This window comes from Aphelocoma coerulescens, chromosome 4 (genome assembly GCF_041296385.1).
Source record: "Aphelocoma coerulescens isolate FSJ_1873_10779 chromosome 4, UR_Acoe_1.0, whole genome shotgun sequence".
Lineage (NCBI taxonomy): Eukaryota > Metazoa > Chordata > Aves > Passeriformes > Corvidae > Aphelocoma > Aphelocoma coerulescens.
The window spans coordinates 69,627,551-69,699,639 of record NC_091017.1 but is presented as its reverse complement, the minus strand read 5'-3'; the positions used below and the strand labels follow the sequence as shown (position 1 = coordinate 69,699,639).

General features: G+C 39.0%; 1 long non-coding RNA gene across 2 annotated transcripts; it reads left to right on the top strand.

Moving 5' to 3' along the window:
• Positions 1-16,357: 16,357 nt before the first annotated feature.
• Positions 16,358-65,457, top strand: LOC138109155 (uncharacterized). 2 transcript variants are annotated; one of them, XR_011150314.1, is made up of 4 exons: positions 16,358-16,448; positions 24,651-24,721; positions 58,555-58,612; positions 64,850-65,457. It is a non-coding gene; the product is annotated as an uncharacterized lncRNA (long non-coding RNA). The 2 variants fall into 2 exon arrangements; XR_011150315.1 differs by lacking the exon at positions 16,358-16,448 and adding an exon at positions 17,325-17,412.
• The last annotated feature ends 6,632 nt before the right edge of the window (positions 65,458-72,089 follow it).

The window sequence follows — 72,089 nt, the reverse complement described above, 5'->3', positions numbered from 1 at the left end:
AAATCCTTATTACTTTTCTGAATGTGAGGAACTCATGGCTGCTGTGAAGCCTTAAAGTAGAACCCAAGAGAATTTCGTATTACATGGTACAAAATGTTCTGAAGTTGCAAAGTAAAACTTGAGGTGTTCAGAAGCCGGATCTTTTCACATTTAGTGATTCACAAGGGGAAATTGTTGTTTTCCAGACATGATATTGACAGAATTTTTGGTATTTTCCACACAAGGCAATTTTTTTGTAATAATAGGGGAGCATTAAAATCCTTTAAAAAAATCCTATAAAAAAAGAAAACCAAAGTCCCAACCTCAATAAAAACATATTTTATGACTTTACTGCACTTGGAATGATGAAAAAGACCATTTTACTCCATGAATTTAAAGTTGCAAGGCGGTGAAATTCTGCCTCTCATGTCTGCAAAAGTATTTCAATTAAAGTTTTTAGTTTTCCATCAGGCTATGACAACATTGTTCATCCCACTGGTTTTAAGAATCTGTTCTTCCATGTCACTTGATATGGCTGCTCTTCTCCCCAAAAGGCAGGGTTGTATTTATTATATGTAACACATTTTGTTTTTCATACTTCCAAGCATTTTATTACCTTGTTGATTGAGTCAGTGATTTTTCCAGTAACACAGTTAGTATGATGGGAGGAAGAGGGAAAAAGGAACTTTGAGGAATTGGGCTGCAGCTAGAGATGTTTGGGACTAAATTATAGTTATTCAGGGCCTAATCCAGAGACTGTTCTATAACAGTAAAAGCAGCTCAAATTATGGTAGTTGCGTACTGGTTGAAGTCATGGTTGTTTGGGGTTATAAAAATGTCTCGGATGAAAAAGACAATAAGATGCTGCTATATTGCTGTTTTTCCTCTGTTCTAGTGAGTGAACATGTTTTGCCATTTGTATTCACTTAACAGGGACAGACAGAGACAGAAGAAACAATTTAAGTGAGGAAATAATCGCTGCGACTCAGTGCATGTACGGCAAGATGAAACTTCAGTGAGAGCACAAAGGCACAGACTGTCGAAGGAGTCGATGCAGGCAGGGCAAGGGTTCACCTGCAAATTGGTGATTTGTTGGTAGTTCAGAAACCAGGAGCACTGTTCCAGTGACAATGTCAGAACTCCGTGTTATCATTAATGAAACCCTTTCCATCAGAGAACTGGATTTAAGAGCCTTAGCAGAGGTGCAGTTAATATACAGAATTATGTTTGTTTTTTTTTTTTCCTGGTGATGCTGGAACAAATAGCCCTGATTTGCACAGTGATTGGAGAAAATTAGAAAATACATATGGGATTTTAGGCTTGTTTCCTGTCATTTAGACCTCTAACTTACAGCTGAGCTGTGGAGTTTAGATGTGAAGTAAAATTGAAACTAAAGACATCCCAAAAAGAAACAGGCTGAACACATTTTAGAATTTTCTTAGGAAGGGGTTGCCATTTCTGTTCTACTGGGATGAGGAATTTTCCCATGCCAGAGGCATGCAGGACTTGTGGTTTCCACACTATAGATAGGAACAAGAACTATTCTGAGACTGCAGTTAGAGCTGTTCTGAGTGTGTTGCTTTCTTGCTGTGCCAGTTTGATGCTCCACCTCCAAGAAAACCCTGCCCTCCACAGCAGTGCATGTTCTGGATAGCAGATTCTGCCAGTGAAAGATGAATTTTCACCATGGGAGCCAGGTATTGCCTTGATCTTCACCACTACCTGTGGTCTTCTGTCACTGCCTGGCATTTTGTTATAAAAAACACATTGCTCTTCAACCTCCTATTTCTTTTTCAGACATTGATGGGTGACCTGGCAAAAGACTTAGATGCTAGAAAAGGCAAAGAGAGAATCCTTCTCAGCCAAAATGCAGTCAGGTGGGACATGGATTCATTTGCTCCACATATAACAGGAGGTAATACAATCTTCTGAGAGATGAGAAACAACTTCAAGTTAGCACTATCCTTGATTTGGACAGGGATTTGAAACAATTTTTCAGACACTGAGAAAGTCGGAAGTGTGCTTTGGTGGGTCTTTCCCAGTGTGTTCTGGAGAAGTCTCATTATAAATGATGTGAGTGACCACTAGCAGAGGGGTAGCATCCTGCTCTGCCCAGAGAAACAAGCTTACCAAAAAAATATAGTGTTTTTTTCAAATTCATCTCCATGAATTTGAAGATTATAAATTTAGGAAGATGCTGGATGCATTTATGGAAAGTCTGAAAACTGCAGCCTAGCATCTTATGGCTTTATTTCTTTGACTGTTTCCTCTGGACATCCCTGCAATTATATGTAATTTAGGATGAATATCTCAAAAAGAACATAGAGGTAAGACATCTGTCTTCAGACAAGGCTTATTACTATTATTGTTCTTGCCATGTGTTTGTTATGAATTGACAGAGGAATTAAGCAGCAAAAATTAAGTGATTGAATCATTTTACAGAGGAGGATGTCAGAGGATGCATCTTCTCAGCACCAGTGTAGTACACTTTGCCTAGTACAGACGCTTTCTTTGATCACCAACAGGTTGAAGAAGTCCCTTCTTTGTGATTTTTTTAATAAACTGACGGTGAGAATCAGAAATCAAGACTGCAAGAAATGCTGATTTGTTCAGACTCAGACAAACTAGTAAGGTGGATTGCTTCTTGCCTTCTACCTTAGAGATGACTTGAAATCCTCTTCAAACACTTAATGAATAAAGAGCACTGGACTGCAAAGAGAGAAAGAGGCACCAGAAATCCTGCATGGTTAACCTTTATCTTAAGTGATGATCACTTGAATCAAAGTTAGGGGTAAAATTATACACCTTTGGCTGAGTCTGTAGCAATCCTTCCCACACATTGGTCAGGCTTCTCCCATAACCTTCCTGGCCTCTGCCCTGACTGTCTTCAGTCTCTGTGGGTAGCAGCTGTCCTCATTTGACGCTTTTCAATTTCTTCCACTGGTCTCTTTATGCTTTTCTTAAACAACACAATTTAGCTGAACCCCAACACCTTTTATCTTGTCTTCTGCTGTAATTTATAGAGGATGTAATTTTCCAGGAGATATAACATAATATTCCAGGAGATACTGGGTTGCCAAGCATTTAGGGATGATTACACTGCTTGTTTATTTCTTTCTTTACTGTTGTCAACTCTTTCAGGATTTTCAATTTGGCTCCAATATAAGGTATCTGTTTTGTTATCCTTTACCCTATTAAAGGTGTGTATTTTCAGTCTGAGCCTTTTTAATATTTTCAATCTATCTTGTACCTCTAGATCTTAATTAAGCACTCAGAATTGCTGTATTTCATACTTCAGGACTCTATTTAAGACAGTTTCTATACTAAGTTTCTATACTTCTTATATTCTTTATTTTTCTTCTGTAAAACAGAGGAATTTTAAATTACTGCCCTTTTGGCTTGAATTTGTTTTACTTCAATAACATCTCTGCATCATGAAAATGCAAAGACTCATAAACAAATCACAGATTTTTGGATTCTTTCTCTCTTACTCTAGCACATACAGCTTTTTTTCATTTCACCCTTCACCCAGTAGTGAATCTATTAATTATGATAATAATGTCATACAACACAATATCTAAATTATCTCCACAATGCAACTCATCCAGAAAAAAATGGTTATATTTTACACTATTTCTGCTACACAGAATGGATTGTGACATATGTTTGACTGTTTCACAGCTCAGGTTTGTAACCCTTTAAGGCTTCAGCCAAAACATATTGTAGCCAAGAGGTTTGTTTGCACTGAATTCAAATAGGACTGATTTATCAGGCATTTAAAATTTTTTCCAACATTCACTGCCATTTTTAATCTTCTGCTTTTGCATGAAATACAAGTGCCCATTATGTTGCCAGCATTCTTGATGTCCTGGTAATATCAGAGATATAGCAATTAAAATATTTTTTCTGGGTGGGTGAATATATTTGTCTTCATTAAATCTTCATTTCAAAGCGTAACCCGGAGGGAGTTGGTAAATTAACCCAGATATGAGCTTTTATAAAGCAAACACAGGTCTATTCTTTGAATAAAAATTACATTTCACTGAATTTGTTTCCACTCTCAGGGAGAGAAAACACATTATTGAGAGGCCAAATGAGGGGCTAGTCACACCAGGGTAGTTTGCCTTGGTGGTATCAAACAACTCTCAGCCTTACTTTCCCGTGCTGAGTAACTCTATTGGCATCCTACTTGATTTTTAGTTTAACAATTCTGGGTAATATTCTTTTTCCATGAGGAAATCAACTGACCTGTGAACAGTGTGATGTTTTGGCTACAGAAAATTTACCTCTAAGGAGGTTTTGTTAATGTTTTACTCACTGCAAAACATCTGTTTCTATGTTACATCAGAATGCCCCAAAGTAGTTTTATGTTTTTTCTGTGTTGTTTAAATCTAATCTCTGAAGACCTGTATTCAAGGATACCATATCTATTATGCTTTCACATCTATACCATGTTTTCTTCTTCATCACAGCTGGGCTATTACATCCTTTGAAGCGAAATTCACTTCACAGCATTTCAGCCCAGTGCTTTGCCTTTGAGCACATTTGCAGCACAGCTAACGTGCACAAATTAGATATTTTTGAGGCTCAGTTGATATAAAAAAAACCAACCCCAAACTAGTTGATAAAGGTTTTCAGTGTTTTGTGCTCTGAATTCTCTGAGTAGGTGACCTGTCAGATTAAAATAATAACAGCTTACAAAACCCTTCACAGCTCTAAGTCTGTGAAAGACAATTTTCCCAGATATGTATGAGTCTAAGCCTGGAGACAGATAAATAAAGAAAACCTGAATTCCCAAGTGCTCCTTGCCCCCTCTGCTATTCCTAGCAGTGCCTCCTTGCCTGTAGCTCACTGTTTCTTCGGGGTCTTTTAATCAACTGACTGAATGCTTTTACTTTGCCTTCAGTGCAAATAGTGAATGTGTTGATCTCTGGCTCCTAAAGAGCCTTGTGACTACTGAGCCAAGAATTCAAAGCTTGTGTTCTACGTTACACTGCAAAGCAGGAGGAACTGCTCTTTCACTGGAACTCAGGAATATCATCTGTCTCATGAAAAGGACTCTTTTCTGTGTGGTATATAATGAAAAATATTGTTCTGTTCAGGCAGGCACATAACTAACACTGAAATATTTGCATATTTTTACTCCTGTCATACGCTTGAAACCTGAGAAGAGGGCAACACTGTTACTCCATTTAGGTTTCAAATAAACGCATTAAGTGCAATGTATTTTTGCATGGATTTGACAAAAAAACCCCAATAGAACTGTCCAACATCCTTATTTCATAAAGCACTTTGACTTTTCTTAGTGGTTGCATCAATCAGAGGTTGTGTTTTACTGTGCAACATGGCCTTTGATTAGAGATGTTCTGCTTCTGCACATCAATAAAAATAATTATTTCCTACCTAGAATTACTTAGAGTAAATGTTATCAGGGTTTTCTTTTTCCATAAATACTAAGCATCTGGTGTGCATGTGTCACTGATGGCTGTGGATGTACCCATTAACACATGGGAGGGACAGCCCATGGCCCCAGAGCCACCCAGGACCTTCTTCATCTCCAGCTGTAAAAGGAAGAGGGCTGCAAGGACACCTGTCCCTGTGTGCAAAGGAGAAAATCCTGCTTGCTCTCAGTGGGATACATGCATTTCATGCTCAAAAGGAGCTGTTTCAGTTTCTCTGCAACCACAACACATCTCAGGTCCAGGGTAAATCCATTCCTGCAGCAGCTGATATGTGGGAGCTGCAGGTGCGACATGGAGTTACAAGGACGAGTTCTTTGTAGGTCCAGAGGGACAGGCTTAGCACATGTACTGGCTTCTCTCACACTGCCTGGTACAGCCCTGTGAGTTATTTTCCTACACTGGCACAACTTCAGCAGGAAATATATCAAATGTTTCTCACTGAGCTCAAATCAGTGCCTTGCGGGTAGAGATATCTCCTGGGGATAAACAGAAGAGTCAGGGTGGGAAGGGACATCTCACTCCTCAGGACAGTTTTTTATTGCTACATATAAGGCATTCCTTCCTTTTTGTTATGTAATTAAAAAAAAAAAAGAAAAAAGGTGCTCATTGCTACAATTTAAAGGACATTAGTCCAGTTTGTGCATGTGAGAGGGCACGCAGGGCTGAGATCCACAGTGGATTTATGACCATATCCTAAAGTTAGGTTTTGAAACTGTCTGCTAGAGAAGACAACCAGTTTAACCTGGGTCAGGTGCACAGAGGAAAAGCCCCAAGTTTTTACCATAGTTTGTGAATCAGGAGAGAAGTGTTCACACTGAGCAATGAAATAACCATTTCATTGTGGTGGGTGCGTGGGGCTGGAGTCATGTCCAGGGTCTTCTGCAAGAGATCCTTGTAGCCTGGTGATTCAAACAGAACAGTGCCTTCCCTCAGCCCCCCGCAGCCAACATAAACCTCATTAACAGTTTCAGCCTTAGGTAATGAAAACTGTAAATCTGTGATACTCCCCTGCCCAAAAAGGAGCTGTACTGGCTGAACAAAATTAATCAGCTCACTGCACTGAGAAATAGTCTAATCCTCCTGCAGTGGGGAAGGAGGGGGAATGAACAAATATCTTCAGGGAGCAGGGCTGGCTTGTAACTCCTCAGTGAAAAAGAATGGCTTTTAAAGGAATTTAATTTTCCAACTGTTGTGAGGAAAAATACTCAACCCACCTATTTAACAGTCTTTGTTTGATATTGTTTCTTCTATCAGTGAGAAAACCAATCTGCTGCCTACACAGATTTTCTGCAGCTCCCCATTCTTACAGACCTCTGTACCTTCTGAGAGGCAAGAGCTGCTGTGCCATATCTGTCTGGCACATGCCACGGCCACTGGCAGCAGAGGAGCCCAAGACCAGCACGGCTCAGCCATGTGGCTTATCAGTGCTAATGACATGGGGTTAGAGCTGTGATTGTGAGAAGGATTCACTCAGCCTCACACACTAGAGGGTACAGGTGGTGGCAGAAAATACTTTGTGGAAAGTTTTCCCTCCATTTCAAAGCTGCAGAAGGTGGAATCCCTACAGCTTTACAAAGTAGATCATTATATAGGAGTCTATTTTTGATCTACCTAAGTGATCATTATAGGTTGTGATCTGTCATAAGCTCTGCCCAGATGGCAAGGAAATTCAGTGAATTCTGAACTGATCCACATTCACTTGCCTGTTAAGTGCCCATTTCTGTATGAATGTGCACATTAACTACTTGTATATTCTGAAGAAAGCACTGTAGAGACACAATATTAAGAGAATATTTGTGACTAAGCTGGCAATTATTCTGAACTCAAGGAAGTTTCCTGGTTTCACCTTTACCAGTGCTCTTTGCACTGACGAGAATGAAAGAACCTTAAAGGCTTGCAAACCTTGTAAATAAAATGAACATTTAACAGGCTGAGGAACCTGTGAAGCTCACTTTCAAAACTATGTTAAACTTTTCAGTATCACACAGGAAACCCACAGGGTTCTCAAAAGTTGTTCTGATAAACTATGTCTAAGATTGAAAAAGGAGATTCGTTTTTTTATTTTTGCGTCCTTGAGCTATATAAATTGTGGAAAAGACATCTGCATGAGAGACAAGGAACAGGAATTTGCAGTGTTTCATTTGATGGAAATAACTTCCAACAAGGCACAGTGGGGAAAAATAATCCACTGAGATCTCTGAACCAAATTGTATTTAAATTGTGCTTAGGCTGAGTAATTGCTGGTGACTTACATGTTAGGTAACTAGTAGCTCAAATATTTATTAGTGATTCAAGTATCAGTAATAATAATACTGTCTAATCTATTGACTATTTGGTCTACTCAGTTTTATATTCTGTCCTCTTAATACTCAGTGTGTAATAACAAGTTATAATATTTTAGAGGGTTCACTTAAGAAAAATGCCTTTTGAATTGGGTTATTTAAGAATTACAACAGCAACTGACAAGTTATTGCAGAGAAATAATTTGAACTCATCTCAATGTAAATGAATTTTCAGGAAATGTGTGTCATACATTACTTCACCTGTGCAAGGTAGTGCAGGATTAATGACAAGGAATTAAAAGGAATGTCGAGAGGAGTAGGAAGTAAAAGTGTCACCATTTTTCACTTCCCATTAGGATAGGTAGGATGGATTTTTTGAAAATTATACTTTTTATTGAATTTTCTTCTATCTTTTACTGCATGGATCAAATTTTATCAGTACACTGTTTTTGAAGTGGGGCTGGGAGAGTTTTCAGTGCCCTGCTCTGTTAGCAAACCTCAGGCTGGGGTTTGCCAGAAAAGGTGTCATTTGCCTTTAGTCCAAATACATTTGCCTAAAGCAAGATCAAGGATGGCTCTAGGAGGATTCTCCTAAGTTTTATTCCCATGAGGGAGGATATCTTGAAGCTGTTTTGTCCTAGGTGTAGCAGACACTGCTGCAAGAGTGATTTTGTAGTTGCAGGATTTGGACTTCCCAGATCTCCAAACTCTAAAAGTAGCCCCAAAACAATGGATATGGTGTAGGGAGATTTCTCTCTCTATCTGTCTCTCTTTCTGGACTTTCCATTTTTTTAAATCATTGTGACCTTTATCTTTTCTATCAGCTTCTCCAAACCTAGGAAGGGATGATGGCTATATTATTTAAATGAATTAGCTCCTCTGTGGTTCAGCTGATTCAGCCAAACTTGTGTCTGTTTACCAGCTGAGGCCAAGATCCTTCTAGCACAATGGTTGCAGTTTACTTCAATTTTTTGCTTTAAACTTGTAGTTCTCCTCACAGCCCCACTCTGTGTGCATGTTCTTCTACATCAATATCCACATTTCCTGAGCTAGAAAGCAAGGTAACTTAGGCACTATGGCTGTGCAAGTTTGACAAAGCATAGCTTATAAAGAATGACTTATTTGTGGGGAAAAAAATCCCAGTGGTGGGGATTCAGAACTTAAGAAGTACCTGAAAGGCTGTATTTGGTCCAAATTAATCTCTCTTTTATTTCCGATGCATCAGGGAAACCTTACAGATGTTTATTGGAGTTCAAAACATGAGTGCAGGAAAAACAGTGACTACTGGGGTTTGGGATAGCTTTTGCTGCTGTGGTGTTCATCACCTCATATCCCTTACTCTGTTCTTGGCCAAAGTCATTAAAGTATTGAGAACCTAGTCAATAAATTGAGAAACATGAATGTACAGACAAACGGTTCAATTCCATAGGGCTATAAAATACAAGGATTTCTTTTTATACCATGAGCACGTATTTCTGAGTCATTCCTGTTTGAAATGTTTATCTTTAGACATCCCTCTTCTCCCTTGTTTTTCTTTATCCAGTGTTAGTTATACCTGCTGGGCAAGGAAAGCAAGATTGTTTCTTGTTTTCTTGGTACTACAGAACTCTTCTTTGGAGGATTCTACCTCATGGTGTTTTTCACCATTTTCAGTGTTAGAAGTCATTTTACCATCTATAGCAGAATCGCTGGGATACCTGTACTTGACTTTTCCACACAGCTCATACTCTTTTTGGAATTGAAACAGGCTCTTACTACAAGGGGATTTTAAAATTTCATGTCTTTTTCAGCTTGTTTATATGACATGAAAAATTGAGTCCTTCTTATCAGTTAAAGAGCACATGGAATCCAATGATGTCAAGAATAAAGGTGAAGGACATTCATATCTTCTTTAGGGTATGCAGTCTACAAATACAAGATAGGCACTAGTTTTTATTAAATTTATATATTTCCCCAACCATTTACTTTTAGCATTTTTTCTAGCTTATAAAGTTTCAAACTGTATGGTGTTTCAAACAAAGGGATTATTGTAGATTCTGATCTGAACTCTCCCATTATTGTTGTTGGGTTTGTATGACTTCAGAGCAAATTTAAAACAAAGAGACAGAAAACCCCTGGTTTCTAAGAAACTGTAGTAAGTCTAGAAAGTTATACACTTAGAACCAGTTTGCTACCAGTGCAGATGGTGGAGATTAAGTATTTTTATTTAGTAGTAGCAACTGTCCAAATGAGTTCAGCCTGCATAGAGCAAACACTAACAATGCAACTTGCTGGATACCTAAAAGTTTTTAAAACTGAAATGCAGAAGGGTTCTGTTTAGGACCTTCTTCTCTCATGAATATATATATACACATATATATGTATTTCCATTATACTGGGGCTTCTTGCTTTTGATCTTCACGGTACAGCTGCAGGCTCTGCCTTCCAGGGATGTGTAATGAGGTGCTCTGTAATTCCCAGGCTGAAAATTTCTGGGAAATCTGGTAAAATGTCATCCTACCCCAGTTACAGGGGTGAGATGCAGTTATCTTAGGGAGCAAAGCTGGGGAAACGAAGGGTCACTGGAGACCAAACAAAATGGTAAGGTATGAAAATGACAGTATCAATAAAAACACACATATTAAGAATAAAAATAAACACTAACTCTGACTTTGGTTAGACAGAAATGGTCAAAGTAGTCAGGTTAGTAACTATACAGACCATAAAGATGGAATTGATAACTATATTTTGCCTCAGTTTGATGTATTAGAGAGGATATTGGAAGGAACTTATTATTCTCCTCAGTTATTGCTGGAATTGAAAGCAGCTACAATTAAAACCAATTATTTAAAAAAAAATCTCAACTTGAATGCAGGAATTTTTAAATTGTCAGCCAAGGAATTATCTTCAATAAGATAATTAATAACTGTAAGGAATTTTTGGAAGATTGGCAGAATATTAATTTTCGATCGATATTCAAAAATTAGGTACAGGAGGCTTGGATAATTTCAGGCCTAAGAAATAGTTCAACAGCTTATATAAGTTAAATAAGAAAGTGGCTGATACATGACTCAATTAATAAAGAATTATAAGGTAAAGAACAGAACAGCAACCCACACTGGTCTCTGGTAACTGCGATGAGATATAATGAATCCCTTATGACTTCTGCCTTCTCAGTTGGGCTGGAAACTCAAAGACAGAGCTTAACATTGTGTCTGTAGTGTAACTTCCACTGCAAGCAACATGTAGCAGGTGCTGCTGTGACTCTGCTTCTGAAGACATTGAGAAGCAAAGGGAGGTCGTAGTCCTCTCCTTCAGCCTTTAGGACATGCATTGGTGTTAAAAACAGTTTAGTGTGAAGATTATGGACCATATTTTTGTTTTCAGAGCAGAAGGAGAATAAAAATTACTCAGAGAAAAGCCGTGAAAAAAAATCCTACCAAAACAAGTAAATAAAATTATACATTTGTCAGTGATATGATAGATCAATCACTAATTCGGGGATTTTTTTGCTGATAGTAGTGCATACAATCAATTGTGATGTAACTTGGAAAAAATAGATCAAATTCATATCTAACTTGCACTGGAGAAGGAAAGAAAGAGCTCTATCCTAACTGGTAACCCATATGTAACCTCTGTACTGTCAATACCAGAAAATGGTGTGAGCAAAAATGGATGGAGACTTTCTCATTGGGGGGGAATTTTCTTTGGCAGATTCACCACAATCATGCTGGAGCTTTTGTCTTTATCTGGAGTGTAGCCATCAGTTTCAGTGTTTAAACTATTTAACTGTTTCACTGTTTGCAGCCATTCTCTTAGAAAAAAAAAATCAATATAGAGCATATCTATTTCTTTCAGGTACTTTACTTGAAGTGGCTATGTTTGGTTGCAACATTTTTAGGAGAGAGTCTTTTATGAAGAAATGAAATGTAAAATACAAAAAAAGGAAAAATTCGCTGACTTTTTCCAACTTACCAGCTGATGCTGCCCAGTGATTATTAGAGTAGGTAAAATTAGCAAAAATTATTGGTTTCAGATCTAATTCTTAAAGAAAAGCCAAATAAAATATTTCCTGAAATAAATATATATGCAGAAATTAATTTCGCATATATTGCAAAGGCTGAATCTTGATATTTTTTCTTGAAAGTTTATCCAAAGAGAGGAAACAATAGACAATGCTTAAGTAGATAAAAGAGGCTATGAGAGCTGTGAAAAGGAGATATGAAAGCCAAGATGAGCCAGTTTGATAAAAGAATAAGAGAAATAATATAGTACAAAGGCCAAGTCAAAGTTTAGGCTTTTCTGAACTTGGCAAATATTGGCCAAGAAAATCAACTGAGAGAAAGGTACCATTAATTGGAAAGACTCTCGATATATCTCCTAGCTGGCCTCTTCAAGCCTTTGGAGGAGCAAGGATAGTTGCGAATTTTGACATAATATTATATAATGTATCAAAACACATCTATTTTAGGGCCATTAAAAGTGATGTGAAAGCTCTCTATGTCTTGCTGCTCCTTTGCTTGGACAGGCTGTGTGGCAGTTGTGTAATTTAGTATCACTTCTGTGCAGTTTTCGAGCTGCAGACTAGGCTGAGTTTCAGCCAGCCCGCAGAAAGCTGCTGACTTGTTTCACAAAGAACTTTGGTTGGTTGTCTGGCTAAGGGAACATATCATTAAAATGCTGCATTGCAGGTAATGCAACTAGGCCAAAACCCAGTTTGTAAACCCAGCAGGTCCAGTCAGTGGCTTGCTTTTCTATATCTAAAGTGATATTGATCATGCTGTATCTTAAATCTCGGACTGAGCTTTTGGTACCTCCTAGGCAGGTGCCCATGGCTTGCTTTTCTGCCTCATGCCCATTTGGACTGCAGGGTTGGAGTACTAGCCTCTCCTTCCTTCTTGTTCTCTGAAATACCTGCTGACATTAATAAGCCAAGGCAGCAGAGCTCAGGAGTGAGGGAAAAAAAATTACATTTGTTAAGCCTCGAATAAGATTTTCTGATTAATGGAATTACAAGTGGGATAGATATGAGACAGCGGTTGTTATTAAATAATTCTGCTTATTTGCTCAGAAAAATGAACTGCATGCAGCATTGAGCTCTAGAGACTGCCTGACTATAGTGGATGAAAGATCAGTTCTGAGGTTTGCATTTGTTTGGTGGGAAGCCAACACCAGAATTGTTTTAACTGGACCTATCCATAAAATGCTAATTGTCTAACAAGAAGATTTTTCTGAGGTTGTAAGGTATAAAGAAAGCAGAAGAAAAATCCCACAAGTAAAATTTAATCAATTTGTGGTTTTATGTTGGTTTTTTTTTTTTTTCCAATACAGTTCACAGAAGTTCTGGTTCCTGTCCCTAGACCAGACTTTGCCCTTGTGGTTGTTCTTTCCTCACAAAAATGTCGTACATGTGTCTCAAATGCAACATCATTTCCTGTAGATTGTCTCCTGTCAATGCAGACAATGCCTGGGCAGACAGATAGGGGCTGCTACAGGAAAACAGATTTTCAAGTGTCACAGCAAGTTCCAGGCTCAGAATTTCCTAGTTACTTGTTCCTTCCTCCTACTGTTATAGAGCTACTTGTAGCCTCCTGGAAAGGTATGACAGCATTTTAATAGAGATTTTGAAAAAAATAAATTAGCAAGAGAACTATGACTGGCATTTCTATGCTGAGATGCCACGAGCTCTAACCTCCCACTGGTGAAAAATTCAGCTGAAGCCAATTTTGATTTTTTTTCAATAGCTTAGAAAGCTTGTTTACATTTCCAATGTACACTTACTCATGATCAATTTAAGGTCATCTTTTTCTACCATAATTATCTTTAAAGTTACATAACCTTTTTTCTCATCTTGTCTTTACTTCATTGATGTATTTATAGCAATATAACATTTTAGACCTTGCAGCTGTGGTTTTATAAGGTTAAACAAAATCTGTTGATTTTGCTCAGAAATTAGCTGCTTCTTACTCTGAACATGTTAGTATCTGTTTTTCTGTCTTATTCTGATTTAAGTTCATTTCTCTCCAACATCAGTGGCCAGCATTACATATGGCACAACAAATGATGTTTTACTAGTGCCTTGTGAAATGACATAGGTAACTCCTTGTCTCTATGGAAAACACTTTTCCTGATAAGGAATTACAATTGTCTTTTTCATGCTGGCATCACATCGATAGCTTGTAGTCATATGATTGACGGATACATCTACTTCCCTCTCATTCATTGTCACTTACAGACTGGAAGGCCATAGTCTGTGGCAAGAAAATGCCTGTTTCTGTTCCCTATGGACATGACCATAGGATTTTTCATATTACATACCTTTTCAAGGTCATACAGTACATTACATGTGCTCCTGTACATTGATCCATTTCTACACCATGTTGACTATATTTGTGTCCTTAGCAAATGACACATATTTTCTTTTTGAGGTGCAGAAAATGTAATTTTTTTGAAATCAAGCTCCATTCCTCTGAGTGAAGAAATGTCTTGAAAGATAAGCTTACCTGAAATATAAAATGGGACCTTTACATTCCAGGTTTAGCAATAAAGACTAACTCCTACAGTTCTGCATTATAAATCTTAAAAATTTAATTTTTCAACTGTTTCTGGTTCATCAAAAAGAGTGTAATGAAAAGCTATTGGAATGATGACTTCAACAGGAGCTTGATGTTAATTACATCTCCATCATTATGATGAAGAACCTAATCTCTTTTAAGGTTACTTAAATCTCAGTTGTGAATGGCAACACCAGATTATCAGACATCAGCCTGAGCTTTTTCTATATCATGAAAAAATTAAATCAAATTAACACAACTAATTACTTCTAATGAGAACTGGGGACTAAATAACTCCATGCTAGATAATTGGGTGTTTTAATTGTTTGACTAGGTTGAGTTAGGAGGGGGGTAACCCTGTAATGCTAATGTTTGTACTTCACGTAGCTCAGTACTGTGTTCTATCTCTTTAGTACTTTTGATAATGACATACCATTTTTAGCTCTGTGATAAAATATTTTCTACAATTTTCACTGAACTACAAAGTAGTGAAAAAAAGAAACTTCTTTTGCTGCATCTCAATTGTCACGTTTCAAAAATGTAGAGGTGATTTTAGAGAACTTATGCTGAGAAAAAATCATTCAGTGAGGGTTTCTGACTGTCCTCAGAAGGCAGCTTGGCTTGTTGAGAGACTTTTTTACCTTGTTTCACCTTCCTAGAGTTACTTATGCTTATTTTCCTTGAGTGAAAAAAAAAGTTTTAGGAACTCTCCTGTTCCAACTCATCGCTAGAGTGGAGTAAGGATGGGATGAAGATCAGATGTGTTTCATCTGGGGCAATAGTATTGCAAGAGCTGATGAAATATTGTGTGGTTTTATAGGGTTATCCTGGCCCAGCTTGCTGCATCTGGAACTTGCTCACCACTACCCTGTGTTTGGGCCTCCTGCAGGTCCTTCAGGAAACTGGATCAGAGCCATCTGTGCCAAATCCTTCACCATCTGTTACCAAGTCATCACCCTGGTTGCTTGCTGCCAGGCCTGGACTTGCTTGTTTGTCTCAATTAGCTGCACATATTGATTGGATTTGCTCTGTTCTGTAGGGGAAGATGTTTTGTGACTTTCTGGTAGGAGTTCTGTTTCCTGTGGTGAGGGGCTTGTAAATGTTGCATGAGCTGGTGAGGAGATGTCTGATGGAGATGAGATTAGACTCAGTTTATTGGAGGAAGAAAAAAGCTTTGGCTATGTGGCAGTGTGAGGGGAAAAGCCATGGGGATTGAAAATAAACCTGTCATTTCCCTCAGAGGAAGGGGGAATGGGCTGTCCAGGCTGGCAGCACTCTGCCTGGAAGAGGTGTACGCAGAATAGTTTTCCATCTCCTGTCTCTTACATAACAAAAATACTTTATGTAAGGGCCATTCAACTACAAATCTGCTTGCCTTGTGCTCTAGTATCTGTTACTGCACTCTACACAAGACCATTGCTCCTCTTACTTAGGCAGTTCTGTATTCCCAACAATTGCCACTGCAAGAGGCAGAGCTTGGAGCTAAGCTTTAATATTTCTTATGCTGTTTTCCTGAATGCATTTTCTTAACTCTCAGAATAACATTTTTTTTAACCTAAGTGACAAATTAATATAATAACAACAAAATAACAAAAATAACAAAACCAACAAAAATAACACTTAGGAAGAAGATACAATACTAGCAATGCAAGTAGATGTAAAAAGAACAAAGCCAAACGCCCAAACAATAAATGTAAAAAATGTGTTAAAACCATTTTTTATTCTGGGTAAAGCACATTCTTCTCTAGAACTTTTTCCATAGTTTTAATGATTATGTTTGAACTTTTGCTCTTGCGTCTTTAATAGTAACCTCTGGTTTTATGAATGTAATCATGCACAATGAAGTAAGGGAGCACACTAACACACTTGCTCCTACTTTGTAGGCAAGGACCTAATGCTTCTAAAACAAGCTGCTGCTGTGACTGCATGTACAGAAGTGGCAGGTTCCTGGGGTGCTGATTTCGATGAGGGTTCAGGGGTGGAGTAACAAGAGTGGCAGCCCAAGGCAGCCTTGTGGCCCCTGCAGCTTCCTGGCCACATCCCACAGGGTAAGGGGTGAGGTTACAGCTTTGCCAAAGGCTGCAGAGGCACTTACCAGGAGCAGAAAAAGAGATGAACTCTGGCATCACAGGGTGTATCCTCTGGTCATTGCAGCCCCTTCTGCCTTTTCCTGTCTCTTATCCTCTGCTAAGGTTAGATCTGTTTTCCTTACATATCTTGTCCTAGTCTATTCTCCTTAATTTTTTCTTGTCACAGCCTTTTTCCCAGCCACTCTTTGTACCCCACATGGGAATTCTGTCTGAGTACTGTCCTTTGCTACTCTTCATATCCAAAGTTGCAGGCACTATTGCAGCTATCTGAAATTTCTTGTGTAAGCAATTTTCCCTTTTTCTAGACACAGAGTTCATATTTTGATAGGCTGACTAGAGGTAGGGAAGACCAAGCTAGACACTTCAATAATCTCTGGTGGCTGAAAGTTGGTGCAGGATCCTCATTCTCAACACTGAGTTGTCAATAAAGTTTCATACTGGATTAATAATTGCTTGTTTTACAAGGCATAAAGACAGAACTCCTCCTTTGATCTCATGAGAAAGATAGACACGGGTATAAAGCAGAGCTAGCTTGTGGAAAGTACAACATATTTTTGGCATGCCCCACAGATGAGATTTGGATGACATTTAAAATCTCTGCTGCTGAGATTAGTTGGCTAATGCTCCTGAAAAGTTGTCACTGGCACCATCGTTTTCAGTCCAGCATTGTTCTACAAGATAAATTTGAGTAACCTGCATTGCAGCAAGCAACTCCTCCTTGAATTAGCCAATTTTGAATAGAGCAATAAACTTTGCAAGAAGGCCCTGAGTCTTTGTATATGTTTAATGATGTTCTAACATCTGTGAGTTGCCTAATTTCCAAAGGGAGGAGTGCTCTCCCCAGCTCTCAGACTTGTAATCATCATTCCACATGCTGTACTCCAAACAAAAGCACTCTGCTGTTGCACTCTGACATCTAATGAGAATGATTGCTCTCCTACCAAAGGAGAAGAATTGCTAAGCAGCACCAAGGCAGCAATTACAGAAATAAAAGCAGACATTTCCCTGCTGGTGCTGTGAGAAGGTGGCAGTGGATTTGTAAGGAACAGAACTCGACCCTGGGCAGGTGAGGTTCAGGCTGATCATTCTGTATTTGATGGAAACTTTCTGGAGGATTTATGTTTTATCTAGTCTACCACCCAATCTTTTTCTGACCTGATTTTGTGTTTCCTTAATTTCTGGCACCTGCAGGTGGGACAGTGTGGATTTTGTTGTGTTGACATCAGAGATGATGTTTGTTGTGACAGTGGGACAGACTGACCTGACAGGCAATGGAAAAGGCTTTCAAAGTAGTTGAGGCTCAGCTAATGTCTTGTGCCCTGGCCAGACTCTGCCTTAACTGAAGTATTAGAGGAGATGAATTCAAATAAACAATTAGGGAAAAAAAAGACTAATAAATGTCATGACTGCTGTAAGGTCATAAAAATTTTCAACTGAAAATGAGCGTGCCCTGGCCCGAGGTTCATCCTGTTCAGCTGTCTGGTGTTCAAGCCCTGATCTGGTGCAGCTGAGCCATGTGATTTTTGGCTCACGTTTTTGAGGCAGTTGTCAAGGTGCTAGGAAGTTGTGCATGCTCATGTTTATAAATGTGAAAAATAGAGACCGAAGTGGAAATGTTGAAAGAGTAAAAATTAGTGGCTTAAGGATCCAAAGGGAAAAGTATCCCTTGAGAAGATACAGAACCCTAAGGGAGAGGCAGAGATGCAGAAGATGCAAATTTAGTGGAATGCAGATGAGCAATAAAAGGTGCAATGGAGTGTGACTATCCTCTCTGCCTGACCAGCAGTGATTCATGGGGGATTCATTGGGATGGGAAGTCTGGTAAAGCTCAGCCTCATAACACCTCACTCCTAGATGCTTGTTCTGCTTATTAGACAGGAAATAACTGCTTTTCACTCCAAAGTTGCATTCATTTTTCCCACAGAATATCTTTTTATGGAAAAAAGATGCTCCTTCTCCCCTAAATGTGACTGATGGCTGTTTAACAACAGGAGTTTTAGCTGAACTTGGACTAAAAAGAAATGCAAATAATTTCTATAGACTGCAGGATTATGAAACCTAGACTTTTTATTCTTACTTTCTGTTGGAAGTTTTAGGGTGTGAGGATACAAATCTAATTCAGCCTGAAGTCAGGGCAATGTCTAACTTCCTGTGCAGTTTAGAATTTAGGTGACACTTTGCTGCTCACAGCACATGGGCAGGCCTGGCATCCTCAGAGAAAGGTACTTCATCCACACATCAGGGGGGATTTAGCTTTGTCCAGCTGGTGTAGGGTGTGATACATCTGATAACAGAGGCCTGTCCTTGTTCTGGCACTGATAATGTCCATATCCCTCCCCGATCCTAAGAAACATGCTTTAATGCCTCTGGGTATTTTTTTCTCTCTGAAATCTCTTTTGTGATTCCATTTTTTTTTTTGGAAGGTTTTCGAGGAAGGGAGAAAACAAGGAGAGTCATGATGACCAGTTTAGCAGTTTTATAAACAAATGGAAACTCTGGTATCAGAGTTATGGTCTGCTATTTAAAAAAGAATGTGCAACAGTGAGGGTGGTTTTGAAATTTGTAATTTTCCTGGAGACGGAAATAAATGACTGCATCCATGGTGCATAACTTCTATTAAGAAGTTGATGTTTCAACCATAAAAAAAGTAATAAAGTATGCTAGCAAAAGGATATGCCATGTCACATCTAACCAATTCACATACTATAACAGCTATGCTAGTGATACATCATTTCCACACCCCATTTATATGGATGTTGGCATACTTGGGCCTGTGTGCTTGAATGAGGCAGTGGTTTTCTTCATTCCAGTTTTTTTCAACCAAATTGTGAGAGTTACAGAGTAGAGAAAATATAAATTTGTTCTTGTCTCCAAGAATGGATAAAACAGAGATGCAGAGTTGTAAATAGGAGTACAGCATTCATGGGAATATTGTCCTCAGAGAAGCTCCTTCAATAGGGTGGTCAGAAGAAGACTCCTTGATCAAGCTGATCAGGAAAAGCTCTAACCATCAGGAGAGCTATTTAAAGCACAGAGTGCATAGCTTACTTCACTCTCTGCTGCATTTGGATTGCATTTAACCAGAAGCCATTCTCACCTGCTAGACGAAAGGTTTGAAGGTTGTAATAGCTGTGCTTTAATTTAGGAAAAGCAAATAAGAGTTTAAGTTGTTCTCTAAACAGCAAAAACTGTGCCATACATAGGGAATGTCAACACTTTTATAATATAATATTTTTAAAGAAAATTTCCTAAATTGCTGCTTCTTAATGATGTAAATCTAAGCATCTTCCTGGGGCAGAGAGTGTTGTACAAAATCTTACCTCAGAATTGGTGACAATGTCCTAAGCAGAATTGCAGATTGGATGTGGAAGATTTCTGACAGCAACTTAGCCCAGGCCATAATCTGGAGCAAAACAATGTGTGGGCAAGTCTCGCCCTTTAACCGAGGATTTCTTGTATGACACTGGGCAGGCCCCTTAATCTCTGTGAGGTGGAATGATGCTACCTAATTTTGAATTGCCTAAGAAACCTGACATCCTAGGGCTTCTGGATAGCCAATGAAAAGAGTATGGGACCAGCAAAAAGCAGTACAACTTGCTTGTCTCAGTAGGTGCTCCATGGAGGTATGGCTGTTGGATTTACAACTCTGCAGTCCTTCGAACGCAACTGGATGAGTTCAACCTTTCTCTCTGTCACTTCTCTGTCTACCAGCACAGTTATTTAGATTCTGTATTTTTATCTCTGTCCCATTTCTTTAGTTCACTGGATGTTAAGATGGTTACCTTGGGCTTCCTCCACTCTTGAATAACAGGATGTTGAAATGCAGTGAAGCTGCTGGCACCATGTAAATGCAAATACCTGTACACTATAAATAAACACCTAAGTACTAGCTAAAGAAAAAAATCCCAGCTTTGTGCTAGTTGCAGTCATATTTTTACTACTGTCTATTGAGTGTTCTGTTAGCTGAAAAGGTAATGATCCTGTTCAGGGCGGCCTTGTCACTTGTACAGAAATAAAGAGAAAACTCTTGCAACTCTGAGCAGGTTTTTTCTATCAATTAGTTAACTCTCAGGAAGTTATAGCTGCTAAGGAGATATTAATAGCAGTGATCAAAGAGAGAGATCACAAATGTCAGAATTTCCAGCTGAAGACATAATTACCCTAAAAAGCCTTTTATGTAACTTTTTGCCGCATCTGCTGGAATTTATGAATCACAAAAGAGAAAGTAATCATCCCGAGAAAGAAATTAAAATGCATAGGTCTTCTTATATTTTATGCAAACAGAAGATTTGTTTTGTTTGGCTTAAATACAGATTATTATTTTTTAAATTAAGTAGTTTTTAAAATTGGTGGAACTAAAGAATTCAGGGGACAAACAGGCAGCATCCCAGAAAGAAGTGGTGACCAACTAATGACTTGCCTACAAGCAAGTTGCCATGGAAACAAGATCACCTTCCTTCTAAATGGATGGTGTTGAATATTCAATATTTGTAAGACATCCTTGATATTACAAGTAATAAAGTTAGAATGTCAGAAGGGGTCTTTAATCCACTTTATCTGGGTGCTGAATTTTTTCTAATATGCCCCTTATTCAACCAGTAACTCACATCTATCTGAAGTATATTCTCCAGAAAAGCATATTGTATTGATCTGAAAAGTGTGTGCCTAATATCTCATCTGAATTTGAGCCTGGCTTCAGTTTAGTCAGTGGTTCTTGCTGTGAATTTCTGTCCTAGATTAGATAACTCTGAATATCTGTGAAAGTTTCTTATCTGCTGTGGTCAAGAAACCTTCCCAACTTCTCTTTCCTAAACCTTACCTTCTGCAGTAAGATTAGTCTTTTAATAATTTCTATGGATTGCTTCCAATCTTGAAGAAATATGGGCGAGATGTGGGGATTACGAAATAAATGTTTCCTCTGCTTTTGTGTCTGCAAGCTGAAAATGGGGAAAACCCAACATCACCTGTTTTGTTCCATGTTGCCTTGTTTCCCTACAGAAGAGCAGCTGCTGATTATGTGATGAATGCAGTAAAAAATGGTGTAGGTTTGGGTCCATTTCAGCTGAATGTGTTTTCAGAGGAGCTGTAATCACAGTTTTCCTTTGAAGCTGCACAGTGAGTCCCCATCACTCCAGCTCCTGGCTTGACAACCAGCACAATGCTCAGTCTCATCATGCTCCTCTTCTTCCACCCATTATGGGTCTCAAAAATGCAGGATCAGCAGCTCCAACAGTGCCCTGTAGAGCTGTGTTGTGGGGCTGCCACCATGGGATCCATATCTAGGTGATACAGTGAGCCTCAGCTATCAAGATTTACGGCTGAAAGTGAGGCTACACCAAGCAGGTAGATTTGTGATCAGTTTGCCTGTAGTCCCTCTAAAAGACTCTGTGACCTGGATTTCCCCTCTCTGCTCCTGCAGCTTCAGAAGCTTGGTATTGCAGTGTGTATTAGAATTAGTCCTAAGTGTTTAATATGTCTAAAGTTAATATAGCAAATGTGTGCATTAGTGGAAATTTTATCTACAATAAAAGATTTTACACATCTGAGGATTTCAATGTTTTAAGCAAAATGTCTTCAGCACTGGAATTTCTTTCTTTTTAGAAAACAGGAAGCATTATAAAATATTTGAATCTTATAAAATTTTTCAGTTTTACAGCATGAGAAAAATGTGAAGATAAAATTGCACAGGTTTCACCTCCCCCCCCCATTTGTTTTTCAATTTACATCCAATTAAAAATGTGTTGTTTACAGAATTTTCATGACTGATTTAAGTTCTGTTGAATTTAATGCCATAGCCCCATTTTTCCTCATCTGATCATAGAGACCAAACTGGACTGGATTGTAGCCAAAAAGATTTCTTTATGCAATTTTTATTCCTTGAGAAACAATCATGCACTGTAGCTGAAATGCAATTACCTAAATTAATCAGAAAAATCAATACCAAAAAAATCAACACCACACATAATAGGAAAATTGCCATGTTAACACAGAGAAACTGTTCTGAAAACTGTATTTACTAACTTCATTTCTTCTGTTCAGGGGCAGCTCCCATGGCACCCAAGAAAGCTCTGGATTATGTACTGGCTCCACCCTAAATGCTTGTTCCTTGCTAAACAAGGACAGATGGAAAATTAGCAATGGGATACTTTGGAAGATTGTCCATCTACTCATGTTTCTCAGCATGAGGAAATGACAGCAGCATCTTTTTCACCAGGAAGGGTGAAGCTTTTCCAGAGGAGTGCACTCATACACTTGCCATGTACTTTTGGAAATGACTTTTCATTGGCTTGGGAAAAAAAGATCAAATTAATATGTAGCTATATCCACTTCTGTCTTGAGAGCTCATATTTACTTTCACACAGCTATTCTTGCTGCATTAGGGGAAAAATTATGCATTTCACTCCCTTTTTCAAATATGAGATTTTTCCAGTGACTACAAAGGACTATGACGATATTAGCACACCAGCTAATTAAGTTTGTTTTGCATTCTTAACATTTAGCTATGCATAAGGGAGCTATACAGGGAATTTGAAGAATCAGGTATTTTGGAGGAGATCAGGCCTTATGAACATCAGAAATTAAAAGCTTTAAGTCTTTTTGCAAGCATGCATATTTCAAGGATATTGTGAGGAGCTGTTGTCCTCAGAGGAAGCGATAGACTCATATCCCCTGGATGTTGCTGCCTAGCTGAAGAAGTCTAAAGCTTTAACTCTACATCACTTAACAGCAGTGATGGAGCTTAGGAGGGAATTTAAATTCCAGCTAGATGCAATTATCACTATTATTATTATTTTATGTTCACGTGCCTTCTGAGGCAGGGATCTTGCTTTTTAGCTTGCAACTTTCCTCAGTCCCATTATAAAGTGAAATACCAAACCCACCTAAATCATCATTCACTAATTTAAGGCATTCTGCTCTCTGTATCTACAGTCATTGGAAAAAAAGCTTGCAAAAAACAACAACAAAAAAGAAAGTTGCAAGAGCTATAAGGCAGGGGACTCCTTCCCAGCCCTGCATCAAATCACAGCATGTCAGACCATCAGGCTCAGCTGCTGTTTCTGTGGAATTATGCTGTTTAAATTTGCCCTCACCTTAAAATGGTGTTCAAACAAAGCAGTCCTCTGTGACCCAGGGCATGTTAGTGCCTGCTGTATCTCTGTCAATGTAAGTAATTGCCATTCTTTCCTCAGTAAACCCAACAACTCTCCATGTTCAGGCCCTTTGCTGTGCAATATGGACTCATTTTCTGTGTTGTGAGTATATAATTCTCCAAGCTGGCAGCACTGTGGTTGCTCTGTTAGTTATGAACAATCAGTCCTACTGTCAATCCACCATAAAAATATAGACCTCTATGTGCTCCAGAGTGGTGGAATTCAAGGGAATGGAAATTATTTCCTATATACATAGTGTGAATGTATGTGTCACAGAAAGTAGTTAAATACATATGTATATATAAGGGTATGTAAACTCTTATAAGGGTATATATACATACTCATACATATAAATAATTTCTGTTTATCTGGAACTAATGTGAAAAAAACTGCAGCAAATCATACCCTGCAGATTTAAATTTCATTCATTTTGCTGTGCTCCATGGTATCTCAATTAACTGTAGATTCAGGGGTAATTCATTCTTGCAGTGTTACCAGGGAGAGGCATCTCTCAGAGCCATCTCATTGCCTAATAAATTTTACTGCTGTTAACTGTGAGCATTGACTGGTCTGGACAATATGTAAAATGAATATTTCTTTTGTGGTTGCCCTACAAGATGAAGGACTTCTTCAGGAAATCAGTGAGAGAATAAGTTTCCTAACAATTTCAAGCAAATATTAATTCTGATCTGTCTGAAATTGAAGAAAAAGCTAAAGTCTCACAAATAGTTTTCAAACAGAAATCCAAACAAAAAATGAATTGGTCTTGTGAAAACATAGGAATTTAATGTTTAAAAATCTCTGAATTGTGTACTTAGATTTAATTTAATTTAAAAATATTGTTTTAAAGAAGGGAATAATTTAGAAAACTTGAATAGTGTACTTCCAAAAGGTTAAAATTTGTTGAAACTGATTATAGGCTACAAGTATTTCCTGCATGAAAAACAGATCAGTTGGCAGTGGAAAGAGATATTTTCCTTTAGAGTCACTGTTTTTTTTTTAAAAAAACCCTTCCTGAAAACAGAAGATCCTGGCTTGCAGTCTGGATCTCCTTTCACACCTGAATTCAGCACCAATACATAACTTGGAATCTGTGCCCCAAACCTGCTCTTTTATCTTTGATGTGGAGGACTCTTCTTTTGTTCTATTTTAGAGCATGTAGAGGAGGAAGAAGTCCTGCTGGCTGTACCAATACCTTTGGGACAGAGAGGAAATGATGCAGGGGTAAGTTGAGATCAGCTCCATGTTTTTCCGCATTTTCCATATCTTGACACAAACCATGGGAGAGAGAGGGGCTCTGTGTCTGACGCTGTGCCCAGGGCAGAAAGAGAGGTGAAGTTTGTGGGGTCACAGGTAGAAAGCACCTGGCTGTGTAACAGCTTTTCATCTCAGAGGAAAGAAGCAGCATCTCTTCCATCTGAATGTGCTCCCTGGAATGTGCTCATCCTCCCTCCCAGCCCGTGGAGCATTAGGTGAACAGTGCACGCTTCAGCCTCTGTGCTCTCCTCCCAGCCCCATAAATACTTCCTGCATTTAAGCTGCTCTCTGCTTACTGTCATGACAAATAATTATAAGAATTTATAATGTGTTTCTTTAGCCCTTGAGCTGTGATTGCTTATGCATCTATGGTATAACTCAGTGGTTAACAAAGGCTGCCTTTGCCAGGCTGTGTGCTCTGTGTAGCACAGTGCTCCCGGGTAAGGCTCAGTCATCACCACTTTATTGCTCACATCCCAAAGCTAAGTGAAGAGGAATCTTCTAATTCTCAGAGAGGTGAATTTCCATCATAACGCTGATACCCTAATGCTACACTTCACCTAGCAGCCAGCACTTAGCAGAGCACCCTGGGGACAGCAAAGGGAGGGCTGGGGAAAGCAGACGTGAAGGATTTCACATTCTGTGTCATCACTGTAAGGCTGTTTATCACAATTTTTGCATGAAAATCTTGTTTGGCAGCAATCCTGCCCCTCCTCCAAACTGACAGTAATTGTATGACTACATGGGTGAGGGGAAGACAAGGTAATTTAGAATATCACTTTTAATGTTAATTCTTTTATTAAGATGCCAATTCTGGGAAAAGCTTTATGAACGAGGTAAGTTAAGGTGCATGTGCTGTATTTCTCATGATAAAAGAAACATGAGGACAGACGTTTTAGCAGGACTTGTTGCATTGGGACAAGGCATAATGGTTTTAAACTAAAAGATCATTGAGGTCAGATATAGGGAAGAATTTCTTTGCAATGAGCATGGGGAAATACTGGAACAGGTTGCCCAGAGAGGTGACTGTTGCCCCATCCCTGGGAACTTTCGAGGTCAGATTGTATGAGGCTCTGAGCAACCTGGTCTAGTGGAAGAATGTCCCTGCCCATGGCTGAGGGGTTGGATAGATGACTTTTGAAGGTCCTTTCCAACCCAAACTATTCCATGATTCTATGAGAAACCCTCTCATGCTGGTCACACACTGCTCAGTAACAGGAATGTGCCTGTGGTAAAGCTCCAGGTGAAGCTGAATGTACAAACCTTTGAGCAGCAGGCAGGATGAAGCAGCCCAGACTCAGACACATTTAGAAATGAGTACTGTGTGAACTGCCTGGCTGAAGGACAACAAAAGTAGGGAAAGAGCTTTGGGGAGGAAAAGGTGCAAGCAGCATCAGGATTCAAAGATGTGGGAAGCTAAGAAGAATGATCCATCACTACTAAAGCAACAGGACTTGTGTTTACTTCCTAGGTGTTTTTGGTTTCAATGATTATGGTCAAGAACCATCTCCTGGGTAGAGCTTGAATGCAGCTTTGGATCCTAGGCTGGCCTAGAGTTTAAGCCTGAAGCAAACACATCCAAAGCATATCACATTTTGAAAAAACAATGGCACAAGCAGATACATATTAAAATTTTTTTTTTCTAATGTTGCAAGAGCTTGGTTAGTTGTCCTGCTTTCAGCTGGGATAGAGTTAATTTTCTTCCCAGTAGCAGGTACAGTGCTGTGTTTTGGGTTCAGTATGACAATAACGTTGATAACACTCTGATGTTTTGAGTGTTAATAAGTAGTGCTGATTCTAAGGGAAGGAATTTTTGGCTTCCCATCCTCTGACAGGGGAGATGCACAAGAACCCATGAGGGGGCATGGCCAGGGCATGTGCATCACTTATTCTTCTTGGGGTTTATTCCTCTTTCTTTGTTGTTTTCCTTTTCATTACATTTTTATCATTATCATTATTATTAACATTTTATTACAATTTTATTATTAAACTTTTCTTATCTCAAACCATGGGTTTTACCTTTTTTCTGGTTCTTCTCCCCAACCCATGAAGCTGGAACAAGGAGCTGTGTGGCTTCATAACTGGCTGGGGTTAAAACACAACATTAGGATTTGGAGAAATGAAGGGAGCTGTTGTATGTCCATATGTTATTTCACATTTAACAGTTGGAGTTCTTTTTATATCGTCATAAAAATGTTGTCATGTCTTTTCTATGTTTATACATTCCTCTTGTAATTCCTCACTCAAATGTTTGAACACACCTCAAATAGTTTCTCAGTTATATTTTATTTGCTTTCTGTGCCCATGCCTCTCCCTGAACAACTCCTTATTGAAGTTTTGGACTGAGCTCTGCATGAAGTAAAAAGCCTGGTTGCTTCCTAACACCCACTCATTACTCATCTGAGGAGGTGCTGAATGGTTGAGATGAGAATTATATCTGACCATGACCAAATGGCCAGAAAGGTAATGTATCATGCTCTGGGATTCAATTCCTGAACTGAAAGGGCAAAAGATGATTTCCTCCAAATTTAATATAAAAAGAAAATAGAAAACCACAAAAAACCCCCAAACAAAAAAGTCCCCAGACCTCCCCTTCCAGATTTTCTAGTAAGATGAGAACTGAGCAAGGAAACATAAAACTGCCCCTACAAAAGAAACATGTAAAAAAGTTATCTGGCAGTGTTCACATAGGACTCTTTCACGGCTGAGTACAATACACATAGAGTAGAACTGTCATTTCCTCCTCCTCTGGCCAACCCCAGGTCTTCTCTCTGCTTCCCCAGTTGCTGCTGGGCACCTTCAGATCAGAACATTTATTTATCCCAAACAGAAAGGACATCCCCAATCAGCTAGATCAAACCCCATCATTACTCCCACTTCCAATGTCCCAGTTTATATTTCAGAGCTGATTTATGGTACTTGCCTGCCTCGCTGCCTGAATGCCCCAAGCAATTGATTCCATAATGCCCTTCATGTAAAGGAATAATGCCTGAATTGCTCACAGGTTAGTTCTTCCATGGCACTCCATGCCCTGGTTCTTTTCAGTCATTCTCCATTTCAAACAGCTCAAAGGCAAACTGTGATACAGGATTTTGATTATAATGTTCAGACTTAGTGCAGTAAAAGTGGAGTCAGAAAAAAGTACACTGCAGGTCTTTTGGGTTATTAAATTAATTTCATACTAGCATGAAACCCACATAAGTCCAAAGAATTTATTGGGGTTTAAACAGCGTAAAGAGCTGAATTTGATAACCTGTCACCAACTAGGAGAAAAGGGAGTTAAAAGTGCTGCATTCCTTAGAGAACCTTACAGATTCACTGGTTATGGCTGTCACTGTTTGGGGGAAACTAAATCAGTAATAATTTTGGTTTGGTTTGTTCATCCTAATTATATTTTCTCAAACAAATGGTGGTATCCAGGACTACATTTTATTCTTGTTCCTTTACTATTAATTAATTCTGTGTTAACTTCTGCATGATGATTGGCACTTTAACATTTAATAGGATGTGGATCTTGAAGAGATTTACTGTTCAAACAATAAAGGATGAAAATAAATCTACCACTGCAGAAAGTAAATTTTTAAAAAATTCCTGAATAACGAGTGTTGTCAATTACAGAAATACTTTACTCTTGCATGTATGTGCTGCTTTTAACTGCATAATTATTTTCCTCCCATTAATATTTCTGGACCAATATTTTTACAGTATTGTAAGGCTTGCTGCAAAATCAGCCCTAAAGGAAAATGCAGAGCTGGGGGCAGATCTGACAAATCAGACACAGAATAGGAAGTGACAGGGAACTAAGCACAGAGTGCAGGTGTTTAAATGCTGGATTTCTCTTTCCTGATCTGGGAATTTGTGCACAGCAATACTGATATCTTGAGAACCAAGAAACCCAGGGCAGGAGTTGAAATCTGCTCTTCACCAGGACAAACAAGGTGGAAATCACAGCATAGCTTATTTGTGGTGTCTACCTCATTCCAAGACTCATTCCAGAAAAACTCAAACTGGAATTGTGAAACCCTTGTGTGGCATCCTGAAGGATGTGAGGGGTGGCAAAGTGTCCATGCACAGAGACAGAGCCGTGGCTGGGACTAGCTTGGCAGCTGGGCCCCCATGAAACCACCACTGCCCCTTGCTTTGCTTGCACAAAGAAAAGCCTGCACACATTTATTTTCCTTTCACTGCTGTCATACTGATTAAATCTTCTCAATACCTCTCCACCACATGATCCAAAGCAGAGGAAATGGGGACACCTGGGAGATTTTATTCATCCTCCTGGTCTGAACTAAAACAAGACAGGTGCAGGTGCACCCTAAAGGACAATCCACCCAGGTAAAGGTGGGCACATACTTGTGTAACTGCAGGAATCAGACAAAAGTCTCTGCACTGCAAATACAGATGTGGAATTTAGAATACACATTTTTACTGCAAATTATTATGTAGCTTTGGCTGAATTAAAATTTTTCAAAGTATCAGCATGTGTGATTTCTAAACCACGTAACTTGTGAAACCACATTAGCTTGCAACACATGTGCCTCGCTGCAAGGCAGGTAGCAGAAAACAGAATCTCTCTCATGGTCTGGAGAAAACAGAGGTCTCCAGGAACAGTAGAAAAGATCTTTAAAGAGAAAAAGCTTAAAAAAATTCACAGGAAAGAAATTTTTCAGGAAGGCTTTTAAGGACCAAGTAACTCTTAATTGCTACAAAGTCATAATATGTAGGCTCTTATGTGATGTCCTCTGGGTTTCCTGGGGTTTGCAAAGTATTTCTGTACTTTGCTGAAATACAACTGAAAGCCCTAAGCCAGCACTAACCATGTGCACATTGGACTATTGGAAGAGCGAAAAAAATCACAGAGAGAGTGAGGGCAAGAGAAGAGCCAGAGTGGAGCCCCCAGTGTAACAACCTTGTCACTGTTAACAGAACACTCCCAGACGTCTTTAATCTGAGCTCCTTTCATCCACAATTCCAGGCAGGTTGGAAAGCCAATGTGACAGATACAGAGCTTCCAAAAGAGGAACAGGCAGTTTTGAAAGCACCACTGACCCTTGCTTTGCTTGCACAAAGAAAAGCCTGCACACATTTATTTTCCTTTCACTGCTGTCATACTGATTAAAACACCTTTTGGGTAGAGTTTATGAACCTGTTGGAGGCTGCTCCTGGGTCATGTGCACACCCATCTTTCCTGACCTCTGCTTTCCTTTTTGTTTCTTTGGTAAAGCCCATCTAAAGTTTCTTTTCTCTTCTTGTACAGAGTTTCCTTCCCACCTTTCAGAGGTTTATTGCTATGATGCCTTTCATATTCCCTGATGCCTTTTAAAATTCTCTCTTTTTCACCTGTACTGCTCCATCTTGTCTGGGAGATTTCAACTCACATTAACTCCATCCTTTCCTTCAGACAGATAAGAAAAATACTAGTTCTTTAGGTGTCTGTCAAGCTCTTCAGCATACTAATTGCTGTTTGTCAAAGAACAATCATTAAAATGCACAGTGACTGCAGAGAAATAGTTGTAATGACCTGAGATAAAAGTGTTCCCTCTGTCTTTGCTGCTGCCCCTGAGCAGGTGGTTGCTGCCCTGCAGTTCAGTGAAGGACACTGCTTTCCTCAAAACCTGCTTTAGTGCCCAGCTGGCTGCATGAGCTTCTCGAGTATTAATTACATCAACTCCATATAAGTGATAGTCAAAGTGGTGTAAGTTCCCAGACTGGCCCACTCTCCTATCACTTCTTCCTGGTATATTAAAGTTTTTAATCTCCTCCTTAGCCTTTCTAACAGCATTAGCTTGAATCACCTAGACTTATTCAGTAATTTTACAATTTTTTTCTGAGGTGGGTGAAGCTGATCTGTGTTTTCCTGGGAAATATGCCTTTTGTGGTGGTAACCACTAGATTAAAAATGGCATAAGGAGCTGAAGGATTTTGACAGCTGGTCGGGAGTGTGTTGTTCAATATGTCTAGTTAGAGGTAATACACACACTGGCTGCTCAAGGATACACAGTCTTCCTAATATGTTTTTGTACACACAAGAATGTTTGAATTGTACACAAAAATTGCATAAATAGTGAGATCCCTACAATATCATCCAGATACAGACCTATTGAACTAAGCATGCTTTCTGTAAGTGGAAAATCCCTCCATCAACTCAAACTGAGGTCTAAGAGATTTCTAGTTTGAACAAATATACTGTACAGAAATGTATTGTAGTCCTAAACTCATGAAATCTTTGTGATTCTCTCACCAAAAGTGGTTGGTTTTCACAGAAATATTGAGTTCAATTATGTTTTCACTAAAAAATCACCTTCTCTCCATCATGCTGCCTTCCACAAGGTCAGTTATGCACAATATAGGCATCAGTGGCACGGGCAAAGGTTTCACACGCCACTTTTGACTCTCAGCATCATCTCAGTTATTTCAGTGGGTTTATGTGGTTTACCTGCCTTGAACTTAAGAGAATGCTATTAATGAGGTACAAGAAAAAAATTCAGATTTTCTTTGAAATATTTATTTTTTCTCAGGTTTCCAGACAAATGAAAACGTGGGAAAATTTATCATAATTTTTACTCTATAGTCCTGGTCTAAGTAAACTCAGCCTCACAGATTGCCTGTGCCCAAGTGTGGAAAGGCTTTGAGAGACCTCTAAATATTACATTAAGTCTGACAGAGATAGAATTGACCCTTATGTAGTAATTTAATTTCCAGATCATGGAAAAAGTGACACTTTTTCACACATGCATTACAGGGTTATGAGGGCAGGGACTGTGCTGAAGGGCAGGTAAATCAATCTGACCCTCAGAAAGCAAAATTTGTGAGAAGGCAGTTTTGATCTATTTTGTCTCCTACCAAGACAGTTTGGCAATTCTGACAAAATGCAGTGCCTGGCAGTATTGGGCTTGCTCTAACAGCACTGCCTGATTGTCTCTGCTGCTGCTGTTGACTTCTTCCCTCCCTCTGCTCCTTCGTGAGGCACCCCAAACTGGATGCAGTGTTTATTGGAGTCACTAGAGTTTGTTTGCTGGACTCAGAAGACTGGAGCTCAACCCCAGAGAGGGAACTACTGTATTGTTTATTTATGTCCCCAAATATCCCAGCTGGAATCATCCTCATTTCTGTGCACAGTATTGAAGACACGATGCTGGCAGCTGTGCTCTAAGGAAGAAAGAGGGGGAAAAGCAGATGGTAGAGAGAGAGACTGGCAGCTAGAGTATAAGCTTTAGAAATCTATAATATTATGGAGCCTGCCGCAATTATAAGCACCTTTGCCTAGACTGCTCAACAGTGGATAACAAAAGGATCAGAAAAATCAGGGAATCAATAAGACACTCAGAGCTCTTTCCTGCTACTACTGTGTTTCACGTTTGCTCTGTGTATATCTCTATTTCTCAGTATTTCAGTAAAGCAGGAAAGTGGCCAGTTTTAAGCTGAGCTGTACAACTCACCCATCATGCATTACAGACTACTGCTTCAGAGATTTAGTACATGTCTAGGCAGGGATCAATTTTTAAAATAAAAATTATAATACTGAACTACAGAGAGTTATTAATGTGTATTCTAGTGATCATAAGGATCAGTATTCCTCTGTTCTCTGAACTTTAGAGCAATTTCAGGGACTTTACCCTGTTGTCTTTACAGAGACAGGAAAAATGCAATTTGTTAGTGTGTATGAATAGTATCCTTTAGGGTTTTATGTCATTATCTGAGCAATTTACAAACAAAAGAATAGCCTCCCCCAAACTCCTAAACCTAGAGATATCCTTTCAAATGAATAAAGGTTTAATGTCAAAGGTATTCTGTGAGCTCTTAATTTTTGAAAATTGTAATTAGGACAATTTTTATAGCAAGTCAAATAATTAGATGTCTTTTAGTGTGGAGCAAGATTGAGGTACTTAAGGAAAGGAGAAGTGAGGTAAGAGTCTTGAATTCAAATGAGTATTTGTAGAATGTCCCTGCACACATATCAAATGAGGATATTTTTGAGTTGATGAAAGCAGATGCTGAGCAGCCAGTAAGCCATCAGCTGTTTCCTTTCTGAATTCATCTTTATTATTCGGCCTCTTCCAAATATTCAAGAAATGCAGTATCATACTTTTCAAGCCACACCAGAAAACCTGGTGAGCATACTCACAGTGTCCCTCAGTAGCAAAGATAAGCAGTCCTCACAAGAGAGACATCTTTGACTTTGGTGAAGGAAAGGAATTGGAGAAAAGGAATTGACCCTTCTACAGGTGTTACCAAAATCCCACCCTTTTGTTTTCTGTGAGGTTGTACGTGTGTGTGCAGACACACCCCTGGATGGCTGAGCTGTCTCTTTCCTTGCTTGTATCAAAGGCAATCCTCCTTTCCTTATTCAGCAGGGACATAGCCTGCTCTGTTTTGGCAGGAGTCCCTTTTGGCGTGACACCTACAAAGTGACACCTTTCTAGCCTATCTTTCATGGGCTGATAACAAACTAATGTCCAGTCTGTCTGTGGAGTCCTGTGCAGTTAGGCAAAGAGAAAATTATTCTTAGAAAATAAGTACAGGAAAAGAATTCCCATTTTGCTTCAACTGCTAGACTTGACAAGATCTCAGTTATATTTACAGGAAGGCTAAACAGATGGAGGTTGTCTCCACTAACACGTGGTTGCTAAGGCAGTCTCTAGCTGAGGGTTCCTGGAACTCTCAGAGTTGCTGCAGAGGTAGGGCAGGAGGGGATGTGAATTTTTTCCCTCCTGCCATCTGTAAGCAGCGAGACTTTTGCCTCCCACACTCAGCCAGAAGATTCCTGTGTGATTGAAGCAGGGGAGATCTCTTACCTGACAAATACTCTCAGTAGGAAAGTTCTCAGAGAAGCAGCAAACACCTCTGTAAGCAGTGATGAGTGGGAGAGTTAAGGAACTTGCACATGGTTAGAAACAGCTAACACAGGGATAGAGTAACCAAGAAAAAGGAGCAAAGATTTGATTGTATTAGTGCATCTGACCAGACTACTGCTCAGGTGGATTCAAGGTTTGGAGCAGGCCTTTTCTGCATCTTTTATGGTTATTTGTACCATGTTACCTGCAGTGACTCTGCACTATTATTTGCATTAATAAAACTAAGCCCTTCACAGGTAACACAAGGAAAAGTTTTGTTTTGGATGAACTGCTCATATATGTCTTATATACACAAATATTTGCTTGAGCCTTGAGAAAGAGCTATAGGCTGTAACTGTATGATTTGAGCCTTTTATATGAGGGGAGGAAGTGCCAGAAGAAGTAGGCAGGGAATATGATTTAAAAGGCAGAAAATAAAAGGAAATAAGATGGTCTGTTTTCTTGTTCATTTTTGAGCCAGGAATAGGCACTGAAACACTGGGAAACCTGTATGATCTATACTGTTAGACTTGCATTCATAAATAAAGACATTAACAACTGGTATCTTTACTGACAAATGTATCCAAATACAAGGTCAAGGAAGGAATTACTCAGAAATGGGCCATGTGAGTAAGATGTTATTTGTAGTGACTTGCTCTCAAGTTTATATAGATCACCTGTAAACTCACACTAGAGCCAAGCATTTTTCCCTTACCTTAAGTCAAATTCATTTTTAACCATAAAATGAATATTCCAAATAACTCTGGTATGTCAGCAGTTGAAAGCTCCTCTGGCATGACTGAGCTTTTCAGTGAAATGTAAGTATTTCTCAATTACAAGATTTCTGTAAATGCTTAGGTAAGGAATGGTTCAGCATCCTCTGAATTTTTATGGCCTTTGGTGGATTAAATTAATGGATTTTAATGTGAATATCTGCTCTTCCTTGTGGAAACTGAAGAATTTCCAGAGGTGTGTATTGAGATATAAGAGTACCAACCTTATGCATTGCAAATATTATGCACTTCACCGCAGAACACCAAAGAGCTGAATGTCATAGATTTTCTCTCCTATTTTTTTACAACATGCAACATAATACTGAACCACTGTTTTCTAATTACTTTATTTTTCACTGTCTTGTTCATTTTGGAAGGAGCTTGAAAAGGATTGGTTGGTGAGGCAGTCTGAAATCTACAGCATCTCCCAGGATGATACTATGAGATCTCATTATGGCTCATGAAATTCTGGCAGATTATGGTACTCAATGCTACAGAAATGTCTTCAAGGGGAAAACACACAAAAAAGGAATGTTGCTTTGAAGGGACAAGAAAAAAATGAGATGCACCAGTGATCATTGTTTCTTTTGTTGAAGCATTTAAATACTCTGTATTAAATGAAGTGGGTATCCAGAAGAGCAAGGGAATCAATCATCATTTAAATGAGGTGTGCTTTATAGAATGGCTGCACAGACAGAACGAAGTTCAGGCAGCAGAAAAAGTAAGGTGCCAGAGAAAACAAGGAAAAAATCCTTTACTTTCACAGGAATGTTGTTGCATGCTGAGCAATGTACCTGGAGCTATAAAAGAGTGAAGTAGTTTTCTAATCTTAATTAAACACTAACATGACAACACTTTCATTAGATAACAAAAGGAGTCATTGGGCCAGAATGCCTCAGATGACTAAACTGCTTTCTGCAGCAATTCCAGATACTTTCCTCTTGTCTTTAATCTCAGATTTTGGTTGGGGTGGAGCTGGCTCTGTGGTGCCAGTGAATTTCCTATAACTAGATACACTTTTCTTTTCTCTCAGTTCCCACTTTATCAACAGTTTAGACTTTTCTAGATATACTTGGGATCACCACTTGCAAAGAGAGAAGAGAAACCAGGTACATTTTATTTGTAAAAAGTCTCAAATATAATCTCAGATAAAAGCAGTCTCAGACACAACAGGTCTGTTCACTGCTTTTCCTTCCAAATCTTCTTATTTACTATATTTCTGATGTCCCTCATGCTGATATAGCTGGAGGAAAGCTCAGAATTACAAGGATATAATTCTGAAGCTTATCTAGAACTTTTAGGCTAGGATAAAAATGCACAAAGAATCTGGCAAAGCAACGAGAGCAAAGGAAGTGTCTACAGGCAGTATGAAACTATTTTGGTTTGTAAACACAAAAGTTGGCTCTGAGGACTTGCAAGAGAATCTAATGAGGCTGAAAGATCTGTAATACACTTGCAGATGAAATTCACTGTTGATTTGTGCAAGGTAATGGGAGAAAGGTGGGAAGAGAGGGAATCAACCCTAACTAAACCAAAGAAAATTGGTCTGCAAATAAGCTGTTGCCATTCTGGAAGTATATCTTGGCATTTTTGTGGATACTTCAAAAAAATGTCAACTCAATGTTCAGCAGTGGTAAAAAAGGCAGATGGTGTATTAAACAATTAGTGGGATGACTTCATTGGAAAAATCAGAAAATATCACTATGTCACTCTAAATTCACTGTATATTCATGTTTTGTGTCTCTTTGGTTTTATTTAAAGAAGGTTGAAAATGATAAAAACCACCATACAGTTGCTAAAGGGAGGCTGAACAGAAAGAAACATAGAACCATAGACACCATACAGAAAGTGAGTAAGGAACAACTGTTTGTTATTTCTTACAGGATGAGACCAGTATGGCAGCAGTTGAAATGATCACACATGGTTTATAGAACATACAAGAGAGAAAGTTGTTACCCAGCAGAAGCACCACATTGCTACCACATGACGTGGACCTTGAAAGCTAAAAAAGTCTCAAAGATATGTTCATGAAAAAAAAAAAAGGAATCATTAAAAATAAGGATGCAGACACAAACTTTGGTTTAGGAAGTCTCTGAACAGCGTTTTGACAGAAGGCGGGCGTATGCTGTGGAGAAACTTCAAAGTGCTATTCCCTGTTCATTTCTTGTTGTCTCTAAACCTCTGCTGTTGATTCCTGTCAGAAACATGTAACTGGGCAAGAGATTTGTTCTGCTCATCCTGTGATTTTGAAAGAGCTGAAAGAAAACCATGAGACAGTTTCAATTAACACTTTTGAATAATTTGGCTTCCTGCTCACCTGGGAACCTAGAGGAGGTCCTTGCTGCTGTTTTCTGCTTCCTCAACGACTCCAGTTTCACTGGGAAGCAGACCCAGATTGCACGTGATGAGGTCAGCTGCCCCCTCTGATTTCTGCTCAATGACCTGTTCTAGAGATGGCTGTGTGGTTTAGCACCTCATAAAATAGAAGCAAATGGTGAGTTACTGGGGTCTAGACACCTCCTTCAGATTAAAGCTGTGGATGCTCTGCTGCTCCAGGCCAGGGCGTGGGTTAGAAGTGCATAACCAGAAGCAGTGACACTGGGACCTAAATACTGCAGCAGGGTTGGGGCAGTGGTAGATTGGGAGCCAACTGGCTCAGGGAGAAGAAATCAGCTTCAGGACAGGAACAAATATTGCACTGTGATTGTTGCAGTTTTGGAAAAGGTGAGCTTTTAGCCAGGCATGTTTTCAGGTGTGGGACAACAATTGTGAAAATTATTTTCTGGTTGAGAGTGGGACAGAGCAGCTAATGGGCTAAGATGAGGCATGAGAGTGGATTATATGCAACACTGCTTTGCCCAGAGGATATCAAAATTGCTGTCTTCGAGTGCAGTCAAAAAAAGAATTGTTAAAACATGAAAAAGATGAGGAAAGTGTAAGGATCTCCTGAGAGATGAAATAGAATATTGGGGATGCTCCACATGGAGGAATAATAAACCTGAAATTCCTACTCGTGTAAATTTAAAAGAACAAGTTATAAATGGCATCATAATTTCTTTGCATGGAAAAATATTGGAGAGGTATTTAAGGATAAACTTATAGATAAAAAGCACCTAAAAATTAAAAAAAAATCAGTCATTTTCTTTCTTTAAGAATTTAAACACAAAGCTAGTCCTGTCCCTTTGAATTTTGCTGATATTTTCTATATTTGTTTTGCAATTAATGAAAATATTTTCTGTTTCAATTATGAATTTTTAATAATTAAAGATTAGTTTGTCAGACTCAGCCAGATGCACTTAGTGCTTAGTTCATTAAAAAAAAAAGCTGAAATAATTGCTTAGACATGAAGAGATTTTACTGAGCTTATTTGTTTACTATCAAGTCTTGGAACAGAAATACAGATGTTGGAACAAATAGTTCCTGTTACAGCTCTGTCTCTTCTCACATTGAGTTTGAACTCATCACTGAAGAGATTAGCTCAGCATTTAAAGTTTGTTGAAATAACTTCTCAGTTCTTTGAATACTAAGATTTCATTATCTGCAGAGATCAGCAGATTAATGACCCACTAATTAATTAAAAAGCCCACTGCTGTTGTATTAATATTCCTCATCAAAGAAAAAGTATTTCCATCTGGAGGAACCATAAAGGCTGATTTGAATATTTGTTCCCTTGAAGAAATGGTACTTACTCTGCTTGTTTTGCTCTGGACCAATTCTATTCAGCCATGAATTATCACCAGTTGTAAATCCCTGGCAGTCACAACTCAAAGAGTGAAATGAGGAGATACTGATTCTGTGATATTTACATCAAAGATCAAAGACATCCTGCTTCAGAATGGAACACATTGAGCTTTGATGAGCCATGGGGAACTTGGCCTCATCGTTTGCCATTCGAAACTTCTTTCAATTTTTCCTGTAAGTGGTAAATGAATACTTTTTACAAGTATATATTTTTGTCTGTAAAACCTCCTCAGAGAGAGCAGGATCTCCAGCTGCAGAGTACTGCACTCAGTAGCAATGCAGCCTCCACTATGTAATACTCTGCACACAGACTTTAAAGTATTTCTGATTTTTCAACACTAATAACCTCCAAAGGGAGGAGAAGCTTAGGCATCACCTATTTATTCATTAATTTCATTGCTGATGCTGTCAGACACCCTTCTTTTTATTGCCACTTTGCTAATTGTTTTCAGAATGTATGTGTCCACTTGCAACCACAGCAGGACCATCAAACCACACCATGTAGCCACAGACAGATAAGATTTGGTGAGCACTAAGAGAGTTACAGAGTTAAAAAATTGCATTCAATTATGGTGAAAGAAACATGTAATTGGGAGCCGTTTTCAGAGGTGGCAAGTGACAGTGAAGATAAAGAGATCCGAGTTTTGTGTTAGGCAAAAAAATTTGGCGTAGTTTCCATTATTTTATTAAGATTTAGCCTGAAAGCCTAACAAGGAATCCTTAGACCTCACATATGGAGACAAATTCAGTAAAAGCATGATACCAGAATAGGTAGATAATTATCACATAATGATTTCTGAAAATGATCACCTTTTAACTAATCAAGCAATATTTTAGATATCACAATGGACATCATCTCTGTTGCTGGAAAAAGTAACCAATTTCTTTCACAGAGTGGAATAATTGTCACTAAAAGCAGAGGAGGTGCTTCCTTAACCCAAAATAATACAATGTAAAAGCAGTATAATTATATGGGGGGTGTTACATATAGGGTAAAAGAATGATTAAGGAAGATGCTCTGTACAGAACAAAAGTGATTAAGAAAGCAATCAGGCACTAATGTACTGTACTGTTTTAAATGAGATTTAATTCCTGGTATATGGTTTGTCTCATTTGTGCTCACTTTGAGAGCCAAGAGAATCCAGTTATTTTCCTGTAGCCACCAAGTATGCAACGGCTACTGCGAGGTGAAGTACAGCACCATAATTGTCCTAAATTATTTGAAAAGGGTAATTATTCAATATATGCTTTCTACTATCTATATTTTGAAAGCTACAGGGAGTGGCCTCCCCACTGGTGATTTCTCCTCTGCAAGCAGGGACAAGAGCCAAGAAAGCTGCCAGCAATTGTTGAAGGCTCAGGCTGGCACAGAGCCTCTGCGCAGGTCAGGGCAGTCGCGATGTTTGATCCCTACCAGGATTGAGGATGGCACTGCCTTTGTTCTCTGTACTGTTAGTTTTCAGTAAAGTGGTAGTGGTGTCACAAATTGAGGTTAAGGTCTGGAGAGTAATTGTCACAGCACATCTCCTTTGGTATGAAAATTACTCTTCTTCTTTTTCAGTTCCCTCTTTTCTGGGTCTGCATGGATAGACCAAATATAACTTTAAGGGGAATGTACATAATTTATCAAAGCAAAAAATGTTTTAATATTAATTTCATATATTAATTTTTATGTATATTAATAAAGAATGTGAGCATTTTAGTTGATTTTTATGTGTCAAAACTCTGCTTTTGGAGCTAAGACAATCCACTGGAAGAAGAAAATGTCATTAAATTTTGATTTCTGTACATCTCTCTGCTTTAATATGTTGACATTTCACTGTGTCTTGCTTCGATAATCCCTTAATCAAGGTATATATAATGATTTTAATTGTTTGCATAAAACTCTCTTGGTATCCATGGTACCAATTCTCTGCTCTTTTCCAGAATTCTTCCAACTGCTTTTTTGTTTCAGGTGATGTAGTTCCTAAAAGTCTGCCCTGTGTTTTACCTGATGCTGCTCTGGAGAGCTGCTAGCATCCAACTTCATGATGTTTAACTTGAGTGTGAAGGCTAAAATTGTATCTTCTGCTCTCACCTCAGGCTGAAACTCAGAGCACCTCACCTGTGAGCATGAAGACTAACTATTGAGCAGTTTTATCTTTCCTCTTGGTTATTCTCCCACAATATGCATGAAATGTTAATCAATTTAATCTCCTTTCATAATCTTCCATTTAAATTTCTAACTTTAATAGGTTGTCCTACATTATTTAGCTGGATTGCAACACTGGATTGCTTCTCAAGCATGATTTTAAGTCTTTTTGAATATCTTCACCTGCTATAGAACTGATGAAAAGCTGACATTAATGTTCTTGGCTGTAAGTATTTTGCAAATACTCTGACAGAACAGGTAAAAATGTTGTCACCTAGCAACTAAAAGCATTTCTTCCCTTATATATATAAGTACACATAATTTTTTTTTTTTTTCCTTCTGGAATTGTCTATATGATTTTCACCCTACATGATTTTCACCCTTTCACTTGCATTTTTTGTAAGAAAATGGGAGTGTGTTCTTAAAAACATTTTTAAAAATGGAAATTCAGCTAGCTGTTAAACTAGAATTCTAAGAAATATCCTGAAGGTTATTATAGTCAATAAATGAGCATCTGTGTTCTCCTGGTATCTTTGAAACGGATGACTGTGAAAAAATCCTAGTGAACATACATTTTTCCTATGCAATATATGGGGCTGTGAAGGAACTGAGTTGCCCTTCTTTTGTACTGCTCTGTGGCAGGGAACATTTTTAAGGGGCAGGGCACTGTCAAGTGCAGGATCAGTATGTTTATTATTGTTCTGGAAACAGCAGGGAATAAAAATCGAGTAGAAAAAAGCTTTCCCAAAACCTTAACTTAATTATTATCTAAGAAGATCCAGTAGAATATGTAATATTTTTCTTCATCATTAAAGTCAAAGAATTTTATGTCAATTCCCAATTACCCAGTTTAGGAGCACAGGCAGAAAGAGCAGACATCACTCCAGGGGAAACCTGTCACTCTGCTCTTGCATTGTCAAAGCAGTCAGATTCTTTAGAGGAAGGCACTAGAAATCCTGTCTGGCCAAATTTTAATTAAATACGTAAAGTATTTTTTTCCCCAGTCTTAAATGATGCACTTCTCTGCATATCTGAAACTTTGTTTAGCTTGTTTGTTTGTTGTTTCTAATCTTAACTAGGCCACTGCTGTCTTTGTTCTATAAATCCAACTGCTTTTTTTGAGTTGTGGTAGTGATCTGCATAGGATTTATCTGATTTTAAAATAAATTTCTTTCAATTTTCCAGATTAACTACATTTTCAGTTACTTTTTAGTAAATTAGTAGGAGATATGAGTGTCTGCTTTAAAACTTGGAAGTATCTGATTCCCTTTTCACTGTCTGTAATGTTTATTGTTTCTCTCTGACAAGTGTCTTTTTAGTGTCTTCTATAGGGGCCATTTCTATATATTTTCCACCACTTTCACTGGAATATTTTAAATAATAAGTGATTAGAACTGGACACATGATTATGAATGAAGCTGTATGAAGGGCTAAATAATGTCATAATAAAGGTGTATGTTATCCATAGGTGTGTGCATATAGGTATATATTACCCACACCATCCAATACCTGTTAATGATGTGGTTCACTGACTCTTCACAAGGATGCTGTGGTGTTCTTGAGACCACATTAGTCTGTTTGGACTCATCCTAGGACTTTACATCGTTCCTCTCCATATAGATTACTGGGCATTTTCTGTGCATTAAATTTGTTGTTTTGGGCTGAGGAAGGAGCCCTTCTGTTGCCTTCTTTGGTCCTCACTGTGCTAAATGATTTTCAGCTGAGGTCAAATTTTCCATTTAATTTTTTCCCTTTATCTTGATCCTTAATAAACCCATTAAATTGGATTAATTTACTATTAAAACCTTTCTTCTGGGATGGGAACAAGTGCCTTTTTCTTACTGTTTTTTATGGCTTCTAACTGATTTTTAGTCTGTGATAGGAGATAAGAGATTTCACTTTTTTGTTTGCTTAGTAGGATTTTCCTTTTGTTGCTATAAAATTTTATTTAGGCCTTTCATTTTCTTTTCTAGCATTTCTTTTCTTCAAAAACCTTAAGACAAATCCCAACAGAGCAACAGGGCTGCACCATTGAAAGGGCTCGAGGTTTCCCTTGCCTTTGGCCTTTTAAAACGTTTGAACTCTGGGCTGTGCCTGGTTGCATTACCTGGATATTCCCCTGAATTGTCCCCAGATCTGTCCAGCTCTGCAGGCAGCACAGGAGTTACAGGGCAGGACTGCAAAGGGCCCTGCTGATCAGAGATGCAGACATGCTTCTCCCCATATATAGAATGCAGAGGTCTGCAATATTTGTTTGCAGTTATCAGCGGCTGAAGTATCTAGGTGCTGCTGTTTGCCAGTCCCATCTGTAGTCTCATATTCTTCCTTCTGGAAGGAGAGATATTCATCATTATGTTCCTTTCCTAATATAACTTTCAGAGCCCTAAACATGCCACAGTTCCAGGTTAAATATCTGTGAATTTTTTAAAGAAATGCAGCATACAAATAAACAGCAGGATATGGCTCATTAGTAAATGTTTGTGAGGCAAACAAACTCTTTTAAACTCCTTTTTTATAGAGAAAATTGTTGCAGAATACAGATGGGTATTAAACCAACTTGATAGAACCCTATATAATCCCTGAGTAGACTAGTGCTTTATGGCTGGACTTGCTTTCTGACGCACTTCACTGAGCAGTTTAGGCTATTTGTTCTGCTTTACTCCTTTTAATGTGAATCAAAGTTAGTCCAAAGTCAAAACCTAACTGCTGGTTTGTGTTGTTTGTTTTAACCCCCCTCTTGTGCTACTGCAGGCAGTAACATCCCTTCTTCAGACTCTTTTCTATCAATCTGCAGCTAGCACATCTTGTCTCTATAGCCAAACAGATGTGTTTCAACAGGATGGAATTCTGCAGAATGATCCTAAAATTCTAGGTTTTATGTAGCTCTTCTCACTGCTGGTTTTTCACTGTACCATCTGTATTGCCATCATGCAGGAGTCAATGGGGCGTTAAGAACTTGCTGATGCTACTCTTTCTGGTTGGAGCAGAAACAGAGCTGCCACTTTGCTCTGCATTCTGCTGATTTTGTCACCCTTAATCAAAGTGACAATATGGATTTCTGGGACAGTTTATGGGGCCAGTAGATGTAGAGGGGGGAACTGTGTGTTTTGCCTGTGCACCCCAGAAAAGGAAGGAACCTGTGCTCATGGTAAGCAACCGCTGTAAGTCTGCTCTGGTCCTTCTGATACCGGTGCTTTCCCTTCTGCAAGATGGAGTAAGAAACTCCAGTTGTGTACATCCTTGCTGTGCCCCCAACTGCTTTAGAGAGCAGGATTTTACTTAATTTTTTCTTCAACTCTCCTAATTGTTAATAACATAAGCAGACTTTCTCCCCAGCCCAAACAGGCCCTGACAAACTAAGTGGGAAAAATCCAATCGCCTTCTTGTGGGAGACAGAGGAGTAGAAACTCCTGCAATTAAAGGAGGCTTTGATTTACAACCTTGGAAGAGACTAGGTCTGGCTTAATTGACAAAGATTTGTGGACTTTAAGCAAAAGGATTACAAACTTGTGTTCCTATCATTATAAGTAAAATTGTACACTGGGTGTTTTGGTGAAGGGTTTTAAAATATAATAGTGTGATTTTATATAGTTTAAGTTAAGAATTTAGATGGTATAAGAGAGACATCTGTGTGTACGTGACATGAGAAGTTATTGGTCAAAACATAAGCTGCATTGCAGTGAGAAGTGCCACAGGTGATAGGTCATTAATCTAAAACAAAGTGTCGTTTTAAGTATCTATTGGATTAGGAAGTTATAAATTACGATGTAACCCTAAATCTTGTGACTAGTCGCCATTACTCGGAGGTGTTGTAAAAGCTCACGCCTCGACTGATGCGTTTGTTATTTTAAACAATAAATTCGTGTAGTTGCACAGTCCCATCCCTGAAAAGTTATTTTCCTCCGACACGTGAAGCGCGAGAAACGGACAAGAGGTGACCCGGCAAGGGCCGCGACACCTTCTCATGTCTTTGAAAAAGAAGGGATGAGGATCAACTTTTGAGGTAGTGCTTTAGTATTCAGCCTCATGAAAGCTTGACTAGAGTCTATGCACTTTCTTGTTGATGTGTGTTTGCCTCCCTGCCTGCAGTGGGGTGGAAGGGATCACGGTCCTGCCGAGTGGCACAATCCATCTGTAATGGACTGAAATGCTGTTGCTAAGCAGTGATACTTCTTTTTTCCCTGTCTGCCCTGTTTAAGTGAGTTAGGAAGCATGATGCAGCCTTGCTGTTTTCAGCTGATATTAACAGACTGATAGAGTCCTGCCTGAGCCTCTCTTCTTTCTGTGCCAGTTAGGTCATGCCAAAAGTTCACATTCCTCCTGTTTGTCCATACTGAGACCCTTTTGGTCCTCTCTTAAAAGTGGAAAGAAATAAACAGAGCACCTAATTTTGCTCCATTGTTTCCGATGCTTCAGGTCACCCCCAGAAATGTGTGATTACAAGACAGTGCAAAATTTAATTAAATGGCTTGGAGACATCACTGGAGCATTGCTGCCTTTTCCTGTGCTCTGGATTTATCTCATTCCTTGCACACATCAAAGTACTGCATTTCTCTCTTTTCACTGCTGCCTGAAACCAATAAAACAATCTGTCCCCAAAGAGTATGAAGCACCTCTTAGAAGTAAAAACAAATAATCACCCAATATCAATTGTGTATGATGCTGATTCCCAGCAGAGTTGTGATACCATATGAACATGTGCTAGGTGGAATCACTCTGCTAACTCAGGGAAAATAACACCATAGGTGTAGGTGGGGCCGAGGCTGCAAATGCCATTTACAAAAAAGCCAACAGGGCAAACCTAATGGTCCTGTTTGTCTCATTTCTATAATTTGTGGAGTGGTGTTTGGAGTAGGACTTGATGATTCTTGTGAGTCCCTTCCAACTCAGAATATTCTCTGATCTCTGATATATTTGAATTTTTTTGGGGGCTGCAGGTGACAACATGCTCCTGCTACTTTCAGTTTCACATCTCCTCTCTCAGTGATAAAGACGCTTATTGAGGTATTGATTGTGCTGGCACATTTTTACATTAAAAGGTAATATACCAAATTATGTCTGAAAAACACAGGATACAAAAGGAATAGTTTGCTTTGACCAGGGTTGGCAAAAAACGACCAATATTCTTTATAATATGTTGATTTGTTTGAAACATTTAAATTTCTGCTAAAATATGTTTTATTATTCCTTGTCTTAAAATTCAGGGTTAGTTCTGATTTACAATACCTCTTAAGCAATTGATATGTAAGAAGATTTCTTCTCTACAAGGAACCCTTAGATAGTCTGTAGGCTGAACTATACTGTTGTGTAAAATAACTCCCAGACACCCCATAGGTGCTGTGGAAGATATTAAGCCATTAATATGTTTCATTTACTCTTAATCTAAGTCCAAAATAAAATTTTTAATTTATGTACTTTTAAAATTAAATTAATTTTATAAGTTCTGGAATGCAGTACAGCTGGAAGTGTCATTTTAGTGTATTTTGTGGACAGCTGAACAGTACAGATTGTGGCAAATTGATCCAGAACAGAACTGCCCTTCCCTGAGAAAGAAATAATCTAGAAATCTCAATGAAGGAAAAATCCCATTCGGGCTGGCTGGGAATGATGTCAGCCTGTGGTCATCTCAGTTTGAGAGGACTCTGCTTAGGTGAGCTGGGGATGAATACCAGTGTGACCTGGTCATGATATTATTAACTATCCTGACTCCAGCATAACCTAAAATCCCAGATTTAGGAACTGGGAATATCTCTCAGTATATTTTCATTCCTGTAGAACATCTGAAGAAATAAGTGAAGGTAAACACACACACACATATTAAATTAACATGATTTTGTTGCTAAGGTAGCAAATTTCAGATCTCTGTGGGAATACTGCTCCACATGTAGCACAATTCACAAGTATTAAAGACACCATTTTATGCAGTCATTTAGCGACATGAGCATTACATAGAGTTGAGATAAGTGAGTGGTTTAGCAAGAAATTCTTATTCAGCATGAAGACACTGACGGCTCTGTGACAGCTGGAATTTAGAGTGAATCATATTCATGAGCCGTGCTATGTACTGAGGAGGCAAAACAGTAGCAGAAGATACAGCTTCTCTTTATTTTTTCCTCTCTTCCATCCAGATTCCCTCACCTTTTTCCATATCACTCAACCACTTGTCGTTTATTAAAATTATAAAATTATAAAACGTAAATTAAATTATTATTAAAATTATTGTTATTAATGGATTATGTGGGTTTAAATAAGTCCCTGACTCTTGCTCAAGCCTCTGGCAGCAGGCAGTCATGTAATTGAGGTGGCCAGCACCCCAAGACACACTCTCATTTGTAAGTTCTTTAATAATGGCTGATTCGGTCTATTATAGAATGAATTATTTATTTAATAGACACAAAACTAACAGACATGAGACTTAAAGTGGACTATTACTACACAGGAACAAGACAAAAGGGAATATTATTAAAGGTACCATTAAATTTACAGCCAGCTAAGAAATAGTATAACTTAGGATCCAATGTTTCTTACCACCAAATTGTTGAAGGGGCACACATCAAAATCCTTTCCCTCAATTTCCAGAAAAGTAACCACGAAGTTGTGTCCAAGCTTCAGGAAGAAGTTGTCTTGCACCTTCCCAAGGAGTTTGTAAGAGACTTCTGCCTCTGTGACAAACTGTAGTACTTTCATAGTGTAAAAACAGGCCTTTCGGTCACCTATGGTTTTTTAATCTCTTCCCACATCTGTTAAGCTGGCAGACCTTTTTTCTGCCAGGAGATGATACCCGCTGGGCCTTGCCCACCTGAGTTATCTCTCCTATCTGCACCGGCCACCCGTGGTGGGGAGAGGGGTGATATGCCCTGCCACAATTATAAAAGTATAAAATGGCTTTATTAAAATTATAAAATGTGCTTAGCACTGATGAGTTTTAACAAACAAATGGTGCATGTCACTGAATGTGGTGCCTTGGCCAGGAGAACAGACTTGGAAAAGATGTTTTGATATTCACATAGCAACTGTGCAGAGAAAAGTGGCTGACGTTTCAGGGTGTTTCTTCCTTTAAAAAAAAGAATTCATATGCCATTCTGTGTATTTTTGTATTCTAATTGGACAGAAGTTTACAAAGACTAAATTTTACAGAATTTGGGAGGAAGAAGCAGGAGAAAAAGAATATAGAGATGGCCTTAATGATCCTGACCAAAGCAGAAAATGCATGTGTGCTCTGACCAGAGGATGAAGAAGTGGCTGGGGATTGTTAATGTGTTTTCTGGAAGTAGACAGGTCCAATGTACCTTGGTCAGGTATATCTTATCTTCTCTTTTTTATAGCTTGGGCGCAGACATCTAGTGCTTTGTCTCCAGATTCAGGAAGAGACTCTGTCAGACTGGTGAGTAAGGGGCTGGGGCTGGAGGCAGGATAGTCCATTATATCAGGTTGATGTTGCCATGTTGAAACAATATTTAAATCATGATGGTTTAAAGTCACCCCGAGGTTACATGTACTTATTCAGTTCACCCGGTCATGAAAACTTCCAGGACAAAACTACAGCAGCATTATGAAAGGCCTGTTTTTATTGTCAGGTGGAGAACAATGGATCCTGAAAAGTGGATGGCAACATCTGGGCAAGTCAATTCTTCTGACCAGTCTTTGAGTTGTTGTTACACCCCAGGTGATAACTGGAAGAAATACATCTATTTATTCACTGAGCCTTTAATTATAGTGAATATCTAACTCCAGATGAAATTCTTCCTGGAATCATTGCATTTTACCTGAGCTTTTTCCTCCACAAAATGATCTGGACATTATCAACTAATGCTGTTAATTTTCTCTTTTTTCGTTTTTCTTTTCTTCTTTACCTTTGTTTCGCGAGTTCTTTTGCTCAGAGTTTGGATTAAAAGGCAGAAGATGCTAGGTTGTTCTTTGGACTTAGATGTTTATTATTTTCTTATCTATGGTACAGCTGCATGGGATGTGTTTCTTAGTTAACAAGGCAGAAAATGGCTACGAGTTGTAACTTCCAAGGTCTTTTAAGGTCCAAATCACCCAATTATGGAATGCCAAGTAATTTATTTTTTCTTATAATACAATAACTGACTATTCATGATCTGCACTGCGGGTTTTTTGACCCAATACCAGAGCACCCAGATCTGTGAAGAAGAAGAAGAAGAAGAAGAAGAAGAAGAACAAGAACAAGAAGAACAAGAACAAGAACAAGAACAAGAACAAATCCACACCCCAAATGCTCCTTATTGTTACATATATCCCAGAAACCTGAATTTTCTAAACCCAGGGTTCCAACAAATGTCATTGTTTTCATTATTGCTTTCACAGCTGAATGTTATATGGTTTCTACATCTAGTTAACAAATGTGACATTTTCAAGGCAGAAAGGGAGACTGTGAAGAGCAGCACTTTATGAGAAGGATCTCATTTTAATGGTCTCCTTTTTGGTACACTTGTATTGTTATCTGTTACAACTCAGCAGACATCACTGTTGGGTAACTGCTATAATTCAGCCTGAGTGTCTCTATCTGTGAAGGTTTCTTCCCTGCCATTCTCCTTAGTACAGTAGTTTTTGTTTCTTAAGTTACAATAAAACTCTGGAAGTAACATTGCACATAAACTTAGCAGCACAAATTGGTTGCTACTTGGTAATTTACAGTCTTGAAATCATGGTAGGTAGAGACTAGCACAGATGTGGAGCAACTGTGGAGAATAAATGGAGTATGAATAAAAGGTAGGGCCTGGTTTTAATTAGATTTGTACTTCTATAAATCCAGAATATTTCCTCTCCTTTGGCTGAGGAAGACTAAAATCTGTCTGGCATAGTGTTCCTTAGTCAGGTATTCCAACCAGGTAGTTGGATACTTTATTGACAGACACTGTGGTTAGACTTCTTACTTGCATACTGAGACAATTTTTTTAAACTTTAAAAATACAGCTATCATGAGGATTCATAGAAAAGAGTATTTGGAAGAATTGGGGAATTGTTTAGAAGACCCTGTTTCCTGCTAGTAGCGATATCACTGAGGACAGGCAGAAAACTACTGCATAAAAAATGGCATTCTGCCATTTCCTTAAAGGATAACCAGGTTGCCTATGTTAGAAATGTCATTCCTCATTAGCTTTGAGTTCTCAGAATGTATATTATTGTAACATGATTTCATTATGCTATGGTCTACCTAAATCAAGACCTTTTAAACATATATAAAAGCATATAAAAGAGAGGTTGGTACACACTGTGTGTGGGGGAAAGATTTGAGGAAAACACATCTGGTTTTTATCGCCTTACAGACATCTATTAAAACACTCACCCCATCTCAATTTCATGTTTAAATTGATTAATTAGTGCTAATCTCACTTAAATAAACTCCCCAAACTGGGTTTTTACTGTGTACCAGAACTGAGGGTCCAGGAACCCTCTACCCTGAGAGATCAGGTGGGAGCAGCGGGGTTGTGAAAGGTTGTCAAGAGTCAGCCTTCATGGGGGAGTTTTAAGCTAAATTCTCTACTTTTGTATCTCTGATTATACCACTGGGATTGTTCAATTTGTGTCTATGTACTCTCTTTGGGAAACTACATCGAAATTAGCAGAGATCTCTGTACTACAGTAATAAACCTATTAAGCTTCTTCTTATTAAATATGACTGTCATGTCTAATCCCTCCCAGGAGGTCAAGGATAAAACGGTTCATTCATTTTAAAGGTCAATTTGTTCAGGCTAGTTGGGTAGAGGAGTGCCGTATCATCACTTCAGAAGAGGTTTGGACAAGCACAGCAGGCAAAGTTGTCTTAATTGCAACTTCTTTTTCTGGGGTGAAGGGCAATGGCTGGGAAACTGGGGAGGCAAATTGACACGTTCAACAGGAGAGAAAAATTTTGCTGTTACTCTCTCATTGGTGTTTTATATCTCTTTCATGCATAGGGATCTCTCTTTCACTTTGGACAGGTAAGAGCCTAATGCTGTGGAAAACACTCACCAGGTCTAGATCAGTAGATGTGTACTATGCTTTGGATTTATATTGTGCTTCTGATCATATGAATTTTGTTTGGATGGTCTGGGAATCAGGGAGTTTTCATCTGTTAATGATCTGAGTTTAACACAGGTCTCTAAATTCTGGTGTGCTCAGCTCAGCCTGGGCTCACATGCAGCTGCAGTGGTGCTCTGGACACCACACCAGCTTCCCAGTTCTTCCACCATTAATCTGTAAGGAGCACTTACAGGGCACAGAGGGAATGTGACCTTCTCATAAACCTGTCAAGACCTGAGGAATGAAGGGGCAAAATCTGAAATTATCTTTTCTTGGGACCTGGAGGATTCAGGGAGTACATCACTCCCACCTTCCTGATTTTAATTAATACATTTTCATATCAAATTTGTGTAGCAGAGTGTCTCCTATGGCACTGGAGAGAAGGTGACCTCATTTGGGGCCTTCTAGTTCCTGAAGGGAACTCAGTGGAAAGATAGAGCAGGACTGTTTTCACGGAAAGATAGTGACAGGACAGGGGAAATGGGTTTAAATGGAAAAAGACTAGGTTTATTTTAGATATTAGGAAAAAAATCCTTTAAGGGTGGTGAGGCACTGAAACAGGCTGCCCAGGGAAGTTGTGGATACCCCATCACTGGAAATCTTCAAGGTGAGGTTGCGTAGGGCTTTGAGAAACCTGGTCCATTTGAAGGTATCCCTACCCAGAGCAGGGAGATTGGAATTAGGTGATCTTCAAGGTTCTCTTCCCACCCAAAACATTCTTTGATTCTGTGATTCTATGGAAGCCTGGTAGCCACTTAGCAGGTCTTTATGAAAAGTAAGGATTGATCTACAGAGAATACCTACCCAGGGTTTTGATCACCATTTTAACCACCCTTCTTTTTCAGATGCTGAATCCCTTCTCTAATTACAAGTCATGTGAGAAATCCTCACTGGGAAGATTGTGAAGAGCCTGTCAGCTTGTTAGCTGAACCATCCAAGGCAACAAATTCCCTTAAATCTGATCTAAGTCATCAGCAACTTATTTCCTTTTGATTCTGTATGTCTGTGTCTTCATAATCCTTTTTTGTCTTGCATTGCCTTGTTTTGAATTTGGATTTTGCTTGTTTCATAACCTATCTTGAGTTAAAGAATTTAAAATAACTTACCTTTCACGGGTCTGACATTACCTGAAATCTCAACATTGGAAAATGTTAGCAAGGGCTCAAATCCCCAGATTATTGCAAATATCCAAAATATGTGAATTTGTAGCAGGTCCTTAGAGTTCTCCAGTGGTTGCTACTAGTCAGGGATTTCTTTGACAGACCATAAAGCAGTGGGGCCTGAAAAAGGTGCTGTTTCTCACGTTACCCTTCAGCAATGGTAGGATATGTTCACTGAGACCTGAGCTGCTGCTTTTGGGAACCCTGAGATGCAACTGAACTTTGCACAGATGACCCTGTCCTGTGCAGTGGCAGCACCAGCCATGGATGAATTGTGTCTGCTGGCCCTGAAAAATCCTTGTCACAGCCATCACTGTCCCAGAGAGACTGCATGCATGCAAGCTTCAAAATATGAAACTCCTACATATTTCTTCTTTTGAGGACAGGGAGGGATTGCCCAGACAAGGGAGGACTCGAGAAACTCTCTAGATTTTATGTCACTGGTATTATCGTATAAATTGCTGCTGTTTAATGTGAAAAAGCAAATTGAGCCATGAAAGGATGGGGGAGAGGGGATTTAAAAACTGCACCAGGAAGGCAAATGATTCCCTTTTCTGTTTGTGCCTGTCTGTCTAACAAATCTCCTTCCCAAGCAACTCTACATAAAGCAAGTTGCACGTACTACCCATGGCTCAGCAAGGCACTTCTGCAGCTGTTGGTATTTAGTAGGCAGCTGCTTGATCTTATAATTTCCAGCAGCCTGCTTCAGAGAGACTCTTGCTGTAGAAAGAGATATGGGAAGTCATTAGCCAGCTTTTATTCTTCGAAGTACAATACAGAGGACAGAATTGGCTGGGATTGTAATGGTAGCGGTTACATATGTTACAGACCTATAGTGACATCAGTTCTAAAAGTTATATTACATTATAAAAAGACATTACATGCTTAATCTCTGGTTTTAAGAGACAAAATGCAAAGTATTTTTTCTTTTGGATGTATATTCTAAAGCTATAGCCATACTCATGACTTCCCAGAACAGAGGGTCAGTTATCAGCAACAAGCGTTCTTTGATGGTTTGTTTTTCACTTGTGTGTTCTTATCTCAAATATGAGATGAGAACCCTAGGCTTTAAAGTGCAGGGGACTTCCTTGCTTGTGTAGTACCTACAGGCATGCTTCCACCTCTTCCCTCCTGTATTTCACAGGGATGTGTCCCTCATAATCAGATCCTTCAGCCCCAAGGCTCTCCTCAGACTGGATGGTGTGTTGCTGGATTTGTGTTCGTGCAGTCAGAGCACACTTTAACACAAGCAGGCAAGCAGACAACAGGCAACCTGCTGTGCCTTGGAGTACTTGGGTTTTGACTGAAACAACTGTTTCACAAGATTCTAGGGTTTTGATCAAAGTCTGAACTTGATAATGTTGGAGGTCATTTCCAAGCTCAATGATTCTGTGATTCTATAATTCTATAACTCCATAACTCCACAAGTTTGTGGTTTCTGAACAAAAATCTCAGAGAGTCCCTGATGTCCAGTGTGGTGATTTGAGGCACTGGGATGCAAGAAGCACATGCAGGTCATATGAAGGGCAAATACAGCCTTAGGAGGAGAGGGAGGAGATTGGGTAAGATTTGGGTAAGGATGGGTTGTCACTGCCAGTTTCTTGCTCATGTTCTGGTCATACAATATCTTTCCCCTAAAGAGTCATCTTTTGGGAGCTATAAAAGGAGCAAAAACTATGGTAGTTGGAAGCTAAAGGTGTGTCAGTAACACTGACTGCTAAAATGGGTTGGGAAAAGACAAATTTTCAAAACCAAACCTCAGTACATTAACCCCACCTCAACAAGGCAGTTACTCATGGGGTGGAGAAGACAGAACTGTCTGAAGAGAAAGAAAGGAGTTACTGGGTAAAATGGGACTGAAGTAAATCAAAGCTTTGGGAGGAATTTGTGTAACCTCACACTCTAAGCTGCCTACAGCTGCTCAGAAAGGAAATGCATATGAATTAATGACTCTTGCACCATCTCCATTCCCATTGTGTTCAGAATTTAAAGGACTAAAATAATCTGAGATTAGATGCATTTTGCCAATTTTTTAACTCCACTGATACTTCTGTGACTGTGTTCCGAAAAAAAGAAATTTTATATCATTTTTATGTTGGAAATTAACAGTCATACACAAAGAGGAAACCATCCTTTGGCACTATGTTCATTAATGCCTTGAAAAGAATAATTGCAATAAGAAAGCCCCAAATCTAAATTTTTCCCTTCTGAATTTGAATACTCCAACCCTGGATCCTGAGCTGACTCATCCATTTTTTTCAAAAGGAAGACTAGAATGTGGAGTTGTTTTTTTTTTTAAGTTTCAGTTTATCACTTGTTTACCTCAATTGAAATTGAAAATATCTGTGGGGATAATTTTAGATGTTTGAAGTTTCATATGTACAGTTTTATGTAGACAAAGTTTTTTCCTTTGAGATAACTAATGAAAGAGGAACATATAAATGCTGCTGAGTGCTTGGATTTTTTAATGTTTTGCTGAAAAATGAATTAATAAGTCTATAAAACTTAGTCTGTCCTCTGGCAGAAAAGAATGGTGACAGCCTTCAGAGGTTTCTTCAATTTATTACCTGTGCTTTATAGTATGGTGCAGTGGTACAGAGTAGTACTTTACACACTGCAGTGTTGTACTTTTACAGAGAGAAAGACTTGAACAAATACCCAGTACAATATCTGATAGATCCTGCATAGCTCAAAGACCACAGTTGGAACTACACATTGTGGACATAATTGATATTCGATGTAATTTTGATTAATTCTGTTGAACCATCATAATAAAGTGGTAAAAGCTTATTAGAGATTATGTGAAGGGAGCAATTTGACTGTATGCAAAACGGCCTCAATGTTAAAAAAAAAGCAAGTTAATATCAGAAGTAGAGACAGCTAAAGAAGATTAACTGAATTATAACAAACACAATATAATATCAAAATTGCAAATTAACGATCACCTTAGAGACAAAAGAATACCTGCTCAAACATGAAGAAAGGAGCTAAAATCTGTGATGTTGAAAAAAAAAGCCTAACCATTCTGTAGTCTTACTTATATAGCCATATACAGGTGTCCTGCTGTGCAATAGGGCAGGAGGCTTGACCTCTGCTGCATGTGGGACCCCTAAGATTGTCATGCATTTTGTGTTCATGGGGACAGTCTGGGTGGTTTCAGGAATATTTAAGTGGAAAGTCAACAGGATCTTCCTTGATGAGAAGCATTGACTACAATTTTCACTCTAATAGATCATGGCAGATTATAGGGCAGCAGAGGGACAGAGGGAGAAGAGCAAGGATGCATAATGCAGCTGCTGGGAATATAGAAAGCAGACATCACTGGCAGCTGCTTAATTACATTTGCCAGTTTTCACTATAAACCCCATCACTTCTCTCTTTTTCAGATGATTGTTAAGGGGCTGAGAGGCCTGAAGGTATTTTTATGAAGAATTGAAAAGAAAGGAGGAGAAAAGTGGAGGGGAGTGAAGGCAGCACACAGGAAGCTGCTTGCTGTGGCATGTGGCTGTGCCAAGGCTGTGCCCCTGTGCCAAGAGCTGCCTGGGCTGTGGCAGGGCTTGTCAACAACAGGGTTCAAGCAGGGTCTGTGGGTACCCACAGGGAGTGGAACATGTGAGAAGCCTTAAGGCTGGGATGGTTCTCTGCGTAACCAGGAGGGAAAGAAAGGCAAGTTAAATGTGAAACTCTCTTGATCTTTCCACAGTGGGAAGTAGTTCCTGTTCTCCTGAAGGATACTGCAGCTTTTTTGTCTCCCTGGTGAGAACTTGTGTCATTGTAGGTCAAAAGTGCCAAGGTCATTCTTTTAAGGCTTTAATTTTGGGGAAGGAAATAGTTAACAATGATGTCTAAATTTTCTGTGGCAGTCTATCTCCTGTTAAAATCTGTCAGTCACTGGCTATGTGTGATGGGATTGCTGCTCATAACACAGAATAGGAGGCATCACCTCACCTTTATAACATGGCTTTAATATGGTTTACCCCCCTCAACTGATCAAGGGAGATAGAGTAGAAAAAGAAAATCCCTCACTTTTCTAGTTTGCTGTGTTGTCCTCCCTGTTACTTAACACACAACTCTGTGTGTGAATATATCCTTCCTCCTACACATTTTCAGAACTGATGGTGAATATTAGCTGAATGTAATAAAAGCATAAAATCTAAATTCCTACAATTTTAATGAAATTCTGTACCTGGAGAGAGACCTTCCTATTATCCTACTCAAGAAAAGTAAACCCACCCTTTATTAGATAATTTGCATTTTCATGCTTGCATTTCTTCTCATAAAGGAGGCGGAGTAAAATGACCTAATCCTTTTTGCTTGAGCCAAGGAAGAGTGCAAAACATTATAAAGGAAAATTTGGGAAATTGTTTTGTTATTTAAAGGAACCAACCATAATTCACAAGGTTTTCCCCAGAAAGCCTAGAAAAACAACAGCATTGTGTAGAAGGCAGATGTATCATGAACTGAGAGGACTTATTAATTTCACAGACTATCTGAGAACTGGCACTTCCTAACCTGAACAGAATCACACTGTGAAGACTGCATTTTAGAGGAAATAAAAGCAAAGGAAGAGATTGAGTTGCTGAGAGAGATTTGGACTTGTGGAACAGGAAACTGTAAGGGTGAAAACAGCTGACCAGAGCTTACTAAACTCCCTTACAGTGAAGGACAAATAACCTTCAGAACTTGTTCAGGGTAGCCAGATCAGTGTGTATGTGCCAAACTGGATGAGCTGCATGCTGTAAAAGTGAAACAGAAGGTGTTTAAGCTCCCTAAGCTTCACAGAAAAAAAAAGGAATCTGTTAAGGCATAACACACTGGCAGCACCTCATCCCTCAGAGTCATGTGCTTGCCTAGAGCTGCGTGGGATTACGCTGTGTGGAGCAGGTACCTGGGCAGCATGATGCTCTGAGAGGTGTCAGGAAAGGCATTAGTGAATTGCTGGCTCATGACTCTGTGAAGGGGTTTTTGGAAGCTGTCACAAGTGTGCACTGCCAACAAGCCAGCAGGGCATGGCAGCACTGTTTATGAGTGTCAGCACAAGGTGGTGGTACCTTGTTGTGGTGTTTCAGGGTACAGAGTGATGCTCAGCTATGCTGCACTCTGATTGAGGTGTCAAAGGAATAAAAAGGACAAATTCCCTGTTTTATGCATTTAAAAAAAGATCACTTGCTAAACAGCTCTGAAGCTTCTGATAAATATGAGAAACTGTGCCGTGAAGACCTCAATTTACTGATGAATTAGCATCAGGGCAAATGAGCCTTACCCAGTAAATGCTAAGGCAAGAGAAGGACTGCTGTTCATCATGGCAACAACAGACAGTCGTAAGTGAAAAGTATCCCACCTCAGGGCTAAAGGCAGCTGGCCTCTATCTCCCACTTTCTGACTGCTTCTGTCACCCCCTTGGTGAGACTGACAATGAAAGCATCTGTAAACAGTGACAACTGGTGCTTTGCTTCTGGAGCACTGACTGCAATCCAGATGACATGGCTGAGTTTCCAGGCACCTGGCTCAGTGCATCTCTATCACAACATTCCCACTACACTTTGTTGTCATTCTCAGTTAAGAACCAACAATACATGCCTCACACATGATTATTTGTCACATCAGAAGAATTTACCCCTCCAAGTTTAGCTGCATTATCATTCATAGCCTCTCTAAAGACAGGCAGCCTCCCACCTAGCCTGCCTTGAGCTGACAGGTGTCTCCTCAGCTGCTCATCTTTCAGATTAATTTGGTAAATTAGACATTAGGATTTTAGGTGGAAGGGTTTGGAGGTCTGCAGGCAGAATTGGCCAGACGGGAAGAAAACTGGTTAATGGTTGAATAGCATATGCTGCAGCCTCAGGGCTTGACTTATTGGTATCTGCTCAGAATGATTCAATAATCACATCTCCTGGTGAGGGACAGAAATCCTTTCCTCTTTGTTACCTAGGAACTGCTGATGATACTCTTTATCTTGCAAAAAATGCCTTCAGTAATACCACTGAGGAGGCCTGGGGTGTTTGCTGCTACAGAGCTGCTCTTTGCCTTACCCTGGGCTCAGTTTCATGGCTGTGCCCAAGGTAAGATGGAATATATTTACTCAACAGGTGTCCTTTCATGTTTTAAAAAAAACCAGGTTTAGCAGATGAGTATGTGAAAGCTAGCATATCTACGTTGCAAGAGAAAATATTAATTCAATATTCAGGTCGAGAGGAAATGGGCTCAATTTGCACCAGGGGTGGTTTAGATTGGATATTAGGAATTACTTTTCATGGAAAAGGTGGTCAAACACTGGAACAGGCTGCCCAGGGAAGTGGTGGAGTGACCATCCTTGGAAGTGCTCAAAAAACATGTGGATACGGCACTTGAGAACATGATTGAGAGCATGGTGGTGGTTTTAGGCTGATGACTGGATTTGATGATCTTGAGGGTCTTTTCCAGCTTTAATGATTCTATGATTGGAGAAAACTGTGACCATGTCAAGAACCATAAACTGGGTAAATAACTAGCCAAGGGAAGTACTGTTTTTGAGGATTGTTTCATACTCCCATTCATTTCCTGTTGAAAGGTGAGATTTGTGATGGCTGTTTCCCAGTCTTTCAAGTCAAGGCATGAAGAGCTTCACTATCTTTACCATCAGGAAGTGATTTAAACATTCTTCATGTGTTACCCAGCAGGAACCTAGACAATGCTTGTGCTACAACACTGCTGTAGTGCTTCCTTCTGGGTTTTCTTGTACTTAAACAACCCCAATGCTTTACAGATTTCTTCAAGGGGAATTTTTTTCCACATTTTTTTGTCTCCTATTACTGTCCTCTGGACTGTCTCCAGTGGATTCTTCCCCATCACTTGTTTCAGGCTGTGCAGTGTGACAGATTAATGCCTCTGCCAGGCAAGTTAGGGTTCTGATTTTACATTTTGCTACCTTGTCTGATGTTGCTGACTTGTCTATCATGAGCCTGTGAACTCTTCATGCACTTGGTATGATGTGGCTTGACATGACTGTAATAAACTGGTGATCTAACAGAAGCCACATGGTTATCAAAACTGGGGCTTCAAATAATATATGTAGAATCAAAATATAGGAAAGTTTTTAAAATATCTGCTAGATCTTTTAAAGAAAATTTGAATTAACAATCCATCCTTTCAGCAGGAAGGAAGAGCAGAACTGAGAAGACAATGCCTTACTTCATTTACATCGCAAAAAAAAGGTAATGACAATGTTTTTTTCACTTGAAAAGGCAGAGGTGGATAAAAAAAGTAGAGTGAAAAATGCCTGAAGAATCTTGGGAGTATTTGACACATCTTCCTTTTTAATTTCAGTTCACTCTAACATTAATATACTGTATTTCTTTGGATAAAGAAACAGATTAAAATGGGGGGTTGCAAAGATGGGTCCTTTGAAACCCCTTTTCAAGTGAAAGAAAAATTAGATAACTTTCAAGCAGATATTGTCTCCATATATCAAGATCCTAGTTCTGTAGAGGGATACCTACACATTGGAGACTGCCTTAGGAATCAGATTTTCTGCTGTAATGGTTGAATAGATGTCCCAGAGGTGGCTCTTCAAAGTGCTGTTCTGGCTCAGAGCTCCTCAGTTTTTGAACTGAATATCAAGAAGCATTCAGCAGATGGACAGTCAAAGAACAGTTCAAGCAATGCAGTGATCAATCTCTTTTCACACAGATGTCACCTATGTAAAGAGCAATAACCAACAACAAATCAGAACTATGGGGAACTGTTCCCCAATCTACAGTACACACAGGTACAGCATAGGTGAAGAGGGCAGCCTGGCAAAAGTTTAGATCTTGGTGGAAAAACTTACCTCAGTTTTATCTTTGGTGATAAAGCTGCCTCATTCGGAATTATGTTAGTGTTGTGGCTTCCCAGAACAAAGACATGGATTGGTGTGGGCCTACATGAGGAAAATCTGACATAAACTTGGTGGAGCAGCACATGAAGGTTCACAGTGCCAGTTCCTGTCATAGTCCTCTTTCCAAGGGCATAAATGAGGAATAGATATTTAGGGGACAGGAAGGAAAGAAGGACATAAAGGAATCTGGTGTATGGCTCACCCCACCAGCCCTCACTCAATGTCAGGCCCATGCAGGCCTTTTCTAGGAGGTGGGCTGCACACGGTGAGTGAGACTGTGTGTTTGGTATCTGTCATTAATATTTACTTCCCTTTGTGCTTTTGTACCTCTCTAGAAACTTCTCCCTATTCCTTAAATCTATTTATGAAGCACCCTTTGGATGTGAAGTGACATTGAAATAGCAGAGGAAGAGCATGGGTAGCACAGAACACCTAATTTGCCTGTACAAAAGCCCCAGCAATGATGGAGAAGAACAGAGCAGCATAACTTCTCTTAGGAACTGGGACCTTCTTTTAATCTCAGGATAAAAAAGGGAAATGCCTTATACTGGCGTGCAGTGAAACACAAACTGTAGCTACAGCAGTTGGTGTTATGTGGAGGAGCTGAGTTCATAATGTTAACTCTAAAAAAGGCAATATTTCACTAAGTGCCTGCAAATATGACTCGCTTTTAAGCTCCTTGATTGAAGGATTATCTTTGCTCAAAAATCATCCTTGTCTTTAGTGTGGCCAACCCACATCATGGAAAAAAGCATTAAGTAAGAAACAATAACTGAGATAACATTCAGTTTTGTCTGTGATCTCCAGAAATAATATGACTAGGCTATTACAACAGCTGTAACGGAGAATTTAGGGGTGATACAGAATAGAATATTTTCTGTTCTGATGCCACAGTTATAAAACCAGAAAGTTTCTAATGTACATCAGTTGTCACAACAGTGAAGTCTTTTACACTGTGGAGATAATTTCCTACTGGGCTACTTTTATGCAGCTCTGCTGCAATAAGGGTGAAGTTGCTATTATGAGAAAAATGTAGAGTAGGTAATTACACTGGTCTGAGCCATCCTGCAGCTGTTTTACATTGGTTTCTAGAGTCCAACTAACATTTTAAAAATGTATGCATATCTTATTATTCTTTCAGCAAATATGTTTTAAAGTCAACCTTTCCTTTCAGAGAATAGAGCACAGCTGGTTTTACAGGATTTTAGTTCCAAACCCTCCTCATGCCCCCACACCCCAGCAAAGAACTTATTGGTATCTGCTTCCAATCCCCACTTCCTCATCATATCAAAGAAAAGGGCAAATACAATTCCTGTGTCAAAGATTGCTGACTCTCTGCCATGGCTGCCCTACCAAAAGCCATCCATCCACAGCCTTCACTCTTGCTTCTCTTTTTCTTTGCTCCTCATATATATGCTGCTCTTCCCACAGCCTTTTCCTCTCTCACTGGCACCATGTATTCCTCCTTACCATCAGCTGCAGATGTGGTTTAGTTTACATATCTGGAAAATTTTATATACCAGCCTACATTTTATAACCATGTCGTCACACAATCCCACTTCATTTCCATGTGCCAGCATCACTCTGCTCTAGTTGAACATCAGCAGATCACATCATGTGCCTACTTAAAATGCTTGATATAGCAAAATGTTTGAGCATTCCCATGTACAGTGTGAATATAAATTGTTGGACAGGTGAACCTCTGAATTTATATTGGGCAGACATTATATTTTCTTGGTAACCTTTTAAAAAATTTACATTTTACTCTGAGTTTTAGCATGAATTTGTTGAAGACCCAGTTTCAATATTCTGTCACAGAAAAGGAGCATAAACTATAACATTATATTGTTTATATCAAGTAATATAGCTAAGATTAAATTTGAAAAAACCATCCAAAGTGCTCTCTCTGGAAAACACACAGTTGAGCTGTTGAACAGCTATTGCCCTGTACTCATTTAAAAAGTTTTAGAGGCTTAAATGGCTTTGTTTGTTGTCATCTTGGGCCTTCATTGCTTCTCATTCCTCTTTGTGCCATGCACATGGAGCTATAACAATGGAATTTTCAAATCAAATGGCATCATTTCTGCCTGTGACAAAGCAGATTGTTTGGCAATACTGGAAATCAAAGCTGAAAAGTGAAATAGTTGGAATATCTTGGTCCTTAGCTTTTCTTAAGACAGTACAATAAGAAAATCATAGAGAGAACTTGAAATACTTTTGGACAGAAACTGAGAGGTGATATTAGCAAGTTGCCATTTCTTGCCATCAATCTAGAAAGTGTAGTGAAGATATTTTTGTGCTGTTGAAAGAGTGACAAGTGACTATTTCATCCCCCCATTTATTGTTGGTCAATTAATAAAGGGGTGACATCAATACCATTAAATGACAGTTTCCACTGCATAAACCCTGAAATACTGGAATCTCTCATAAAGCAGGAGACTGTAGCCTTGTAGCAAGTTTCCCTTGTCAATAACTCTGTTTCTCCTGAGAAAACCAGTTGTTAATTTTTGGCTGAAGTAGGTTGACTTGCCAGGTCATTGATCTTGAAAGCTGCCTGTGGGAGGAGGAAGCTGTCCGTTCCCACTGTTCACAGCAATGGGACAAAAAGGAAAGTGCTTATTTTTTTCAGGAATTTCTTTGGATTTTTTACAGCAGACATTAGGAAAACTTTTCTAAGGATAATACCTGTGCAAAAAAGGAATAGATGGTGTTGGGAGAAGTGGTGTCTTCCTCCTATTACTGGGAGTTACACAGGGATCTTTCAAGAACTCTGCTTCATTCTTGCCTGGGTCAAGGGACAGACATGGATTATCAAGATGCAAATAACAAAGAGATTATCATTTAAAAATTTTTCTGCTCCTGTAATTTTTTATTCATTTTTTAAGCAATCTCCCCCACTCCTCCCATTTTTATCATCTGAATTTGCAGTTACATTATTGGATACAAACTCCCTAATGTTTACTCACGTAAAAATACCTGTAAGAACAAAACAGGATTTCAGAATGTCATGAGTAATTGAAATATGAATAGATTTTTAAAAAGCCAACCCCTTACAATGTGATGCTTAAACACTCAAAAAAATTTTTATTCAGGTTGCTACTTTAAAGATAAATATGCTTTCATCACTAACCTGCTTTTTGCCTCCATGAAGTATCTTCACTGCTTGCATGACACATGGTCATCTTTTAGCAACATGGTTGTCCAACAGAAATTCCAAAATATAACACATTGTAAATAACTCATTTAGGTTAAAAAGAATCTTAAGATCATTGAGTCCAAATGCTAACCTAACACTGCCAAAACCAACACTAAGCCATGTCTCTGAGTGTCACATCTACACAGTCTTTTAAGTACCACTAGGGATGGTGGCTCAACCACTTCCCTGGACAGCCTGTTCCATGCTTGACAAACCTTTCTGTGAAGAAACTTTTCCTAATATCCAATGTAAACCTCAGCTGGTATGAACTGAGGCCATTTCCTCTTGTCCTGTCACTTGTTAGCTGGGGAAGAGCCCAACCTCCTCCTGGCTACAGCCTCCTTTCAGGGATTTGGAGAGAGTGAAAAGGTCCTCCCTCAGCCTCTTCTTCTTCAGGCTAAACATCCCCAGCTCCCTCAGCTCTTCCTCATAAGACCTGTGCTCCAGACCCTCTACCAGCTCTTTGGATGTGAATTTGCCATCCCATTCTAAAGTTTCCTTACTTAACATTCCCCTAAGCTTAGGGCTTGATCAGGTCTTAAACATGACCATAATATTTGTCTTGTGCTTTTTTTTTTTATTTATACAGTGCCATGGGCACACAAGGACACTTTGTTTGAGTATAAAAACTGTGTCATACTGCACTGATTGTACTTGGGAGCCTCGTAAGTCTCTGCATATGTCACCAGCAACAGAATGAGATGATATTCCCCAAAACTGTACTATGAACTGCATGAGAGAAAGAGCAGAGACCTGAATGTCCCAACACCTGGTCGTACCTGTCCATTCCTGTCTAAGATTGTTCCTTGTCTAAAGCAAGAGCAGTTGCCTGTCACTGTGGCTTGGCTGGAGAAGGTGACCTGACTTCTCTGGGTGTGCCAGAACCAGCCCAGCAGAATCTGCCTTCCTGCAGTTTTGGTGTTGTCACCAAACACAACTGGAGTTCGTGAGCAGTCAGTGGGAGTCCGCCGGGGAAGTTCTGGTGACTCAGTGGTGGCTCAAAAAAGAAAATAAAAGGAAAGAATGATGATGAGCAGGGAAGAGGAATAACCTTTAAGATAAGATTGCTGGTTTATTTATTTATGCCAATGAATACATATATATATATATGTATGTATGTTTGCATATATAAAAATATATTTAAGTTCCCTCAAAAGCTGAAAAAGAATGCAAAATCCCTGAAAGCAGATTTTTATTTATGAGATTTCTAGTTCTGACAGATTACCATTCTCTAGGAAAGGAAATTATACTTCTATGATAATATGACTTGATATTAAGGGGACTATTATTAAGGGGACTATTACTGTAATCTTCTTTTTTTATTTTGTATGCTGGTTATGTGCTTATTCAGGTCTTTCATTCACCAGATCTCTGGCTGTTTAACTGAATTCAGTAGTTTGGTCCCAGATTGGCACAGTTATGAGTCAGAAGAAATTGAGAGGAGCTTTAACATATAAAACTCAGTGTGAATTCAATGAAGAAGGATCCACATATTTTTTAACATATTTTCATTGTTATTATCAATGTTGAATATGCTTTTAAATTCTTTAAAAATGTATCTGGAAAGACAGATATCTATATAAATATTTACATTGAATGATATCAATATAAAATATTGAACTCATTCCAATGCTGTGATCACAGGAACAAACAGAACCTATTTTATGAACTGTTTTTCACAAGCAAACCACAATCATTTTTCACTCTGGATATGTTTCAGCAAGACTCCTTGATTTTGATAGAAAAGTCTCTTGATAAATAATATAATTATCTTGTCCACCTCTGTACGCCCCATTTACAACACAGCAGATCACTGTCAGCACATCATTAGCCAGACATCCATGTGTCTGAAGTGAGTAAAGGAAAATATTTTAGCATGTAAATATTAAAAGAGAGGATTTTTAAAATGAGTTTAAATAACAAATTAGGCATAGGGCACATGCTGGATTTAAAATCTGCAAAAAGAATGGGGTCATGTCTGTCTCACTATTAAATGGTGTCATGAGTCACATTATCTGCTGCAAATAACATATGTTGTAAATATAGTCTGTCTATGTGTCTGCAACGTTATTTTATGAATTTACCTTGAATGGCAGGATGATTGAAAAAAATTCACCTTAAAGACAGGAGGAATAGTTTTTGATCTATGCTGTTTCCTGAAGCTTATTGATTTTATTATTTCTGCTGTATGTGACATCACTATAGTTCCATCCTATCATTCTACTGCCTGGTTGGATAAAATTATTTTTTAATGGGAGGGGGCGGGGGGAAGAGGAAAAAATATCGTATGAAAGCCAAAGGCATTACAAAATAATTACAACATTATGACAACACATAATAAAACATTTACTGCTTAGATCTGTCTCCTTTTATTTTTAGATGCCAACCAAGAAAGTATAAAGAAAATGAAAGACTTCAAGAAGTCCAAAAGGAGGACACTGCTCTTGCAATGGATGATGATGCCCAAGCATCTCCTTGCAAAATTTCAGCTTCCCTCTGCAACCTGTTTCTTCAGAGGTGGGCAGCAGCAGAAGGAAATGCAAGTTAAAGCTGAAAGTCTCACGGTAGTTCCTTTCAGTAACTGAAAGTTTTATTAGAATTTCCTCATTGTGAAATGCAAGGAAATGCCTTAATGGTACTCTGATTGCATCTCTGATATATTATGTGGATTTGTGTTCAATGGTAAAGGAGCTAATTTTCTAGACTCAAGGGAGTCCTTTAGTTTGACCTGAACGTGTTTTGTATTTCATGCGTTAACTGCAGTAAATTGTTTGAATTTCTCTGGTACTTGTCTCACTCTAAAATATCTACTTGGAATCATACAACTGTGGGCTGGACAAGATCTCTGGAGGTTTCCAGTCCAACTGTCCACTCCAAACAAGACTGCTGCTAGCACGAGACCATTGGTCAGTCCTGGCTTTGTCTTGCTGGGTCTTGGAAATCTCCAAGGCTGGACCCTCCACTGCATCTCAGTTGCCTGTCCCAAGGCAGCAGCACTGTTCTGGTGGATCTTCTCCTCTGCTTGAGTACTTCTACTTTTTGGAATTATCATTAATTAATTAAATGTTATTCCATATGCTGATTTTTCTTTCTCCCTGCCTTTTGTAGTTAGATGAACAAAATCCTCCAAGGTTCCCTTCAGCATTGTCACCATTGTGGCCTGAAGTGGATGGCATGGGTACATCTGTTGGGTAGGACATCTTGGCTATTTCCTTTTCAAACACAAGCTGATCCTTTATACACAGATATCAGTTTTCTGAACTCATACCTATGAACTAAACTATAGAACTTATGTGGCTGAAGAGCAAAACTTACTTAGTCTTCTCTAAGACTGTATTTTTTTTTGATTCATAATGGTCCATCTGCAAACTCAGTTCTGCTCCCCCTCAAATTAATGCTGATATTGGTAGTTTGTGCTTTCCTCCCATCATATATCACAACATTTCAATAATGTGTACATATCTGACTTACTAATTCATAGATGTCATGTCACTTTCAATCATGACACAATGAAAATTATCCATCCACTATTATTTATATGTCATTGAAGATTAATATACTCTAGAAAAGATGCAGATGCATCTGCCTACCTTTGAAATGCAAAAAAGAATTGATAGGAACTTGATTTCAAGTGTTTTTGTTGAGTGTTTTGTCATGTCAATGCAAGCGACCTCCCTTGCTGCTTCTTAAATTTAAGAAATACTTATGCATTTTTGTCAGCTTATTTTTGGTGGCATTGAAAGAAACTTGTTATTATTGGTGAGAAGGAACTTCTATTGAACTGTGTTAAAAAAGACTTCAGACTTTTGTGCTGCCTGGAATGAGTACAGAGAATTCCTGAAGAATAATTTTCAAGTTCCAGACTCTTCATCTGGAAATTTCTGTTTATAGATGCCTAAATCTTGGCATCTGAACCTATGAATACATCTCCCCCTCAGGCCATGTGTATATTCTAGTTCCTGTGTTACCTCTGCCAGTCCCATTGATATAACTCAGCTCTTTGTTTCCTCAAAAAACAGTGAATGTCAAATTTCTAGATTAATATAGGAAAGTGAATGAGACTATGGAATGATATCCTCTACGTCTTTTGATGCCTTTTTTAACAGTCAAACATATACCTGATATGAACTGGAATGTAAATAACAAGAATATCAGGTTAAGCATGAGCAAACATGTTAAGTCCTCTCCGTCCCGTCATTAGATAAGCCCATAGAAGTTCCTGGAATCTCCTTTCAACCATCTGGTAGTGTGAGAAGTTTGTTCAGCTGATGCAGGAATGGCTGACAGTAAATCAGCTATGTGCACAGATGCTAGCTTCAAACACAGAGCAAAACCCGGAGAGAATTATAAAATAGGGCATTTAGGTCATAGCTACGGTCCTTTTTAATTTGCCAGGTTATGTGTGCAGAAGGTTTCTTGTTTTCTGTACAAGAATCACAGTTTGAAATCAGCCCTGGCTGTATAAGACCAGGCCTGTCTAAAAAGAACTCAGTGTTTCAAAGGCAGCTGGTAGAACTGTAAATTCTATCCCTCTTCAGCTATTCTGTGGGAATGAGTCTTCTTAGACAGCCTTAATGAAACTGGGTACCCTAAATCAAATTTCAACTGTAATTGCCTTAACAAGATTCCTTTATTTTTGTTAATAAAACTCTGTATAACACATTTAATGGTCTCAGGTCTTTTTATGTTTCTTAAAAATTATTTGTGTGCTACCCCTGTGGCATCTTCAAGATGACTCAGGAATTTCAGTTGTAAATAAATCTTCCAAGTGTGCAGATTACCTTATCAAAATCAGAAACTGAATGGTTATTTCAGTCCTTCATTCTAGTAGAAAATATGCTTGTTTATTGTTCTGTTTCTCCTCACTATCAAATCATAACAATATCTTGTCAGCCACACTTCAGCATAGCCTTAATAACTTTTGTTTGATGTGAACTATATTTTGGACAGTGATGTACCCACAAGGGCAAATGGCTCCTTTGTACATGATCTTGACACTAATTAAAAGTTTAATCTGAGAGTGTAATTTATATGGTCATATTTGTGTGTATAATATTACCCTGACTTTAAGTCTTACTTCCCACATAGCATAAATTGCACAGCCCACTCAGGTACATTCTGCTAGAAAAGAAACTAATAGGAACTAAAGGACTACAGGACAGTGGATCCATCTAACATAGTTTGGACAGCTGCTTTTCCTCCTCTCAGCCCTTGCTTCATTGTCCACTCTCTCTACAATACCAATTTCCTGAGACTTTAACCTGTTCCTTAACACTGTTCACAAAATCTGGATTAAAATCCAGTCTGAGTTGTTGGCATTTGGCATTTGGATTTTTTGACAGCACAGGAGCACAGATACTTCTTGAACTTAAGTGCCTTCTCTCCTGACATTTCACTTGAGGACCTTGTCTTTTGTTTGCTAAAAAATCTATTTGTCTTTGCAATGCAAATTGAAGATCAGCAAAGAGACTGAATTGGCAGAATTTCAACTGATGAGGTAGTTTTCTGACCAAAAATATCTTGCTGAACTGAAAGAGGCAACCTAAATTCGACATGAAATTGGTCTCTCTAGTCCAGGAATGGGAGTGTGACAATAATAAGGTGAACCTTGATTAGAATGACTTAAAGATGATAATGCATATAAACTGGCATTAATTACATTTTGTCTCAAAAAGAGTTAGAAAATGACAGACAATAACTAGCGATTTTCTATTTTTTCTAAAAAAAATTTTTAAAGCATGGATGGGTTAAGATTATGTTTTTCAATGTTCCTATCCAAACACTTTTATTTCCTAGAAAAATATTTTACATGCTGCAGAAATCTGCTATAAATAATTGCTACTGTAAACAGAGCTTTGAAATTATCAAAATAGGGGTTTGGAAACTGTACAGAGTCATTTTACACTGTTCCTGCTTAGCAAACAGCCTATCTTCTTTCTTATGCTAAAATGTCAAAACAAGATATTTCAGCACTGTCAAAGAGCTTTTTCCACTGTTTTCAAAACACATTTTTGTCTAAACTGATATCCTGCTTTTTAAAATTTTGATATAGTAGTACTCCAATGGTAAATTGCTTTGAGAAAATTTGATCAGAACATTATGGAGGTTTTGAGATGTTAAAACTAAACTAATATCAACAGTTATACTGAACTTAGTTGTACAGATTGACACTGCAGTCCTGAACTTGTGTAATGAGACCCAGTGGCATTGTGAATTTCACTTCTTAATCACAAACATAAAATTATTTCAAAGGTGAAACAATCTCTGGCAGAATAACCTTCATTAGAACAGGCATTCAGTGTGAATGCAGGTTTTGACCTCACAAGGAAAAAATATAAAAAATCTTGTACAAACCTAACTTTAGATGCTTTTTACCGAGCTCAGAATCTATTTTGTTATTATAGAAATCTCTATTTTTTGCAATATGTCAATCCACGGGGAAGGGTCTTCTTCTTAGTAAAATGAATAAATTAATGGCACTTATACTGGGCAACTGAAGAGAAGTTTTTCAGATGTCTTACTTACTTATTCTTCTGTAAATCATGTTTGCAGTCACAGGAATGTAGCTCTGAAATACTGTAATTGTTTGCTGTTAATATATAAAAGTTTTAAAATTAACATTCTTTATTTGTTGACTGCAGATTGTATACAAATATTTTTCCAGACTTTCATATTTTGCTATGAAGATTTTGGAACAGCACATTATCAAAATATCAGCTATCAGATACTTCAAAGTCTCAGATACTTGGAGTACAAAATTCTGGTTATTCATTGGGGCTGGAGAAGTCAATTCTGATTCTCTTGTACAGTGGTTTACATGCTTACAACAGGGCCTTATATTTCATCTCAGGTTAGTATGTCTGTGTAAGATGTACAGCAAATCATCTTGTGCACTGGAAACATGCTTACCCCCTGGTAATTTAAAATGGACCTTGCATTGTAATTGAATAAAAATGTTACTGCAGAAGTATGATGAAAGGGAGGCAGGAGGAAAATACAGTCTTGCTTGGTACCACTGCCAGTGAAATGCTGGGACAGTTGGCCATGATCAGGAACCCTCATCTCTAGGCCATGAAGCTTGTGAGCAGCTTTCATAAAATCATCTGGACATCAGGATTTTTTCAAAGACTTCCAAAAACTTGTACAACTTACGGTCTCAAAGGCTTTCACCTGGCACAGACTGTATGCCAGTCTTTATTTTGCTGAACACTTCACCTGGCCTTACCCAGCTGTAAAAAGAGATGGTTGCAGTCAGGTCTCTCAATCACATTGAGAGCTCAGCTGTCCTTCAGAAACAGTTTTTTGCAGCAGGATCCTTAAGTGGGCAGCAGCCTATTCCTCTTCCAAAGTTGAGCACAGGGGAATATGGATGGTCACTCCTGTGGTTTTTGAAGCTGGAGGGGGGAAATTTTTTGCATCATTAAACTTCCTGGGAACTGATCCTTACTTGAAGCAGTAACATGACCATCTGCTGCCCACCAACCACATGTGACTTTATAGAAGCCCTCTTGATGCCTTTTGACTCATGTGGTGACATTGTTCGGTAGCTTTAGGAGTAATATCTGCCAGGTTTGTTACTGGCTGCTTTGGGGCTTCTTACAGCACTTCATCAAAAATGACAGATCATTTAATAAACTGCTACAATGTTCACACAAGATTTTCTTATTATCAGACAACTGTATTTGACTCTCACTGCTGAGAAGTAGATTGACATCCCCACCTTTAGAACTGCAGTTTGAAAGCCTTTGCAGAAGAACTGGAATTTTTTCTCATGTACAGCTTGCTGCTGATCTTCTGGGTTTTTTTCACTACCATTTATATCTGAAGAGAGAAGGCTTTGCTTGAACTTATGTTTGGCTATTTGGCAAGGAATTTGCTTTCCTGCTAATTTCTTGCTATACATAATGCATCTTTAGAACATTCATTTTCATCAAAACAGTCTAGATATTTCCATGTGGTAAAACCATCCATCCACCTTTGCTATGACATTGTGCAGTTCCCTGTGTCCCTGAGTCATTTGCATTGGATTTTTTTTATACGAGCAACAGCAGGCTGGATTTGTCTTGCCTTTTGGCATATGCAATTTTAAATCATTCAATATTTACTCCTGTTATGTTACTTGACATCTGAATCCTCATGACTGAGGCCTAGACCAACCACCTGTATCCTGAATGGGCAATGCAATTCTGACATCATGGACATAATATTGTGCTGTTGTAGTGGTTTGGTCCAAAATATTCATTATTGTTTACGTTCTGTGAGATAAGAATTAGGAGAAATGCAAAGCAGGCACCAAACTTGAAAGACTATAAAGAAGTTTATTAACACACCTAAAAGAGGGAAAAAAATTATACCATACCTTCAGAACTCTCCTCCTCCCCCCACCTTCCTCCTGTCTCCCACTGACAATGTAAAAAGACAACCCTTAAGATGTTCAGTCTGTTTACCACTTCCATAATAACCTTGTTCAGTCCATTTAGAAAGAGAAGTCTCTTCTTGCTCGTGCTATGAAAACAGTATCACAGCGAGACAGCCGCCCAGGTTGGTTTTCTGCTCGCATGTGAGTCCCTTCCTCCGACTTGCAGCTTTTCCTGCAACTGCTTTCAAGGGTCCACTCTTGAAGTTTTTTGGGGTACAATTTTAAGGTTGAGCTGTTCAGAAACAAAAACAGAGGCCCTTCTCCTTCCCTGGGAGCAAAGGGTCTTCCTCATCTTCATCGTTAGGACTGTTTCTGGGAGCATCTCTAGGAACTGAGGTTTTCTCCTTTCCCGTTTGGAGCAAAAGTCCTCATTTGGTCCATCTCTCCCTGTCCAAACTTCTCATGAAATTACAGCTGCGTCAGCATCTGCCTATCCCAGCGCAGGTGCTTTTGCTTACGAGTTGAACACTCCACCCCCCATATCCTCATGAAATTACACTGGGATACTCTGATATATCATAGCTTCACAACAGAATTTCAGCTTTAAGCATCTCTCTCTCTTCCCTCAGGTTTTCAGCTCTTCACAGCAATAAAAGGGTTAATCTCACCTCGGCCTTGCAGCTGTGTCCCTTATCGCTGTTGGTCACCTGACCTCTGCCGGACAGTGGGGCCGCTTTTCTGAAATCCTGGCTGCAGTGGAGAGGGGGGTTCTGAGCCACTCTGGCTGCCCACAGCCCTGCTGGGGGGGTCATCCTGGAGCCGTGGCCCGGCCCGGCCTGGCCTGGCCTGGCCTGAGCAGGGCCTGGCCCGGGCCCACTGGGCCCCACTCGGGCCCCGCAGCCACCTGTCCCAGCCCCGGAAATGAGAGAGAGTTTGGGGGGGGGAAGTTTGTCCATTCTTAAGTGTGGATCACAGAGGTGGTCACAACTTTAAGTGGCTTAAAGAATTGTCCATATTCAAACTGGCAAGCTGATAGGCTCTATCAGGTCCCAGAGGAAGCTGTAAGCACTCCTTAGCAAGGACATCCCTTCTGGGACTATGCTTGCTAACCTATGACAGCTGTAATGATGTTTTTAACAACACTGTAGATCTTGGACTGTGCCTGCAGCTGCACCATCTTGTGCTTGCAAACTTGGTTGCCAGCTGGCCCTCAGCAAAAGGTTAGAAATGAGATACCAGTTCCCTCTAGATGAAGCCTCT